We start from the raw sequence: 64,587 nt of genomic DNA, 5'->3' as shown, positions 1-64,587 counted from the left end.
CTACCTTCTAACAGGTAAACAGCTAGAAAAACTCCCTCCTAAGCCCACACTCGCTCAGTACTACACACCATCCCCGGGGCAAATGGACTGGGAACTGGTCTTTATCGCGCTGGGTCTAGCAGCGACTGCGTTGGTTGCAAAACAATTAGACTAAGTACTCATATGGGTATGCCAAAGATGAGACCTGCTCTGTACCGATGCGAATACATACTTATGGGGAAGACAGAAGCCTGTGGTAGAAACTGCAGGACTGAGGGGTACTGTTGTTTCCACATGGGAAGCCCGAACTACACGTGTTCTGTGTGTGGGATCGGGGTGAAAGGGCACTACTGCCTATGCAAAGCTCACGGAGCAAACTTAGTCAGACATCATCTCATCTACGAGAATAAAAAGGACTACATTAAGGACGTAGGCGCCTCCTCAGGATAGCAGTGTAGTACCCCAATTAAAGACTGTGGGCACACCTAGGTATAACAATGTTTGTGGAAATTGAGCCCAGGGAAAGTCGTTGCCTGAGAAGCTGGAAGATGGATGTGGGGGAAAGTATAGATATCAGTGTCCTCAAACCCATGATTGTTAGCGAACTATATAAGGGGTGCTCGTTTACAATCATGGTGAAAGTAGGGTTTGATGTGCCGTGGGCTGGGCACACTTGGAATTACTTTGATAGTGGCCGAGTAGATGGGCATGGGGAGATAGACATACTTGTTGGCGACTCGTTGCAAGTAATACAAAACACCCTACTATGCTGCGCATGTTCCGGGTGGGTTGAGGGTATAATCGATAAGGTCTATCTAGATATTCACTAAAGGATTTGATGGGCGCCTCACTATTTTTTATCAAGGTTGGAGGTGATACCTCCCTTGCCGGCGGCCCAATTAGAGATTGAAATACTTAGGTGTGTACGCTACTTCGTCTACTATTCGTAAGCTCAAGCAGATCACCAGGCGGCGGGGTGTAATTAGTTATTCTAAAATGCGTAAACCAGCCTTGTTGAGGTTACTAGGCCTACAAGCCCCTCCCACGGTAAAACAACTAAAACTCCAAGCAAAAGAGCTAGGGTTGACGGGTTATTCCCACCTGGGGAGAGCCGGGTTAGTCGCATTATTAAACGACCCCGTAGCAAAGCCTCCCACTGTAAAACAACTAAAAGTTCAGGCACGTGATTTGGGTTAGGTGGTTATTCCCGTATGAGGGAGCCACAGCTTGTAGAACTATTACGGCAGAATAGAGCTATTGACCTACAGTTCATACCCACTGAGCGCGCTGTAGGTAACTATTTGAGAGGCTGGCGCATGCATGTTGATAGGAACATAGACATCGCCGATATCAAGCCTCTAGTCGCTGATAAAGTCAATCAGGAACTAAACAATCTGGGAAGTATAAAGTTTCAAATCACAGTGAAAATGTCACTCGATAAGCAGGTGAACGTGGGGAAACCCCCACTGGGGTCACTGAATACGTTCAGCCTTACTTCCGAGGTAGACAAGAAGTTGTTACTCATACAGAGACTATAGACGCATCAATCGATACCGGTTTTCAGCAGATACGAGAATACCTAGAATGCTACACACACATGGGGTCCGGGTGGGTTGTTGATCAAATCGATAATGTCTATCTGGACATAGCTAACTACGTGCCGTTCAGAGGCGGGTCATACCTAGACTTGTCTCCCTACTATAAGAAAAAACAGGCCATGGTCAACGTCAAGAATAGAGGAGACGATTGCCTGAGGGTAGCTATCAGGTCAGCCTTGTTTCCAGCTGACACTAATTCGAACAGGCTTTCTAGCTATCCCCAAGACGATGGGCTCAACTGGGATGGTATAGATGAGCCCACCCCCATATCCCAGATAACTAAAATAGAAAAACAGAATGATATAGCCATAAACGTCTTAGGGCACGAAGGCAACACAACAATAGTGCACAGGGTCAGCCCAGTGTTGGGTTGCCGCGTTATCAATATATTCATGATCCAACGAGGTGAAAAGTATCACTACACGTGGATAAAACATCTCAGTCGGTTGTTGCACGACCAGTCGAAACACGTTGGGAAAAAACACTTTTGTGTACGATGCCTGCACGGTTTCAGCCGAGCTGATTTATTAGAATCCCACCGAGAGGATTGCCAAGGCGTGGGGCAGACGGCCATACGAGTTGACATGCCCAAGGAAGGTGACAATATCCTAAAATTCGGCAACCACAAGAACCAAATGTCTGTGCCTTATGTCATCTACGCCGACTTCGAAGCCTTGGTCAAACCTGTTGAGGCTGCCGCCGGCGGGGCTGTTGGGGGTACCCCAGCCACACAAAAAACACAGGAGCATGAGGTCTGTGGGTTTGGATACGTGGTCGTCCGATGTGATGGGGAAACGAAAGCTCCGGTAGTGTATAAGGGTCCCGACGCGGCTGAAAAGTTTCTAAAGTGTTTGCAGCAGGAAGAGAAAAGTATTAGGAATGCACTGTATACAGTCGCTCCCATGCGTATGACCCAAGCCGACCGGCTAGCTCACGCCTGTAGCACTAACTGCCACGTGTGTGACTCACCACTGAACAGTGATTCGGTGAGAGATCACTGCCACGTCACCGGTAAGTATAGAGGCGCCGCTCACAGCGCGTGTAACCTCAAGCTTAGAATCACCCCCAAGACAATAAACATCCCCGTGGTCTTCCACAACTTGAGAGGGTACGACTCTCACTTGATCATGCAGGCCATCGCGAAAGTCGACGGCAACCTGACGTGCATCCCCAACAACATGGAGAGATACATCATTAGCAGAGCGCTTATTCGGACATCAGTATGCGAGAGAGATGGCCAACCCGGGGAAACGATCGACTGAATGGGTAGCGCGGCTACCTCAGGTGGTGTCTGCCTCAACCATGAAATCACCCGTCTCACCGTCAAGAAGCCGGCCGACGCTATCAAACTAAAATCAATAGTGGCAGAGTCGGTTGCGCCATTGGGTGGGAAGGAGAAACAGATACCAGATAGGGCCCTAGTGATGTACCTATACCAGCCGGGGGAACACGAGGGTGATAGTCGTAATCGAGCCACCGATCCGATAAGGTCAGTCAAAACTTATAACATAGATAAAGTGGACATCAAAGCCGACGAGCCGAACTTGTACTACTTGAGAGATGGGCCAGGGAGAGGGTTCGTTAGAGAGGAATTATTGATCATACCGTACGGTACAATGTTACCTCCTGCCAACGTGACATAGCGGCACAATAGTGCCACGTGGAGCCGGGGAGTTAACTGGGGGTTCAAAAGTAGTAGATACAATGGTGGCGAGATCTAAGGGCCTAACAAAAGCTTTATTTGTGGAATAAGGCTTTGCAGAGGCTTTTGTTGGACTTGATCCTGGACTATCATTATATATGCTACTTTTTTATTACCAGAAACTCCCTGTTACAGTATTGAGGATCACCTCCAGGGTAAGAGTGACTCTCATTTGTAAGGTACTCAATCTGGTCGACAATTTGACATTTTCTAAAAGAAAATAGAAGAAAAAATAAACAGACACCCCCACCCCCACCCCCACAAATAAAAACAAACAAAAAACAAACAAAACAACATTCACACTCACATTCATACACATACTGTTGCGAGTTTACATTAAACAGCTACCTTTTACTTTGTGTCTGCTTTTCACTTATACTTGTGGATTAAAAGTGGATAATAAAATCCCCACTTTGTGTAAAATTTATTGAGTTAATTTCTGCTTGAGAAACTAATTTACTCAATTTAGCCCTTAATAGTCAGAGGTCACAAACAGTATCCATGACAGTACTTGAGTCATACCCAAATATAACAAGTTCAGCCTGAAATTTGAGGTTGATTTTGTTGATGGCAATGTACTGCTGGACGGTTCAGCGATGGGAGTAAACCAGATGAAGTTCTTCACCAAGTCTGCCCAGAGACGGTCATTTGTGGAGAAGCTTTCTGGGAGGCCGTTGCGTCGTGTACATGCAGTGCGTGGAACAGAATAGCAGTCCAACCGACTCATTCGCCTCGATGAAGTCGGCTGGTCTTAAATGTAAAACTAGGGGCTTCCTTTTTGCTGCTCAGGACCAGTCACTTCCCACTCGCAGTCGCCTAAATGTGATTCTTAAAGAAAATATTACCATGAAATGCCGACTGTGTAATGAATTTACAGAGGCTGTCCAACAACTTATCAGTGGATGCCCTTCCTTGGCACAAACAGCATACCTTAAACGACATGATGGCATGTCGAACTTGTTTCAGAACAATAAAAAAAAGTGGTTTTCTGCCATTTGCACTTCCTAAGACTGAATTATACGGAAGCGTAGTAGGGCCACGGTGAAATTCTTTTTTGGGGTCACTATCTCCTACGTAGGACTTAATATCTCCTACGTAGGACTTAGTATCTCCTACGTAGGACTTAATATCTCCTACGTAGGACTTAGTATCTCCTACGTAGGAGTTAGTATCTCCTACGTAGGAGTTAGTATCTCCCACGTAGGGCTTAATATCTCCTACGTAGGACTTAATATCTCCTACGTAGGACTTAGTATCTCCTACGTAGGACTTAATATCTCCTACGTAGGACTTAGTATCTCCCACGTATCTCCTACGTAGGACTTAGTATCTCCCACGTAGGACTTAATATCTCCCGTACTTAGGAGATACTGGAGATCCTGAGTCCCAAGTGGAGATACTAAGTCCTACGTAGGGGATACTGCACCCAGGACTTAGTATCTCCTACGTAGGACTTAGTATCTCCCACGTAGGGCTTAATATGTCCTACGTAGGAGATACTAAGTCCTATGTAGGAGATATTAAGCACTACGTAGGAGATACTAAGTCCTACGTAGGAGATACTGCACCCAGGACTTAGTATCTTCTACGTAGGACATACTATCTCCTACGTAGTACTTAATATATCCTTTTTAAGACAGGTTATTAAGTTGAGAAATGTTTGGCTGTGCAGGACGTTAGATAGTTGAAATGTGAGTCAGTGAATATTCATGACACTAACGCAGTGTTACTATACAGTGTTATTGTGTGTGTATTACGTTAGGGAGATATTAAGTCCTACGTAGGGGATACTAAGTACTACGTAGGAGATACTAAGTCCTACGTAAGAGATACTAAGTCCTACGTAGGAGATACTAAGTCCTAAGTCCTACGTAGGAGATATTAAGACCTACGTAGGAGATACTAAGTCCTACGTAGGATATACTAAGTCCTACTTAGGAGATATTAAGTAGTACGTAGGAGATAGTAAGACCAAAACATTTGTTCACCGTGGCCCTACAACGCTTCCGTAGAATTAAGTGTCTGGTTGTCTGGCCTGCAAAAAAAGCGAACACTGTCATTTTTTCTTGAATACATCTCGCTTCTCGCAGATTTCGGAGAATTCGATGCTTTTCTTTGACCATTTTAACATTCTTTCTCCGGTTCAAGATTCCCAACAAAAATGTACCAATAACTTTTGCCCCTGAGTATATGTCGATCATTGGCCCTCTGTTGTAGGCGTGAACGGTCGTTCACAGCGCAGTTTCAACAAATGGTATGTGACAATTCTGACGTAATGGGTAAAACACACTCATTCACAAAGAGAACAATGAAAGTGATTGTCAAGCATAGTCCCTTTTTTAACATACAACATGTCTCCTGCATGTTTGCTTGCGGAAAGCTTTTTCCAAAGTGTCATTTCGAAAAGAATGACTTGTGAGGTCAAACAGGATTCGTTCATAATTACTGCTTATAGAAAACATGTTACTAGAAGTCGTACTCAGTTATTACTGTCTTTTCTGTGGGGATTGAGTGACACTGAATCAAGTCCTTATGTGATCGCTGTTAGATGCATGCACGCGTCCGGACGTTGGTAGGTGGTATCAGACAAGGCGCCGTCTCTAGCTACACACCATGCCGGTGGTGCATATACAACACCATGGAGAAATCCGATTGTTATATAAGAGATGGAAAATGAGTCACAGGTTACAGACAGATTTTGTGACAAATGATAGAGACATACATACCACTATTACATAACATGGGTTTGGGTTTAATTGTTTTTTGTTTTGTTTATTTGTTTTGATACTTGTTTTATTTTTTGTTTGTTATTCTTATTCTTATTGCTGGGGTTTTGGGTTTTTTTTGGGGGGGTTTGGTATTGTTATTGTATTGGTTTTGTTTGTTTTGTTTTTTGTTTTGTTTTTTGGAGGGCCGTTGAAATTTAATAGATTCTGGAACATATAACCTGTTGAATTCCATAAGATTATTCTGATAAACGTTGCTTTCATACTCTGTATTTCATACATTGTCAGGAATTTGAAACAAAACTATCTATGAAGTAAGAGTGCTTAACGCCAGTCCTACATTCATGTTTAGGTACTTTAGGTGTCTATGCACCGAAACAATACTGACATCAGATGGCAAAGTGGGACAATGTATGTGATTTTTCGTGGCCTTTGAGAGAAAGCAGTTTGCCAATGGGCTTTCAAATACCCTCGTGCTAACTCCTAACGTTGATGGTTGACAGAGGTGGCGATAAGATTATATCACAAAAGGGTTTGTAAACATGTTGCGTACCTGCCAACTCTCACGCATCTGGCTTCAGACTCTCGCTATTGTCACGTTAAGATGTCACGATCTCAAGACAAAACTGATAAATGTCACGCCAAACTGGAACAAATGAAAAATAAAAATATACATCCGTTAAAAGTCACACAAATAGATCCAATTACATCTTTTCAGTGACTTATCTGAGAAAGGTTTTTACAATTATTCGTTGGGTTCAGGGGAGCTTGGGATTGGAAGCTCTTGTGTTTTCATGAATAGAGGTTTTATATACACCCTTTATTTGGTATTATTTTCTGTTATTATTGTCTATTCCAATAAACAAATATGAACATACTCCTGAGAGTGTTATGAACGTCAGGGTTTGTGTTTAAAATGATAGGAGCGCTGGGGTAGCCTAGTGGTTAAAGCGTTGGCTCGTCACGCCGAAGGCCCGGGTTCGATTCCCCACATGGGCACAATGTGTTTAGCCCATGTCTGGTGTCCCCCTGCCGGGTGATATTGCTGGAATATTGCTAAAAGCGGCGTAAAACTAAACTCAGTCAGTTTAAAATGATACGCCTTCGTTAAAGGTCACATGCAACGTAAAACACAACTTTGCAGATTCTGATACCTTTCGGTATGGACTTACCGAAACAAATCGTCAAAAATGCAAATTCAACTTATAAAGTTAAAAAATAACGCGATGAAAAAACCGCGCGAAATCGGAGTTCAAACGTTTCACTAATTTTCCCCCGACTTTTCTGGGGAAAACGGGTTTCAACAGCTGGGCTGCGCTCATAGCACGTGCGCAGTGAAATATAGGTTCGCGCAGCTTGGAAGCGGGTTGTCCGGTGAATACTCGGTGAAGGCGCGAGCTTTTTTATATGTTATGACAGTAAATACACTGTTTATATAATTTCATTTGTCTATTTCACCACACGTTCTTCTTACCGAGTCACTTTCTCAGTTCGATACTTAAAAGCAATGTCATTATTTAGCGTTGACACAATTTCTAACTGTGATATAGATATGTCGTTGTCACAGACAAAACTCAATGTCTTGTTTTATTGACACCTGTGTGTCTGCCTGCCTGTCTGCTAATGACAATGATCAATACACAGCTGCTATCACTGACCACATGCAATTTGAACTTAACACCAATCAGGCTATACACCATAAACAAAATGCATTGATTTATGGCCCGAGTTCGGTCTCTGTCACATTATGTAATTACACAGACAGGTAGGTGTGATACTTGAACACATGACATGTTATGATGTCTGTTGATTGCAAAATGTTATACACAAAAAATGAGCATGTATTTACAAAACCCAACATCTCTATATATACACACACAATAGCCGTGAGGACATCTGCAAATGAACCAGCCGTTACACTTGAGTGCACACCCACCCGCTCTGACTGGGTTCGGTATCCCGGCTGCTTCGTTTCTTGGGAAGTAAACCGAAGTACACAATATTGCACTTTTGATTTGCGATTGTACGCTTATAATTTTGTTTATATGTTTTTTCATAACCAGCAATGTATATTATATGTCATGAATAAGTTATAATTGTGTTTTAATTATGTTTGATTTTTTGGTTGCATGTGACCTTTAAGCATTGTCATTTTATCATGAAGCCTTGCGTTTAATAGCGTTCGTTCGTGCGTCCGTCCATCACCCCTAGGGGCCTTGGTTCGATTCCTACATTGGTACAATGTATCCAGTCCATTTTCGGCGTTTTCGGATAATGCTGAAATAACCCCACTTACTTACTCGCGTCCCCTCAAGCTATACACCATGGCAATAATGTGTCTCTGTGTCGATTTTGACACTTATAAGGAACATAATTTTTATATTGGATCCCATACCGCTTTGCTACCTCATTAACCTGGCGTCACACGATGGCCCAAATATTCAATATGGCCGACTAATTAACATTATTTCAGTTCAGTCAGGTTAATGAAACTTATGAGCACCGATGGAGGGTGGGGTAGCCTTGCGGGTATACATACAGACATGCATGCATGCATGCATACATACATAAATCCTCACGGGTCTCGCGAAGATATACATAAGAATACATAATAATCATTAATAGATTACATCTGATTCGATACCCCCAGATAGGGGGTTGAAATCAAATGAGCGTTATACACTGTCACGTGTGCTATGAAACTTTTGTTATATTTGGCGGTGTGCATTCATGAGCTATGAAGCATGCTTAATACATGGTACTTTACATTTATAAGCTATGAAACGTATGTAATACTTGGTATTGTGCATTCATGAGCTATGAGACGGGAGTAGTTGTGATTCCACGAGCTGTCAACCCAAGAGATGGTCAGGTAGTTGTTACGTCATGTACCTCACTACAGAATCATACATGCTGCTATGTTACCATGCCGACGGCCTCAACCATGAGGTAATAACACAAGATATTGCCTTTTTTGTGCACATCATTCTATATAATGTACTGATTGGAACTTGTTTTGTTAGGTGAAATCAGTAAATGGGCACACAAGATCAAATAACAATAACACTCCACCACAGAGGTTCAGGTACACAATCAAATCAATGATATATGAAACTCACATTGTATGCGGCCTCCAATTTGTTGAAAGGCCTGCTACATGATACCGAAACTGATGAGAATATGATTGACAGGTTCCTGGTTTTTCTTGAAATGACGGAGAATTTTCCGATTCCCAAACAAGACCGCATACAGAAGTTATCCAACTATATTTCATCAAACAGTTTAAGGTACACAGTCAAAGGAAACTACACAATGTGTTAGCCCTGTGATAGAACCGGGTTAGAACTGGTCGTCAGATTTCTAACCCAAAACTAATAGAATGGGGTTATTCTGTGGATCGATGCACATGTTGATAATCATTCGATTACAATGCCGACCGGTAATTCCGCGCACCTAAGTACATCGATCGCTACCCGGCAACTAACGTCTCTTATTTTTTTGTGGTTTACGTGACTAAACATGCTGGTATGCATCATATTTACCTTGAAACATAAGTTTTATTGACGACTATAAGATTCTAACGTTGCATTATGCCATACCAACGTTCTGACGACATCGCTTGCTATCCGGTAATTCTGCGCAGCAACTGATGCGCATAACATCCAGCTGGAGATCCGAGGTATGGAAGCGTATTAGGGCCAGATTATTTTCAAAAATCACTTCATCAATGTATGAAAGAGTGTTTCATATTAAATGCAATTATGAATAATGAAGAAAAAGGTTTAAAAGTCTGAAGAAAACGAATTTTCATAAAACTGTCACTTTATCTGTCAATTACTGTTATTCACTTACCTTTAGTGATTAAAAGCTAGTCCCTTGTAGAAATGTCCCCATTTCAAGCGGAAATGTGTTAGCAAACGATTTTACCTTAGATAAGGAAGTACTCTATTGCAGCTGCGCAGAATTACCAGACGCCTCGAATTACCGGACTCGCTTGTATCTAGGCCAGATTCGATTATTGAATGACCGCTGTCAAATAGCTAGAATTTGCTGCGAGACGAAACAACAAACAAAGAATTGTGCAATAGGTTAAATATGAGGCACCAGCATTAAGTATCTCTCGCCGTAATTATTGGAAGAGTACACAAATGTTCAAAAGTTGTCATTGTCTTTAGAGAGGCCCAGTTCAGAATACTGTTGGAATATGGCGGAAAGATTGTGTTTCTGGTAAGTACAATTGTATTCACATATGTCTATATTTTTTTAATGTCCGCCTGAGAGGATACGTAAGTCCCAAAAACATTCAGTAAATTTAAACTTGCCAAATTTTTAAAACTTAGCATTTTGGTAATTTTAAATTATGGCTAATCTGCCTACAATTTGCCAAAGGTTGAAGGGATGATGTAAATCCAGCTAGGGTCCTTGCAGGTAGCAAAGGTATTAGTCCTCATGGTCCCAAGTATGGTGATGTACCTTCAGTTGTTGGCGATCTGTAGCCTGTTTTTATATTGTATCGTCTTGTATACTTCAAATGTTTTAAATTTAATTACTAGTTTTAAAATTATATCTCTGATAAACTAGTTGTTTTACTGTCCTTCGTTGACAATTTCTTTTTTAATTTACCTATAATTATTAATAATATATAACTTGATATAGTCACGATATGGCTGAAATACTGCCGGTGTGACTTACTCACTTTTAAGAAATGCATTTACCACAACCTCTGATGTGAACGATTAATTTATCACTCAGAAAATGAGATGCCACCCAGAATTACCAAACTCAACTTTTAAAGACGTTTTTGGTCAGATATCGTAAGCAGGTGAAGGTGAGACAAGTGACCCCATGGATTTGCCTCGTAAACACATGATCGTTTTAAGGCAATGATAGCGTGTCATAGATTAGATTATTCTATGTAAAAACACCATCAATAAACGTGTAGCTCCACAAGATTATTATTATCAATTATAAATTTGTCATTTCCATGCAACAATCTCATTGTGGCTGAACAAATGATCAAAGGACAATGTCCGTGATTTGCTGATGTAAGCAAAGTTGGAGGGACCATATATTTAGGACTGACCACAAGAGCCTGTCTCATCTAACAAATGACACAGCAAACGAGCTTCGCGAAGTGTAAACCAGGGGGAGAGATGCACGTCTTCATCTTCCTTGTGCTGATCTTCACAGGTAAGTGTCCATGTCATGTTCTGTCATGTTTGAATCTTTGCTCTGGCAGGACTTTGTACTGTCATCAATACAAAGAACATAAATATGTTCATCAAATGCAATACGATATAATGAAATGGAGAATATGAAATCACCATTACCTGATGATGACACGGCTCCCGCAGTCTGAAACTTTCAGACAAAAACATTTCATGGAGGTGAGTGCATAGTCAAATTTTTAGTGCATAGTCAAAAGAAAGTAAACATGCACCATATTAAAACATAATTGAAATATTGGCTTCAAATTAACAAACACTCGTGTTGGTCACATTAAAAATCGGATTCGAGAACATTGAAATACATCAGGTGTCTATGCTAGTGGAAACACTCATGGTACGTTTTAGGTTGATTTGAGGTTCCAGATGCATTTGCCTGGTGGTTTCTGAGGAGCTGCTGCTCTAAAGGAAATTCTATGGTGACATCATAGTCAATGAGACCCGTGAATATCCGCGTTAGAGTTGGTGTTCAACAACTCATGCTTGTTGTAAGAGGCGACTATCGGGATTGGTTGGTGAGCATCTCTGATTTGGTTGACACATGTCATCGTATCCCAATTGTGTAGATCGATGCTCATGATGTTGATCACTGCATTGTTTTGTTCAGACTTGACTATTTACAGATCGCCACCATATAGCTGGAATATTGTCGAGTGAGAGGTAAAATAACACAATCAACCTGATACATGGGTACTACTAGTGAGTGAGTGAGTCTTGTCCGCTCGAATGCCCGTAATAGTCAGCGCTCACAACTGCAATGGCTGATGACTATTTACAGACCATATGGCTGGAATATTGCATAGTGCGGCGTTAAACAATTTATCAATCTAAATACAGAGTCGGAATGGAGAGGTCCATTCACGCTTGTAAACATACATTTCTGATTTCGTAGCTTATAATAGAAATCTTGTTTAATCGTAAATCTGACCCGTGAAGGTCCGGGTTAGAATGTGCCTTCAGTAACCCATGCTTATCTTAAGAGGCGACTAACGGAATCGGGTGGTCAGGCTCGCTGACTTGGTTGACACATGTCATCGAGTCGCAATTGCGCAGATCGATGCCCATGCTGTTGATCACTGGATTGTCCGGTCCAGACTCGATTATTTACAGACCGCCGCCATATAGCTGGAATATTGTTGAGTGCGGCGTAAAACTAAACTCACGCACTCACGCATTGATTGTAAAACCTTTTTACCAATCAGTAGATCAGACTGGTGATGTATTGTACACATATACATATCAAGATATATTCATTGGAGTACAGACTGATCCTTTGTTAGTTCGCTTTCATGTAGAGATTGTCAAAGTTACGAGTCACGGCGGTAGCATTTGATCCATAATGTGAGAACATGCAATGCTATTTTCTGATCTGAGAGTTTTTGTTGTCGTGCCTTCACAATAGTTATCAACAGTCTTTAAACAACAAAATATGTCCATTTGTGGATTTGACTTCCTATTGTCTCCCTCTCCTAAACCAGCCGAAACCGTCTGATTTGAAAGAAAACCTGCACCAATCAAACCAACCTGCTGGTACCGAAAGGTAGATGATCTTTTCGTCATCCTCCGACCTAACCATGATCCTATGCAGCTTCTCCCCTACCTCAACACCAAGACCACCACATGAAATTCACGCTTGAAACAGAGCAGAACAACTAATTACCTTTCCTTGACGTCCTTGACGTCCTTTACTTGCTCCAACCACCTTGAATCCCTGTGGACAGACAACCAAACAATAAAACATCCACTACCACTCCTGAAGTTAAGACTGGCACATCTCTACATTACGCAGAAGACGATCTGCTAGAGAAATCTACAAGAAGGAATAAACACCCGAAGGAAGTCTTTGTAGAACTAAACCACGATCCATCCCAGAAAGTCAATATCAACAGCTCTATCACCTTTAAACAAAAGACTAGAGTGATCCACCAATCAAGATCTACATTCCCTAAATGGGTTCACCACTGCACCAAATCAGCATTTTGCCGGACAAAAAACCAAGCAGGCATAGATATCACCTTAACCTCAATCCCCAGCCTCAACAAGCTTCTCCATACCAACGGGAGGAAACTATCACACTCAACTACCACACCCCGACATGTGTTATTTTGGAAATACAACTGTGGATGTGGACAGAGTAACATAGGTGGGCTGTTCACATCAGGCGAGAAAAGCCAACCATCAATAAATACTCGAATCCCCAGTCTCCAATCCCCAATCCGTTTCTAACTTCAAGTTGCCTAAATATCAACGATACTTCATCCCATCATGATGCACATTTGAGCTAAGCCCCATCAACTGTGTAAACATCTCCCCCTTTCAAAAGTATCCTCGATGATCTGGCTGCAGTCAACTTCCTAGCTCTTGCCTAGTTAATTATGTTGTGACTGTATTTTCTTTACATACTACATGTACATATATCCGCCACACAAATCTAAAATTCTCTATCGAAACGTTGCACAGTGTAATGAAGTTGTTATCCATAGTTTTGTCAGTGTTACTTCCCATCTTCTAAAATGGGACCTTGAGAAGAAAGCTATGGAGCAGAGCAACATTGAGACCTGTACAAAGGATTTGATTTTGATTTAAACATATTTCTTCAAGAGAATGGATTGGGTACAAGTTATTCCAACTTAATAAAACCCTCTCCTATTTACCGTGCTTACATGCAAAAAAAGTGCAACAAACTATAGAAATATTGATAGAAAGAAGAATAAGACATTTAAAATAAAGTAATACATTAAATACATGAATTAGTTAGATCATAAATTGGACCAATTACTGAACCTTTTGGAGTTTAATATATATTTTTGAACATTTGCACAAAGGACTGGACCCAGACGCTAAAACAGTTCAATAAAGATCAATCACGGATATGTTGTGCATCAGAAAATGTGCAATATCTTGGTGTCTACCTGGAAAGAGCCCTTAGCATGGAGATGCATGTGAATGATCTCTGTAGGAGATTCACTACCATCACAGAATACTGATAGCATCATACAAGATGCTGCAAATACACTCGTGTGCTTGTTGTCCTTGCAAACAGTCGTCTGGTGGAAACCTTTTTCATCATCAAATCTTGATTAAGTATGAAGGCCACAGGAAACAATTTCCCGAAAAGTTTTATGTCAAATATCTAGTTATTGCTAAAAACGGCGTAAAACTAAACTCACTAACTCACTCACCCTTCAGATTTACTGCTACGCAAGGTAAAGGCCAGGCAAATGAAAAGTCCTCACATTCAATTAGGATAATAAGGAGAGATCATAACAGCGGCACAATTATAATAATACAAATTAAGAATCGGATGGTGACTGTGTTGATACGTCTTCGTGATTTATTGGCGTGTATCATGCACAGTGTATTGTGTGTGAGTACAAACGCACCGTGGCTTCGTCGGGCCATACACACTTGCAATATCATACACAAGTTAGAGTACGTAAACTTACAGGGGCTTTTGAAGACTGAACATGGCTTGAATACATTAATAGCAGATTGATAGTTAGTTGATGGTAGTTCACAACGTCCGTTATTGTCACGCTTTCGAGACGATAGCGCCCATTGTCAACAAACATACTCAATTTGAGATACTTATCCACATACCCACACTTTCAGCATGCATGCGCAATCTGAGAGACTGATTCAGATGACAACAGTCACTGATGAAAGGGTCAGGTCCTTGCTTTCAAATCACAGTTGATGATTTGCGTCATATTTCTGTGTGTGGTTTGACCAGCCGTTTAACCCACTCAGCTTGAACATCGCTTTCGGCCGTGGGAGCCGTGCCAATTGACACATATCAGATGGGGTAGACACAGTCCAACGTTTGGACTACCAGTTGTCCGACTTCCAACTTTCTGACTGGTTAGACGGCTGACTTTGTGTGCTAGTGATTAGGTACCTGACTCTGAGGAAGTTGGTTCGAATCCCGGATGGGACTCAATCCAACAAAAGTAGCTAGAACCTGTACTTAACGGAGAAAGAGTAATGCCAAATATAACAAGTGTTACATTTGACCATTTTCTAAATGCGATTGTGTATTCACAGAACCTGAATGTTTACAGAGCAGCAGTTTCTGTCCAGCAAATGTAATGTCAAGCTGGTTGGGCCCTGGTGTGTTAACAGAAGACAGAACCTTAAGGGTTAACACAGCCAGATTGGTCCATGAGCCACTGGCTTTAATCATGGGACTTAATCATGTGACTTCATCGTTGAACTATTTGCAATATAATGTGAATTGGTAAACCCTTTTCTTCCATCGTCTGTTATACATTCATGTTTTCCATTCAGAGTGAATGTGTGATCAGCCTGCTTATTTTGCCATCAGGTCCCGTGAGGGTCAAATTGTTGTCCAAACGAAACTCCTGTGCCTTGGTGCCAGAGTCCTTTCCTCTGATGCCACAGACTGACTGACTGACTGAGTTTGGTTTTACGCCGCTTTTAGCAATATTCCAGCAACATCACGGCGAGGGAAACCAGAAATGGGCTTCACACATTGTACCCATGTGGGGATTCGAACCCGGGTCTTCGGCGTGACGAGCCAACGCTTTAACCATTAGGCTACCCCACCGCCCCTCTGATGCCACAGAAGCACAACCAACGGCAACGTATATGCCTAATACGACAAGCAATTTGGTGCTGAGGAAACATTCGGACCATGTGTTCCCATGTGTTGTTTTCACTTGTTCCTTGTGATCAGGTCAATATATAACTTGTATATGCATGTATTTGTGTATTTGACAAGGGTGTTAGCTGTAGGTGGTGGAGGATATTCTAATCTCTTGCCGAACACCTGGTATCATAGCCAATTGATAGTGATTTATTAGCACATTCTGCAGTGAGAATATAATTTCAAAATCGACATTTCTTTTACTCATGGAAATAGTATTGTCGTGCTCATTCTAAATGAACAAATACTAAGTGGGTTTTAGAAAAACTGATGTACCGAAGTAGGTTTGTAAGAAACCAATAACGGAACAGAACCATTGCTTCATACACATATTATCTCCGATTTCCTGTCCGGGTTGACATTTTGTATCTTACTTTACTGTTTACTAATCCTTTTACACATTCCTAATATTTTTTTCAGGTGATGGTATCCATGCTGACGTGTTTCAAACCTCAAGAATTGACACCACTGTAAAGCTGACAGAGGTGGATGGGGAGAAGGTTTTCACCTCGGATTCCCTGTTGTTTGACGTGAAGAGTTGCAGTGAAGTGCAGCTCCGCATTAACATGGAAGACGGCAGAGCAGGTATCGACATATATCCAAACAAGACATCCCATATGCATTACTGTGACTCCAGCTACAATAATTATTGCACTGAGGAGATGTTGGCTATGTCCGGGGACGCGTGTGTCGACTACACACCACTGTGGGTGACGATTTCATTTAGTGAAATCAAAATCGGTGAAGGTTGCGAAGTTGGAGAATTCGTTCTGTGGTCATACTCGTCTTTTTTGACCTTCTTATTGGACAGCATTGAAAGCATCGAAATCTCTTCAGTAGATAATGCATGGTGGCGACTTGGTAAGACTCTTGTTTCTCAAAGAAATTACCCAAGAAAAATCAAATTTCATAAAAGGCCAAACCAGTTATCCAGTTAAAATATATCCTGACGTACAACGTCAGTTATAGTAACTCTAGTGATGTGATGATTTAGGTAAATAGTAAAAAACATGGCTCTTCAAGAGTAGTGAGTTAGTGTATAAGTATAGTCTTACTGCACGAAGATCTATTGATAATAAATCAGAAAGTGAAAATAATATCTTCGTATTATCAATAATCAAACACAACATTAGTCCTTGTTTAAATTTGAAGACTTGTTTGCCTCAATATGCTGTTTAATGACAGGAAAATCTTCATGTCAACCTGTGACCACACCAGCTACTACCACAACGTTGACAACGCTCCCTGCAACAACGCCTGCTACGGCACCCGAAGCGACACCCGAAGCGACACAAGAAGCGACATCTGAATCACCAGGATCCTTGACAAGTGAAGCAAAGATGAATGAAACAATGCTTCAGAACGTGGACATGAGACGATCTGCCGGAGCCGTCAGCAGCAGCTCCATCACTGGGATGACCATCGTTGTAACGTATGTATCCCTTGCATAATGAGTGAGGACGCCGTAACCATTTACATTGATTTTATGGTCGACGTACTTTCTTGTCTAACCACGAACAAATCATATCACGGGAAAGAACTGGCGTCTGACGAGCGAACGCTTTAACCACACGGCTACCCCACCGACCCATGTTGTATAGGAAACAGTTGGGTCACTATTATTTTAATAATGAATTAATTTTATATATTTTATACATACTATACTATGCCACAATATAGATTTACCCATATTCCTTTTCAGGTTGATATCCTGTTTAAAGTACTAAGGAAATACGCAACTCTGGCATACCGACTTGTAAACACATTCTGTTATTTTTCCTGAATTAAAATGTGCCATCAAGAAACTGCGTAGAGTTGTTGTTAGAGAATCTAAAACGTAATAGGGATTCGAAGCCTGGCAACTCACGAATTGGGTCTGATATCTGAGCGAATGCGTGCGTGCGTGAGTGCATGTAGCCACATGCAGGCCCAGGAATAAATAAATAGAAAGCTTTACGTACACGTAACTGTGACGATGTATGAGGCTGGAGGACCTTGTTACAAAAGAATCCCAACGACAAACTTCTTTCTGAAATTAAATACTTGAGTGCACATGTGCTCTGAACACTGGGGTGGTATAAAAAGAATTCAATTGCAATGACTGTTGTTGACTGAAAAATCTGAGGTCGGTTCCATTTGAAACAGCCTTTCATTACCCGCCTTACCTGTCTTTATAAGCAGAATTAATACGGCTATTTACCCCAAAACGCTTCATATGAACATAAGATACTATATAAGGTATCTGTTGTACCAAGAGCTCGGACAAAATGGGGTTGAGGAAGTGAGGCAATCTGATTGTGTCGTCATACCTGACTGTCATGGACAGATGCTCATCCATTTGTCTGGTCATGGTATCTGTGACGGATATCAGATTATGTCGTCATACCCGACGGTCATGGATAGATGCTCACGTGTGCGTTTCTCTGGTCTGTTGTCATGGTAACTGTGACAGGTATCAGATTGTGTCGTCATACCCGACGGTCATGGATAGATGCTCCCGCGTTTGTCTAGTCTATTGTCACGGTGACTGTGACGGGTATCAGATTGTGTCGTCATAGGTGACTGGCATGGATAGATGTTCATGTGTTGTCTGGTCTGTTGTCATGGTGACTGTGACGGGTATCAAATTGTGTCGTCATACCTGACTGTCATGGACAGATGCTCATGCGTTTGTCTGGTCTGTTGTAAAGCACATTCATTCATTAATTCAGCTTGTGTCGTCATACGTGACTGTCATGGATAGATGTTCATGCGTTTGTCTGGTCTGTTGTCATGGTGACTGTGACGGATATCAGATTATGTCGTCATACCTGACTGTCATATACTGATGCTCATTCCCTTTGTCTGGTCGGTTGTCATTGTGGCTGTGACGGGTGTCAGATTGTGTCATCATACGTGACTGTCATGGACAAATGCTCATGCGTTTGTCTGGTCCGCCGCCATAGTGACTGTGACGGGTATCAGATTGTGTCGTCATACCAGACTGTCATGGACAGTTGCTTATGCGTTTGTCTGTTCCGCCGCCATAGTGACTGTGACGGGTATCAGATTGTGTCGTCATACCTGACTGTCATGGACAGTTGCTTATGCGTTTGTCTGGTCCGCCGTCATGGTGACGGTGACGGGTATCAGATTGTGTCGTCATACGTGACTGTCATGCAAAGATGCTCATGCGTTTGTCTGGTCTGTTGTCATGGTGACTATGACGGGTATCAGATTGCACCGTCATAGGTGACTGGCATGGATAGATGTTCATGCGTTTGTCTGGTCTGTTGTCATGGTGACTGTGACGGGTATCAGATTATGTCGTCATACCTGACTGTCATGGACAGTTGCTTATGCGTTTGTCTGGTGACCATCTTTTCTACACTATCCTTGGACGGCTTTAACTATTTGACCAAAAATAACTACTGTAAATTCGGATTCAGACCCTTTATTATTATTTTCATTTGGAACTTGTATTGTGATTTAGAATGAATGTATGTTTCATGCAACATATACTGAAAGCCATTAAAAACGCAATTGGTATTTGTTGTCCTGAAACTTACAAAAGTTCTATTGAAGATTTTTTCCTGCGATACAGAGGATGTAGGGATAAAATGCTGTTATTCTGGCCCATTTCGAGTTCGAGTCCCGGAGCATTCCTCTCACATGAACTTTGATACTTAAAACTGAACCTTTGACATTTCTCGTAAACACAACCACATTCATGAAACACGTTGTGCACATGCATTACCTGCACCCAGGCCTTGTAAAAGGACGAGGAATTGTGGAACTCAATCACTTTGAGAAAATGCCACACTTGACACAAGATGAAAGGAATCAGGTTATCGGTATGGTCAGCCAAGGTGCTTCAGATGTGATGATTGCCAGGCACTTTAATGTGCATCCAACCACTGTTAGTCGACTCAGACAACGTTTTCGGGCTACCGGAAGTGTTGCTGATCGTCCGCGACCTGGTGCACCACCTGTGATAACAGCTCGACAAAACCGCAATATACGGGTTTCACACTTGCGAGATCAGTTCCAAACAGCTGATGATTAGGCAAGGGGGACGATTGGGACAGGTCAACGGCATTTCAGCGCACAAAAGGTGCAAGGACGTCTTGCTGCCTTCAACTTCCGGTGTCGTCACCCGTACCGTGGTCCAACCTTATTGCATCGCCACAGACTTGCCAGACAGCGATGGGCAGCAAATGGGGCCAATCTTGGCAACAGGACATGGCCAAATGTCATTTTTTCAGATGAATCCAGGTTTAACTTATCCTTTGCAGATGGACGTCAACAGAGTTATCGACGTAAAGGAGAAAGACTTGCACCAAACTGTGTCCTTGAACATGATCGTTTTGGAGGGGGTGGTGTCATGATCAGACCACAGACCATCAGAGGCTGCAGACCATCCAACAGCTGAGAAATGTGTGTCTTTCAATGCCCCAACGACTGCGAGCATGTCTTGCAGCGCACGGTGGACACACACGATATTGACTGCAAGTGACCCCTTTTGTGCGATGTCGTTGTTGCGTCGCTGATGTTGTTGACTGGACATTTTCAGATGAAATTTTTCACAGATGTTCACTTAAAACATATCTACCAGTTAGGTTTATATATGTTGAAATTAGTGTGAGTAAAGAAAGTATGAATGTCAAATTGCATTTTTAATCGCTTTCAGTATATATTATTTCAGTAGCTTTATAGTGATGAGTTCCACCCGTGATTCAAAGCGACACCAACAGAGCGAGGCACCTTATCGCCACCACTTTATTTATCATACTTAATTAGAATGCTTGGTTATGGTTCATGGGTTGGCAAAAACATCACGAAAGTTGTATTGAAGAGAGGCAGTTTTTTGTTTATTCCTTCCTCCTTAACACGTTTTGCATACAAAAATCAAAAAGTATATATGTAGGAAACTGATATCATGCTCGGTGGTGTGTATGTGATTATGCCAGAGCACCCTTAATGAATACACGGATACACTTTTGTTTTTTGTACTCATTTAACCATTACTTATGAAAGACTTGTGGTTATTCTTAAGCGGAACACCAAATTCATTCTTAAAATACTTGTGGTCAATTAATACCGAGCGATTAAAAGTTGCCCAAACGTCGTCTGCTTTCTCTCTCCCGCCAACGAAACCACAGACAGGTTAGGTAACTCTGTCGCCAGTTGTATATAAAGTGTGTAACAAGTTCGTCATTTTGCTGATTTCTTGACGTCAACGAATACATGCCGATTCGTTGCGTTGCCGTCAATTTCTCCCAGAGGTCGGGTGGTGGTGTCACCATGCATAGATTTCCATTTCAGCTCTGTAGTATATAATAAATCGGATGGCTCGACCCCTACCTTGCTTCCAAGATAGAAAATGCTATTTAGATTTGTTTTCATCGAGTTAAAAAGTCAAAACTACCTACTAGTTGTAGGAGTTTGCACAAACTTGTAACACGACGATTTCTTCCTCGGAAGCGAAGTTGTGGTCGAAGTGACAATAATATTGTAGGTAGTATTATATTGACACCCGCCTAGCTTCCACGAGAGAAATTGTTATGTTATAAACTATGTCATGCAAAACCCTATTGACCATCAATCAAAATCATATTTTACTACCGGTAGGAAGTAGATTGATTTTGTAACTCGGTAAAAACAAACCTAAATATCATTTATTCTCAGACTGGCGGATATTCGTGACAGGACGCCGCCATTTTTAGACGTCACGGGTTAAAGTCTGTTCGAGAATCAATGAGATTATTGTTTGATTTCAATAAGTTAGAAAATCAAAACTACTTTTTACTCGTATTTAAATATGTATTTGAATCATGGTCAAAAGGAATTTGCATGGCACAACTTGTAGCATAACGATTCCTTCCACGAAGTGACAATATTGCGCGATAAATTTCTTGCTACATTCGGGTGGTTAACGTTCACTCACCAGTATGTAGATACTAGTCGATCTTCTTCTTGTAACCGTGATGAGTGAGGCTGATCATTGTTTTTACTATCGCAAGTGTCTGGCTTGAACAAATAAGGCCTAGTGATTGTTTCTTCATTGGTATCCGAGAAACAGTCACTGCTTGTGGACTGGCAATTGTAAATAATCGAGTCTGGACCAGACAATCCAGTGATCAACAGCGTGATCATCGATCTGCGCAATTTGGTACCGATGACTAGTGTCAACCAAGTCAGCGAGCCTGACCACCTAATCCCGTTAGTCGCCTCTTACTACAAGCATGGGTTACTAAAGGCCAATATTCTAACCCGGACCTTCATGGGTTTCTAAACAAGATAATTTACCCCCGGAAATGTACATGAATTCTACAGTACCCCTCATATGTATACCTCACATTTCGTCACGGAGACCAATTGCGCAGATCGATGCTCATGCTATTGATCACTGGATTGTCTGGTTCCAGATTCGAGATTTTACAACCCGCCGTCATATAGCTGGAATATTGCTGAGTGCGGCGTAAAACTAAACTCACTCACCCACCAGTCACGTTGAAATTTCGTTCGCGGGAGAAATTGTGCACTGTTGTTAAAAATGTGTGTTTCAGTTAACTAAATATCGAAAAGAGTAGTTTTAATGACGGGGTTTCATTTATAACGATGCCAATATATGGATTTGTACCCCCGAGAGTATATGTTGTCTTTAACACCGACATAAAAGAAAATATTATATTTTAGGGACACAATAACAATGCCATTACCATATGCTGGCTCACAGGTGTCTGTACATAGAACTAAGTTCCAAAGCTTTCAATGTAAATTTAAACCTACTATTATTTTTCTTCTTCAATTAAAATGTTTTACATTTACATTCTAGTCTTATTTTCATATCTGTGATACTCTAGTATTTTTACTGTCCGTCGTCGACAGATTTTACTCTTCAAAATGTTTTATTTTATGAATTGTTTTCGTCACGATATGGACGAGATATTGCCGTGACGTTATACATTAACTCACTCACTCACTCCATGTACAAAGAAAACACACTAAAATACTCACATGCAGACACAGTATGTTGCAATCGTTACATATTTACGATATATTCATTTACTGAATTCATTTACACCTTTCCAGTGCAACTTGAATACTGTTAACACAATATATACAGCTAAACGTTAATTAAGCACCACCAAATTCAAAAGTAAATATTATCAATTAGTGTCAAGTAAAGATAATGAAATTTCACAGTATGCTATACGCCTGTATTGCCCGTGCATCACACGTATCGCAGACATAAACTGCGCAATACAGAAGATGCACGTGCTCGATACACATGCACGGGGTCTTTCGACTGAAAACACAGTATTGTTGTTTGATACTTGGTGGCTGAAATTTGAACGTTGAAGCAACAGATGTTATTGTACTGTTCCAATACAACATGCCGAGACGTAGGCTATCCGAGAACCTACGATGGAGAATCATTGGCATGCATGAAACCGGTTTATCATGCCGTCAAATTGGTATCAATTTGAATCTCAATCACACCAATGTTAGCCGACTGGTACGAAAGCACGTGCAAACTGGAGACGTCAAAGACCGACCCAGACCTGGACTTCCAAGAAAAACTAGTGCTCGTGACGACAGGGCCTTAATTCGCTTAGCCAGACGCAATCCAATGACCCATGCTGAAGACCTCCGTAGACAATGGCGAGTGGGCGTCAGACTGTCCACGAATACCGTCCGAAAGAGGTTAAGAGCTGCAGGATTGCGTGCACGTAGACCAGTCAGACGTCCATTTCTCACTGACAGACACATGCACGAACGCCTGGCGTGGTGCAGGTTAAGGCAAAACCACAATCTCCGATACTGGCGCAGAGTCCACTGGTCGGACGAAAGTCGTTACCTTTTGCACGTCACTGACGGCCGCAGCCGTGTCTGGCGCCGCAGCAATGACGCCCCGGAAATGATTGAACCAACGGTCCCCTTTGGCGGTGGCTCAGTGATGGTGTGGGGTTGTGTGTCCTACGACTGCAAGCTGGACCTAATCACAGTACCGGGAACGTTAAACGGACAACGTTATCAACGTGACATCTTGGATGTTGCCGTAATACCCCATTTTGACAATCACACACTTGCCAGTCGTCCCCTGTTCATGGATGATAACGCCACGCCTCATCGTGCCAGAGCAGTAGTCGATCATTTGAGGAACAATGCTATTGACAAAAGCCCGGATCTTAATCCCATAGAGCATTTATGGGATTATCTTGGGCGCCAAGTGAGAGCCAGAGATCCTCCTGTGCAGAATATGGATGAACTGCAACAGGCTCTTCACGAGGAGTGGCAGAGAATCCCGATGCTTAGAATCAGACGTCTCATTTCAAGCATGAGAAGGCATTTTGAAAATGTGATTCGTGTTAGAGGTGGATACTCCCGATACTGACTAAACAGTTTCTAGAGATAGCCATGATGACAACAAGCATATTTAGGTTGAACGTTTGACATTGCAGATACCAGTATGGACTGAACAGTGATACTTTTCAGGCCTAATGAAATGGTCGTTTTGACGCTTATTCGCATAACTCCAATAAATTGGTATCAAAGATAATCATCGGCTTCGTTTTCTGTGTAGTCATAGTGCAGGACATCCCTTCAGCAAAATCAATCCTCTTTACATTGAGTCAGACAGGAAATTGCACTTTTCATGATTTGAATGTTGAACTTTTCTGAAAAAGTGGGTGGTGCTTAATTAACGTTTAGATGTATATATAATTTTCATTGAACACCTGAAGACCCGTTGACAGGAGAAATATCTTGTGCAGATATAAAAAAGTTTTGGAAGACGAAAAATCGGGACTCATCCTTTATCGTATATTAATTGCTTGTACACCTGGAGAAATCACTTATTAATTTACACACATCAACTCAATACTTCATTTGTCATGTACGCACTACTTCCTTCTACTGCCTTTTGCCATTAGCTTCTAACTTAAACACTCCAGGAATCCTACGACACCGCACTCTGCTCGTAAATAAAACACATGGAAAAGACAGGGACACTGCTGAGTACTAAAATCAATAAATTACATAGCAAAAACGGTAATATATTTATCATGTTATAGCCTGCGTGGACAATTGTCACATGTATCCTTAAATATGAGTTTCCTTGACAGACATTTTAGAAGTTGTCTCCTTGTTTCAACTCTTTCAATCTCTTGCTTTATAACGGTGTTAGTACCAACACCGAAACGTCGCACTCATTGCAGTAAATATGTTGACTATCCATATAACTTGGTTTTCCTGTATGACAGTTGGCAAGATCAATCCAAATCCAGTACCTGTGTGTGTACCTGAATATGTCTCGTAAACATCAACAAACACACACTTCAATGCGCTTAGTGCATGCAGTAACCAGACTGCATTTCTTCACATCATCAACACATTGTCGTTTCATGGCAATGGTGGCGTGTCATAGATTACATGTATTCTGTGTAAAAACATCTTCAATAGGCTTTGTAGCTCCACTGTATTATTAATATCAATTCTAAGATATATCATTCACATGCAACAACCACATTTCGATGGCACAAATGATCAAAGGACAATGTCTGATTTGCTGATCTTTGCTCTGTTGGAACGACCATATATTCGGGACTGATCACAAGACCATGTCAGAATTGTCCAGCTAACAAATAATGCAGCAAGTGGGTTTCACGCAGTGTGAACGTTTGGGAAAGATGCACGTCTTCATCATCCTTGTGGTGATCTTCACAGGTAAGTGTTTATGTCATGTTCTGACTGTTGTTTGAGTCATTGCTTTGGCAGGACTTTGAACTGGTTGACCTACATCAACTGTTATCAATGCTTTGGTAGATATTATGTACATGACAGGCAAGGTTGAAGTTGTTCATATTAAACAAATCGAAATTACTGCCACAACAAGGTGTCTAACCTGGACACGTGGTCAACATGTTAACATGCTAACACAGACAGAGACTGAACAAATGTTTGCATAAAAGCAATAAGATATAATGAACTGGAAATTATGACATTACCATTATCAGGAATATACACAGCTCCCAAAGTCTGACACTTTCAGACAAAATTTCATGGAGGTGAAATATGTATTTTGAGAGAAAGTTAGTGCATAGTCGAAAGAAGATAAACATGCACCATATTCCGAAAAGAATAAAAACGTTGTTTTAAGTCGATAAAATTCCGTGTTGGTGACACTGACAATAAGATCCGAGAACTTTGAAATACATCAGGTGTTGGTGGAAACACGCGTGGTACGTTTCGGGTTGATTAGTCCACTAGTTTCACAGATTCAGGTCCATTTGTCTGGTGGTTTCTGAGGAGCTGATATTACCAAGGAAATTCCTCTTGAATCATTGTCAGTGAGATCCGGGTCAGCATTGGTCTTCAGTAACCCATGTTTGTTGTAACGTATCGGGTCAGACTCGGTGACTTGGTTGACACATATCATCGTATATATACTTGGCGGCATTACCAATACCTATTTTTTTTATTATATAGAAGAGTATTTTCGACAGTAAATTGATACAATCACACAAGTTTGTCACAGAACGGCACGGTCAATGTTTTGAATTTGAATCCAAACTCTGAACGATACTGCCCTTGCATAAGCATAAAATAACCAAATGAAACACATCGCCCGAACGCAACAGATTCCTGAAGTGCATGGAGTGCATGTGCAATCCCCATACCCATACCATGCCATACTCTATAAAATCATCCACTCCTTGCTCCCCATCACTTGTGGCCAAGATGTCCCGCCTTAACAACGATCAGAGGAACCAGGCCATTGGGATGCTGATCGCAGGAAGGACAGGAGGAGCAGTTGCGAGACACATTCATGTCCACCCACCGACAATATCCAGGCTTCGAAACCAATTCAACACAACAAGAAACTTTGCTGACCGTCCACGTCCAGGTGCGGCACGTGTAACGACTTTACGTCAGGATCGAAACATTCCCCTCAAGCACCTCTGGAATCGATTTCAGACGGCTGCAGTAACATCACGAACAACCATAGGGACAAGACATCTTTCAACACGACAGCGCCCACCCCCATACAGCAAGGGTCACGCAGGCTTTCCTCAGCAACAACCAGGTCCCTGTGATGAACTGGCCATCTCGATCTCCTGACATGAACCCCATTAAGCATTTGTGGGATGAGCTCGGTCGCAGAGTTCGAGCCCTTCCAAACCCACCCCAGACCATTGCAGAACTGACAGCAGCTCTCCAACAACAGCGACGAGTTATTCCACAGAGGTGCCATGCTCGTCTGTGCACGTGTATGTTCAGCAGATTGCGGGCTCTCATCAGGACTCGAGGCCGACACACAGAATACTGAAAATCTGTGACCCCTTGCTTGTTTGCAGTGATATGACGTCATAAAAACACCTATCTTCTGTACCATTTGACTTTTGCTTTGTTCACAAGGGATAACTTTACCATTTTACATATCATGCTCTGTATTGAATATCGAATTGTATTAAATATCTTTGTTTGAAATTGGTATTGCGTTTTTAATGCCGCCAAGTATATTACTACAAGGTAATATAACGTCAGGCTACTTCGGTCCTGGTGTGTAAACAGAAGACAGAACCTGAAGATAAACAGAGCAGCTATTTGTGTCCAGCAAATGTAATGGCAAACCCTGGGGTGTAAACAGAAGACAGAACCTGAAGATAAACAGAGCAGCTATTTGTGTCCAGCTAATGTAATATCAAACCCTGGGGTGTAAACAGAAGACAGAACCTGAAGATAATCAGAGCAACTATTTGTGTCCAGCAAATGTAATATCAAACCCTGGGGTGTAAACAGAAGACAGAACCTGAAGATAAACAGAGCAACTATTTGTGTCCAGCAAATGTAATGTCAAATCCTGGGGTGTAAACAGAAGACAGAACCTGAAGATAAACAGAGCAACTATTTGTGTCCAGCAAATGTAATATCAAACCCTGGGGTGTAAACAGAAGACAGAACCTGAAGATAAACAGAGCAGCTTTTTGTGTCCAGCAAATGTAATGTCAAATCCTGGTGTGTAAACAGAAGACAGAACCTGAAGATAAACAGAGCAACTATTTGTGTCCAGCAAATGTAATGGCAAACCCTGGGGTGTAAACAGAAGACAGAACCTGAAGATAAACAGAGCAGCTATTTGTGTCCAGCAAATGTAATATCAAACCCTGGGGTGTAAACAGAAGACAGAACCTGAAGATAAACAGAGCAATTATTTGTGTCCAGCAAATGTAATATCAAACCCTGGGGTGTAAACAGAAGACAGAACCTGAAGATAAACAGAGCAACTATTTGTGTCCAGCAAATGTAATATCAAACCCTGGGGTGTAAACAGAAGACAGAACCTGAAGATAAACAGAGCAGCTTTTGTGTCCAGCAAATGTAATGTCAAATCCTGGTGTGTAAACAGAAGACAGAACCTGAAGATAAACAGAGCAACTATTTGTGTCCAGCAAATGTAATGGCAAACCCTGGGGTGTAAACAGAAGACAGAACCTGAAGATAAACAGAGCAGCTATTTGTGTCCAGCAAATGTAATATCAAACCCTGGGGTGTAAACAGAAGACAGAACCTGAAGATAAACAGAGCAATTATTTGTGTCCAGCAAATGTAATATCAAACCCTGGGGTGTAAACAGAAGACAGAACCTGAAGATAAACAGAGCAACTATTTGTGTCCAGCAAATGTAATATCAAACCCTGGGGTGTAAACAGAAGACAGAACCTGAAGATAAACAGAGCAACTATTTGTGTCCAGCAAATGTAATATCAAACCCTGGGGTGTAAACAGAAGACAGAACCTGAAGATAAACAGAGCAGCTTTTTGTGTCCAGCAAATGTAATGTCAAATCCTGGTGTGTAAACAGAAGACAGAACCTGAAGGTTAACTCAATCATATTGGTCCATGAGCCACTGGCCTTAATCATGGGACTTAATCATGGGACGTCAGCGTTGAACTATTTGCAATATAATGTGAAGTGGAAAACAAAACTTCTAACGTTTTTATACATTCATGCAGAGGTGTGATCACCCTGCTGATTTTGCCACCAGGCACCGTTAGGGTCCCATGTAGTTTTTTTCACTTGTTCCACGTGTTCGGTTCGTTATATAACTTGCATATGCATGTATATGTTATGAGTGTTAGCTGTAAGGGAGGATATGCTAATCTCTTTTCAAATTCCTAGTAGCATAGCCAATTAATCACGGACATGGATTACCGTGCTCATTCCCAATGTACCAATGCTACGTGGGTTTTAGAAACACGGATGTACCAATAACGGAATAGAACTTGCTCTTAGTATACATGTAATCTGCGAGTTCCGATTCGTGAAGATCCCGGTTTTAATTGGTCTTCAGCAACCCATTCTTGCTGTAAGAAGCGACTAACGGGATCGGTGGTCAGGTTCGCTGACTTGGTTGACACATGTCATTTACTTATATATCAATCTTTTGTCACCTTCCTAATATTTCTTTCAAGTGATCGAATCCACGCTGAGGTGTTTCAAACCTCAAGAACTGACAGCAATGTAAAGGTGGATGCTGAGAAGGTTTTCAGCTCGGACTCTTCAGCTCTGTTGTTTGACGTGAAGAGTTGCAGTAAAGTACAGCTCCACATTAACATGGAAGACGGCAGAACAGTTATCGACATATATCCAAACAAGACTTCTCATATGCAGTTCTGTGACTCCAGCTACAATGATTACTGCTATGGGGAGATGTTGGCTTTGTCCGGGGACATGTGTGACGACTACACACCTCTGTGGGTGACGGTTTCAGCATATGATACCCATATCGGTGAAGGTTGCGAAGTTGGAGAATTCCGTCTGTGGTCAAATTATTTTTGGCTCGACACACTGAACATTGAAAGCATCGAAATCTCTTCAGTAGATAATGCATGGTGGCGACTTGGTAAGAATCCTGCTTCTCGAAAAATATTACCAAACAAAACAAATCTCATAAAAGGCCAAACTGATCTGTTAACTAGTTAAAATAACTATGTTGAACAACGTCAGTTATAGTAACTTTAGTTGTAAAGTAATGATTTAGGTAAACCGTGAAATTTGCTATGGCTCTTCATGAGTAGTAAGTTAATGTATAAGTATAGTCTTACTACAGCAAGTTTCTTTGATCTTCGTATTATCAATAATCAAACACAACATTAGTCCTTGTTTACATTTGAAGAGTTGTTTGCTTCAATATGCTGGATAATGACAGGAAAATCTTTATGCCAATCTGGGACCACGCCAGCTACTTCCACAACGTTGACAATGCTCCCTGCAACAATGCCTGCTACGGCACCCGAAGCGACACCCGAAGCGACATCCGAATCACCAGGATCCTTGACAAATGGTGCAAAGATGAATGAAACAATGTTTCGGAACGTGGACATTTGACGATCTGCCGGAGTTGTCAGCAGCAACTCCATCACTGGGATGACCATCGATGTTACGTATGTATTGTGTGGTCAGCTCCCTGGCATTGAGTGTGAGAACATCGTAATCATTTACATTGATTTTATAGTCGATATACTTTCTTGTCTAAGAACAGCTCACATAACGGGAATGAACCGGTGTTTGACGAGCCAACCCTTAACCACAAGGCTACACCACCGACCCATGTTGTATAGGAAACAGTCGGGTCACTATTATTTTGAATAATGAATTAAATTTATATATTTTACATATACTGTATTACGCCATGATGTAGATTTACCTATATTCCTTTTCAGGTTGATGTCCTGTTTACGGTTCTGAGGAAATATGCAATCCTGGGAAACTGACCTGTAAACACAGTGTGCCATTTTTTCCTTATAATGAATTAAAATGTGCTGTGAAGATATGACGTAGAGTTATTTGTAGAGGACCTAAAAAGTAAAAGTGATTCGAAGCCTTTTAAAAACTGACAGCTCACGAAGGGGTCTGCTTTCTTAGCGAGTGAGTGCGTGCGTACGTGCGTGCGTGCGTGCACATAGCCACATGCAGATTCAGGAAATATCCCTGGACGATCTGCAAATGTAACTGCCGTGGCTATAGACATCTCTGTCTCCAACAAGATGTCACCATACACGTAAGTGTGGCAGATCCAGGACGATGTATGGGGTGAGGCTGAGGGACCTTGCTATAAAAGAACACAAAGGTTGCGTGATGCCCAACGATAAACTTCTTTCTGAAGTTCAATGCTTAAGTGCAATGTTGCTGTGAACACTGTGGCGGTATAGAACGAATTCGATGACAGTGGGCAACTGAAAAATCTGAGGTCAGATGAGTCAAAACATGAAACAGCCTTTCATCACCTGCCTTACCTGTCTTTATAAGCAGAATTAATACCGTAACGGCTATTTTTCCAAAAACACTTCCTTTGAATATTAGATACCACATGTAAGGTATCTGTCGCACCAAGAGCTTAGTGAGTGAATGAGTTAATATTTAACGTCACATCGGCAATATCTCAGCCATATCGTGACGAAAACAATTGGTATCAACATGTAATCAATAAATTTGGAACATAAAAAAATCTGTTATCGAAGGACAGTGAAACTACTAGAGTATCACAGCTCTTAATTTAAAACTTGTACGCTATCATAAAAAAAAGATATCACTAGAGACAACAATACAATATAAAAACGGGCCATAGATCACCAGCAACTGAAGGTTGATCACCACACTACAGTACAGACTTACAGTACTTTTGCTACCTGCATGGACCCTAGCTGGATTTATATCATCCCTTCAGCCGCTGGTGATTGTAGTTGAATTTAGCTATAAGCTAAAAGCACAAAAATACTACGTTTAAAGAATCTGGCCAGTTGAGATTGACTTTAAATGTTTCGGTACTTACGTACCACCAAGAGCTGAGGCAAAATGGAGTTGAGGTAGTAAGGCGACCAGATGGTGTCGTTATTCCCGAATGTTATGGAAAGATGTTCATGAGTTTGTCTGGTCTGTTGTCATGGTGATTGTGACGGCTATAAGAGTTGTTTCGTCATACCCGACGTTCATGGATAGATACTCACGCGTCTGTCTGGTCTGTTGTCATGGTAATTGTGACGGGTATCAGATTGTGTCGTCATACGTGACTGTCATGAGCAGATACTTATATGTCTGCTCTGCTGTCATGGTGACTGTGACGGGTATCAGATGCAGTCAATACCGTCATAAAGAATGCAGATACCCGTCTGTCAAAACATCTGTAAATGACTGGTTTGATAAAGAATGCAGAAAATTGAAAATTGAACAGATGGTGAAATATGCGAAAATGATAATATTCCCGTAAACTCTGACGTAAATTGCGAACTCATAGAACAGATACTAGACTCGCCTATAACTAGGAAAGAATGCGTTATTTGTTGAGCGTTGACTCTGTGCAAATAGACAAATTATGGAATCTTCTAAACACAAGTGGACTAAGCCCCCAAAGTTGCAGATTTGTTTTCGGCTGGCATAAGGAAGCAGCGTGAAACTTTGGTCCATGAAGATTTACTAAATCTGTCAAGGAAAATGCCTCATATTGTCTGTAAATCGAAAGCAACTTCTACAGTTCAGAAATACGAAATATTTTTAAAATTATGGCAAAAGTGGGCATCAACGTTTATGAAGTGAGCAGTTTACCAGCAACTTCTTTTCGTGTTGGGTTGTATCTTACTGCATTGGGTTGTATTCACCGACTGTAGTTGAAGCTATATATGGTATAAGCTGGGCTCACAGAATGGCGGGTTTGACATATCAGTAACAGAGTGATCTTATCAAGAACATCAGAGAAGCAGCTATGAGGCATTATAGTGAACCAGTACAAAAGAAAGAACCGATTGATACTGATATGTTGAGAAAGTTGGTTTCTGAGTTTGGTAAAACAGATTGTTCGTCGTTAGACTTAAGGTTTCTTGCAATGTCACTTATTTCGTTTGCAGGTTTTTTCAGATTTTCTGAGGTTGTTAGTATAAGAAGGTCATATATTACTTTCTGAGATGGGTATATGCGCATCTTTATAAGAAAAAGCAAGACTGATGTATATGTATATATCTATGTATGTAGATATGGTAAACATTTCTTGATTTCAGCTTCTGGAACCGAACTCTGTCCTGTTGCTATGCTACGTTGTTACATAATGAAAGCTGGAATTTGCGAACATTCACAAGAAAACTTATTTAGAAAGTTAAGTTTTTGTAAAACACGTGGATATCACACACTGAGGGGAGATGCTCCTATTTCATATTTTAGAGCCAGAGAAATATTTATTGAAAAATTCCAAGTTTTAGGAGGAGATGTTAAGAAAATAGGATTGCATAGTTTTCGTTCTGGTGGCGCCACGACTGCCGCTAGTGCAGGTGTACCAGACCGTCTGTTCAATAGACATGGCCGCTGGGCCTCTGAAAATGCTAAGGACGGCTATGTCAAAGATAATTTCAAAGAACTGTTGAGTGTAACATCGTTGTTGGATTTGTAAGAATAAAATGTCAGAACACATATACATGTACCCGTTCTTTTAATTTCGAGCTGCGGTAGACATAACCCATAATGTGTCTTTTGTTATACAAAATAAATATTTTATGTTCGGTTGATCGTAGAGAATTAGAACATAAATTAATTTACTTTGGGTAAATACGGTAAAGGTTTGGATAACGCAGCAGGGTTGAGTTGCACGTGAAAGTGGTGTCCCGAAGTCACATGAGGGAGGTTTCTTGGTGTTCGGAGAAGAATGAACAATCATTCGAGGTCTTCGCACTGTGCAGGCGAGTAGCTATCTCCATTAAATAGACTGAGTTAATCATTCCGTATGGAAGTTGTCATGCTGTTTGGCAGTTGAAACCGTATGGTACTTTTGCGTATATTCAAGTGTTTTTGAAGAGTAATGTTTGTATGTTGATGTGAAATGGTGTATCAACCAATAGACCATGAACGGGACAGCAGAGCTTGAGACAAGTCTGTGACGATATGTCGGAAATTTACAAGATGAGTATTCTTCTTTAAAATTAAATATCTATATGTATATATCTATATAAATATAATTTATGAACATATGAATTGAATATATAAATTATTGTAAATTGGAGTTTTATCCCAATGTTTATTACATATTAGTGTTTTAATCATTTTCTTAAATATTGTAACTGTCAATTGTAACTTTAACTGCAAATTAAAGTTATTTTGCATACATTGTTTTGCAGGAAGACGAATGTACGGCCTACGTATCGCGTAAACATTGTACATGTACTTTGTAAATAAACCTGCTCGTCTGCTCGTCGAGCTGCGGTAGACATAACCCATAATGTGTGTTTAGTTATACAAAAGGAATATTTTATGTTCGGTTGATCGAAGAGAATTAGAACATAATACATATTTCCAATACAATACAATTGAGTCTTTCAAATCTAGAATATTGGGTCACAAATCTAAAATATTAACTCACCAAAGTCTTGATATTGCTAGTGAACACATATATTGATTGAAGGTTGTTGACAGCTGTTGAAAGTTCAATATAGACGAGGCCAGTTGAATGATTGGTCTTGAAACGCTGATGTTAGCAGACAGATGAGCGTAAATCCAATGAAGTAACCCCGCCTACCTCTCAGCAATAATCCTTTATATACCTATTATACAGTTCTCGAATTTTCTAGCAGTAGCCACGCCTCACTACGACCATTTAGATCACAATACGATCAGCTGCTCAGCCCTTCGAAGATTAGACTAGAAGCAAGGAGGAGGTAACTCTGAGCGTAGCTCCTCAGCTTACCCTTAACAGGTGAAATTACATAGCCCAAGCCAAAAATGCTAGTTCAAATCACACTCAGCACTTTAAACTTTTGTGACACATAACAACTAAAAGTTAATTAATGTGACATGATTAACGAAAACACATCCTCATAACAAACCAAATACTGTTGTCAAGGAGATTTCAACTTGTAATTGTTTTCCTGAGTAATAAGGGAGTAAAACTATTTCATCAACCAGACTGGATGAGAGTTGGCAAAATAAGTTCAAATCCTGTAGCTGTGTGTGAATATCTCTCGTGAACATCAATGAAAACACACGTTTTAATGCGCTTAGTGTCTGCAGTAACCAGACTGCAATGAGGTTTACAGACGGTAAAGGACGCATTAATTTGCGAAATTACATTTTTATGATATAATTAAAGCAAGATACTGTTATACAATTAATGAAGCTGCTTTAAATATTCACTGGTCCTAATTTCTACTAATAAACCTGTTTGGTACCACAAGATGCGTCTTTTCTGTTGCGAGCGAGGGTGGAAACTCCACTGAAAATCCGGCCAGTTATTGTTTTTTGCCATAAACTAGAAACCAGATAAACGTTCCGGGAAGTTGTCCCAAAATGAAAACAAAACATGCAACACATGTAATAGACTTCCACCATACATTATTCAGTTATATATGGATGGCATTTCGAAATATATTTTTTTAAATTGTATGCAACGTTGCCATAAGCAATGACCCTATAGTTTGCGCAAAATGGCTTTTGTTTGTTTAACGCCAGACCAGAAATATATTCCAGCTATGTATCAGTCTGTGAATAATCCCGTCTGCACCGGACGCGCCAGTGTCGACATCATCGTTAGTCGCCTCATACGACAAGCATGGGTTGCTGGAGACCAATTCTAAACCCAATTTTCACTGATGCTATATCTAATTACACCCAACATAGCTCTCTCTATTCTGCGGTTTCCCTAAGATCATAATTGTCGCCAAATTTTCAATCCATGTACTTTTAACAATAATCGGCAGCACTCGTGCTAGTTTCAGTGCTATTAAGCTGCAAATACACAGGTTGACACGTGTAAACTTATCCCAGTTGCATAGATTGATGCTCATGGTGCTGATCACTTGATCGTCTGGTCCACACTCGATTATTTACAGATTGTCGCCATATAGCTGGTATATTGCTGAGTGCGGCGTAAAACAACACACCAAACCAAACAAAAACAAACCAAGAAAACAAACTTACCAACGTCCTGTATGACTTGTGATAGCGACTTGGTGTTGCCTGTGACTGTGACTGCACACGTGACATGCTACGCTGCAAATCAGCAACATCAGAGATCGTGGAAGCGATGTTACTTTGTGCTGTGTGTCACTATTTGAAGAGCTTGTTGAACATTGCGCATATTAACAGAAGTTAGGTTTATTTCATTCTGAAGTCTTTCAAGCTGTTTCCATGCATTTTGTTGCACTTCCTCTGTGGACACCATCTCCCGGACCCCAAACAGCAACTGGTCTGTAATCACTTTGAGAAACGATGAGGTATTCAGGATGAACGCCTTTTCTTCAGTCTTCACACCGTATAGGGTTGTGTTTACTCGGTGTAGATGGTTATCTAAAGCCGAAACACTTGACTGCAGTGTATTAACCTGTATAGTGTTCTGCTTGATATTGCGACTCATTGCATCCATCCACTGTAGTATGCATTCAGTTTATCCTGTTTCATGTCTGAGAGGTGTAATAGGTTGAATATGAGACACCAGCACTAGCGCCGTAATTACTGCAAGAGTACACACGAATGCTGAAAAACGTTATCGGTGTCTTTATGTAGGCAAAGTCTTGCTCTTGTCTTGAATCCAGAATACTGTAGGAAGGTGGGGAAATTGGATGTTTCCAGTTGATACAACTGTTTTCACATATGTCGACATCGTAAACATGTGCATCTTTAACAAGTGCATCTACCACAACTTCTCACTGATTTATCAATTAGAAAATGAGATGTCACCCAGAATAACCAATTTCAACTTTCACGAAGTTCCTTGTTTAGATGTTGTAAGCAAGTTTCAGACAGTTTCAAGTTTGTTTTAAGAATTAGGAAAAGGGGAGACAAACACGTGGTTTCATTTCTTCACCTCATCAACATTTTGTCGCTGTAAGGCAACGGTTGCGTTTCATAGATTACATGTGTTCTGCGTAATAGACTTTGTAGATCCACTGTATTATTGTTATCAAATCTAAAATATGTCATTTACATGCAACAATCGCATTGCAGCTGAACAAATGATCAAAGGACAATGTCCGTGATTTGCTGATGTAAGCAAAGTTGAAGCGACCATATATTCAGGACTGATCACAAGACCATGTCAGAATTGCCCATCTAACAAATGATGCAGCAAGTGAGTTTCGCGCAGTGTGAACGTCGGGGAAAGATGCACGTCTTCATCTTCCTTGTGCTGATCTTCACAGGTAAGTGTTTATGTCATGTTCTGACTGTTGTTTGAATCATTGGTGTTATCACATGTTATCAATACTTTGGCAGTTACTATGTACATGAAAGGTAAGTTTCAAGTGTTCCATGTTAAACAAATCGAAATTACTGTCACAGCAAGGTGTCTAACCTGGACACGCGGTCAACATGTTAACATGCCAACACAGACAGAGACTGAACAATATTCTGCATAAAAGCAATACGGTATAATGAACTGGAAAATATGACATTACCATTATTAGGAATATACACGGCTTCCGAAGTCTGACACTTTCAGACAAAAAGTTCATGGTGAAATATTAATTTTGAGAGAATGTTTGTGCATAGTCGAAAGAAAGTAAACATGCACCATATTCCAAAAAGAATAGTAACTTGCCTTGAATTAATAAAATTCCGTGTTGGTCACACTAACAATAGGATTCGAGAACATTGAAATAATTAGGTGTTGGTGGAAACACGCGTAGTTGGTTTCGGGTTGATTTGTCCACTAGTTTCAGAGGTTCAGGTCCATTTGTTTGTTGGTTTCTGAGGAGCTGATATTACCAAGGACATGTCTTTTTGACATCATAGTCCATGAGGTCTGTGAAGATCCGTGTTACAATTGGTATTCAACCCATGCTTGTCGTAAGAGGCGACTAATGGGTCTTGTGGCCAGACTCGTTGATTCGGTTGACACATGTCATCGTATCCCAGTTGCGTGATTGATGCTCATGATGTTGATCACTGGCATTTCGACCTCATATGGCATAATGGACTATTTTTAAGTTATGTGTAATGGGTGTGAAAGGCAAAATGTGGCAGCCCCTATACCAAAGCTACACATTAAGTTCTGCTTTTGTTCAATATTGTTGCTTAAAATCAAATGAATATTCTATACAACAAGGTGTCGGACAAGGAAGGGTCTTGCCCTCCTGGGGTTTTTTTCCCACTTTTATCAGTGACTTAATCTGTGAACTTAGAACCTTAAACAATGGTATTCGCATATGCGGTATTGATATCCATTGTATTTTATTGGCTGATGACACTACACTTGCTTCTACTTCTCCTAAATGTCTACAGTCGTCACTTGACACTGTGTTTAGCTATGCTTGTAAGTGGCGGCTTACATATAACGTTTCAAAGAGTACTTGCATTATATTCCGTAAATCTAAGAAAGGGCAAGGTGATTTTTATTTCAAATTTGGCGAAACAGATTTTGCAATAAGTGATAGTGTCAAATATGGAGACATCATGCTTTCCTCTGATTTATCCTCCAAATCTAGACTGTATGCATATTGTCAAAAAACACGACAATCTGCAAACTCCCTAAGCAATCTCGACTTAAACAGTAAAGATCTCCATCCTACCTCCAGTGTAAAAATATGGAGGAGGATGATTCTCCCCACCAGCTTCTATGGGTCTGTACTTTTACCTATTCTGCATGATAAAGACTATAAATTGGTCGAAAGCACGCAAAGATACTTTGCCAGATGTATTCAGGGCTTTGGCAAACGTTTTTCATCTGCCTCGGTGCTAGGAAATCTTGGTATGTGGAGTATGGATGGCTACATAGATAAATGTCGACTTTTATTTCTTGGTAGACTATGCAACAGCCAATGCAACTCCTCCTTTAAGGATTTTGTCTGTGCCCAATTAGCCACATTTCAAAATAAAACAACAGTGTCACATAGTATATGCGACACGCTTCTACAAACCATCCTAAAGTACAATCTGTTTAAATATGGGAGTGACTATCTTGAAATTGGGAAGTTTCCATGTAAATCCTCATGGCGTAAAATAGTTATTAACTGTGTTAATGAAACTGAAACTGTACGATGGGCTACTCAAGTCTGTGTGAGACAGGATATGTCCAGACACCACCTAGCCCACTGTACCTTTGGTGAACATAGATTATATTTTTTTATTTGTGTCACCACAATATAGATAGATCTTACAATTTTGTGTACAAATCAATTCTCGAGCAAAATGTTCAAAATACTGTGAACTCTGTTGAAAGACACTGTAATGACTATGACTGCCATATAATTCTACATTGTCAACATTATATGTACAACAGGAATCAGATCTCTTCCAACCTTTTAGAAATATGTCTGTACAAATAGAATTACTGCCAGAAGATGAAATGCTGTCTCTCTTTTCTAGATGTGAAATACTTGTTACTGAACACATAGATGAAATGTTATGGAGATGTATGATTGTCCTATTTTGTAAATATGTGTATTCCATGGTATCCTCGCTCAAGTGTGTATTTTAGATCCTTCCTTGCCTTTGCTCTGCATATGGTGTTGTGAATATTTGATGTATATATGAATATGATCTTCGGATTGAACTAAAGATGTTCATTCATTCATTCATGCTCACGATGTTGATCACTGGCTTCTCTGGTCCAGTTTCGATTATTGACAGACCGCCACCATATCACTGAGTTCGGTGTTAAACAACATACAAACAATCTAGTAGCTTACCATGAGATGCTCAGTCACACGCAAACACACATTCTCCAGATTTATTGCTAAACAAGGTAATGGCCTGGCAAATAAAAAGACCACACATCCAATAAGGATAATAAGTAGAGATCATGGCATTGGCACAATTGTAATAATACAAATTATGAATCGGATGGTCACTGTGTTGTGATTTACTGAAATGTGTCATGCCCAGTGTATTATCTGTGAGTAGAAAGGTCAAACTTGCAATATCACATACAAATTAACGTACGTGAACTTAAATGTCTTTTGAAGGATACATATGAAGCCATATCATTACAGACTGAATATGGCTAGCATACATGAATAGCAGATTGATAGTTTATTTGATGGTAGTTTCACAGCGTGCCGTTATTGCCTCGCTTTTGAGACGATAGCGCCCATAGTCATCAAACATATTGAGATACTTATCCACGTACCCATATTGTCAGCAAGCACGCGCAATCTGAGAGACTGATTCAGATGACAACTGATGAAAGGGTCAGGTCCTTGCTTTCAAATTACAGTTGATGATTTGCGTCATATTTCTGTGTGTGGCTTGACCAGTCGTCTAACCCACTCAGCTTGCTGCACATCGCTTTCGGCTGTGGGAGTCGTGCCAATTGACACACATCAGAGGGGTACACAAACTCCTTGGTCTGGACTACCAGTTGTCCTACTTCCACTTTTGTCGAAGTCGCGGTTGCGACTTTGTGATTAGGTGCCTGACTCTGGGAATGTGGATTCGAATGGGAGTGAGTGAGTGAGTTAAACTTTATAGTCACATCGGCAATATTTCAGCCATATTGTGACTTGAAAAGTTATAAATTAACAATAAACACAATTAAATTATAAAACACCTGTCGACAAAGGACAATAAAATAACTAGATTATCACAGGAATAAACTTAAGACAAGAAATTGAATCTAAAATATTTTAACTATAAGATAAAGTTACCCCATTGTCACACGAGAGGTTCGTCTAGATACAACACGGTTTGTCCTGGCTTTTGATTGACAGGCGTAGGGCACGAGATGTCACTACGCCTGTCAATCAAAAGCCAGGGCAAATCGTGTTGTAACTAGACGAACCTCGAGTCGTGGGTGGGGTAACAGACTTGTACCATGAGATTTCGGCGGTGTGTTTAAAACAAAGTGGCGGGAAAATGAGTGCACTATATGACGTCATGAATATCATGTCATACGCGCCATCTTAGGTCGTTCAAGTTTACAAAAATTAATTCTCAACCATGGAGGACGTGGAAACAACTTTCATACCCAGCAGTGATAGTGTGAATGAGCGGAATGATGGAATTGATGATATTACACTTTCCCAAGTTGGTGAGGCGATGGAGTTGAATTTAAAGTTTGAGGACCTAACTTTATCCCAGTCTTTGAAAATTTACGAAGTGAATGGAAGCGACCAAATTGGCCTGGATGTTGGATTATTTGATCTTCAATTCGACCCGTTTTCTGAAGAAAATAGGCCTGATGACATTACTAATCCTGTTGATCCACCCGCTCAAACTGAACGATTTGCGAAAATCGTATTAGAAGACGATATTTTGCAACGCATAGCTGATGCTGAAAGTAAGAACACTCGAAATAACACGAAGTTGGCGATGTGTGTTTTCGACCAATGGCGAGGATTCCGACAAGATATTTGTGTGCCGCCGATGTAAACAACTATCTGTCCAGGTTCGTGTTGGAAGCGCGAAAGGTAGATGATTCAGAATATCCACCCAAAACCCTCTATCTCTTAGGTGCCGGTTTGCTACGTCGCATGCGGGAAATGGGAAACATCAGCGTTAACTTTTTGGATACGAAAAGTCTAGCGTGTCAGCGTTTCCGACAATTTCTGAGTGCCGAGATGCGAAGATTAACAGCAAAAGGTATCGGCACCACTGTTAAACAAGCTGAACCCATTAGCGAAGAAACCGAGAAAACTTTATGGGATAAAGAATTGCTTGGGGATAAAACCAGCCAAAGTCTCCCGAACAGAGTGTTCTTCTACAACTAAACTTTTGGGATTCCGAGCCTGTGATTGAACATAGACGCCTACAAGCTAATCACATTTTGGTCGGGACTGATCAGATGGGACCATATATCGAATTTCGTGGAACTACAGCCAAAAATTACGCTGGAGGTTTAGCACACCGGACAGTCGCCGCAAAAGTATTGCGTCGCCACTGCACTGCAGACTTACCATGCCTGTATGAACTGTAATGTATCCAAGATTGACACAGTGGGCCGTTTTACAGGAGACCCCTTTCGGCTAAAGGAAATGACAACATTCGATTTTCAAGTCAGGTGATTGGTGTCAACAAATATGTGCACTTCCGCTGGTATTCCTGGCTACTTCACAAACCACTCCGGGAAATGCACGTGTGCTACACGTAGGAAGAGGGAGTAGAAGAGCAGGAAATAATGCGAATAACCGGGCACAGAAGCGCTGAGGCAGTGAGAAAATACAAGCGACCGTCACAGTCTATGTTGTCAGCCATTGAAAACAAACTGGATCCACCTCTTGCACCTAAACGAATGAAAACGGAGCCCTCTGCCACTGTCAACGCATCTATCCACTCCATCTATTGTGTATCAAAACTGCATCTTTAACTTTAAATTCCAGATTGAAAACAATCAGAGGAACTTGTGTATCCGAACTGTTTCCTTAAATTTCAATTCAAGATTGAAAACAATCTAAATGTTTATTTCTTTGCTCTTTTTGTAGTTTATAATACAAATGTTTTAAAATGATGGGGTTTTTTCCCAAATAAATTTGTCAACATTGTACTTGTTTTTATGTTCTACAATGTATCTCAACTTCCTTCTGGCGAAACCTGTTTACGATGACGTCATAGTTTCGGCACACGAAAGGGGACGGAGCAAGCATTATCCAGTGAGAATCAGTAGGGCAAAACGATGGGCAACATCCAAGAGACCTCCGCAAAGCCATGGTACAAATGACAATACAAAATAAAAACAGGCTATAAATTGCCAACAACTGAAGGTAGATCACCATACTAGGGACCATGGGGACTTACAGTACATGTGCTTCCTGCATGGGCCCTAGCTGGATTTACATTATCCCTTCGATCAGCTGTTAGCAATTTAGACACGTCTAGCCATACATTCAAAATACACATATTCTACGATTGAAAAAGTGGAGAGTTTAAATTTACTTTGAATGTTTTGGGACTTACGTACGGAAGCGTCCTAGTGCCACAGTCAGAATTCTTTTTATCTCCTAATTAGGGTGATACTATCTCCTAATTAGGACTTAATATCTCCTAGTTAGGTGATACTATCTCCTTTATTAGGTGATACTATCTCCTAATTAGGACTTAATATCTCCTAATTAGGTGATACTATCTCCTAATTAGGACTTAATATCTCCTAATTAGGACTTAGCTATCTCTTAATTAGGTGATACTATCTCCTAATTAGGTGATACTATCTCCTAATTAGGACTTAATATCTCCTAATTAGGACATAGCTATCTCCTAATAAGGTGATGCTATCTCCTAATTAGGACTTAGTATCTCCTAATTAGGGACTTAATATCTCCTAATTAGGACTTAAGGATCTTAAAAATATGTATGAAAAAGTCAACCAAAAGTCATTCACTTCTTCTGTTTGGGTTTAGCATCTTGGATGAAGTTATTGATGAAAGCATATGCATTTGTTTCACGTTGGACATGCAGTATTCAGAAATTGTGTCTTGTTTGGCCCATGTAAATGGCATCATTATCAGCATAAAGCCTTTGAAAAGGAAATCAAAACGACTGAAACTGTGTAGGCGAAGACATACTAGTGAAAGAGGTAGAAGAGGTAGAAGAACCAGTGATTACACAGTGCCATTTAGAAAGTGGTCAGATGTAACCTATGTTATATATGGGATTACACTTTCTTAGAAAAGTACAAATTCTAGTTCTTTTGTCGGGTTGAGTCCCATCCGGGTTTCGAACCCACACCCTCAGAGTCAGGCACCTAATCGCCAGCGGTGGCTGGAAGTCGCGGTGGGTGAGCCGGCTGACTTTGTGTGCTGGCGATCGGATGGCTGGCGATTGGATGCCATCCCTGATGGGACTCAACCCAACAAAAGTACTAGAATGGTACTTTACTAAGAAAGTGTTATCCCAAATATAACATATGTTATAGAAGAATCAGGACAAATATGTGGTTACAAGCTTATGCATCTGAAATGCATACAAGGGGATTCACTGTCAGTCAAGACACGGTGCGTCTTTGCTGCATTTAGTAGTGGTAGAAATAAGAGTACCAGAACACCCAACGCCAATGACCTCACCTGTTCATTACTATTTATCCACAGTATCGCATAATCCATATAATCTATGAGGATCAACAGTCACATTTTTCAGATCGTCATGTAAGCATGCCTTATCATATAAACACAGTCCTTACTGTCCTACGAATCTGTAACAGGCTACATACATACATCTTCCCAACTGAACAGAAAGCTGTCCCAGGTTTATACATAGTTTTATATATTGTGTAATGTTTGTCCACTTGTATCCACAATAATATATTTCGAGTCTTAGCCTGTGCATACACGCCTGGCTATGTACAACAGACGTGACCTGTATAACTAGGGTCAGTGGGTTAGTAGGCCTACCTTCAAATCGTCTTGCACAACTATATTGTAAACCATGTTTATAAAACAAACAAAACGTTATCACTACGTTTTACAGTCATTTTACACGTGCAATCACAGCAATTAATTTAATAGTAGTTCCATTAGCATTTCCCATATTACCCCATTTTATGCACTGATATTTGGTCGTCTCTCCTTCAATGACAAGCGATATCTTCCCGAAGATGGTGTAACCAGTCTGGCCTATGGTCAATTGAGAATCAGAGAAGAGCCAATGAATGGAGGTATGAATCGCCCAGAACCTTGTTGTTCTGTCACTGACCTTTTGAGGAGAAACATCAAGATGGATATCTGTTCTTCGTGTGGAAATACTTATACATGGTCTTATGATTTGACTGACTTGACTGACTGAGTTTGGTTTTACGCCGCTTTTAGCAATTTTCCAGCAACATCATGGCAGGGGACACCAGAAATGGGCTTCACACATTGTACCCATGAGGGGATTCGAACCCGGGTCTTTGGAGTGACGAGCAAACGCTTTAACCACTAGGCTACCCCACCGCCCCTATGATTTGAAGAGACACATGAGAGTCAAACATTCAGATGAATGCCAAAATGTGGTTCCACTGACGCTGACGACGCAGACGCAGCCACAGCAGCAGCAGCCACAGCCACAGCACCACCACCACCACACACACAAATACATACCACCACACACCACCACACACACCACCATCACCACCACATACCACCATCACCATCACCCACCACCACCCACCACCACATACCAAAACACACCACCATCACCACCACACACCACCACACCACCACACCACCACCCACCACATACCACCACACACCACCACACCACCACCCACCACCATCAGCACCATCACCCACCACACACCACACCACCACACCACCACACCACCACCACCCACCACATACCACCACACCCACCACACACCACCACACCACCACCCACCACCATCACCCAACATCACCATCATCACCCACCACCATCACCACCACATACCACCAGACACCACCACATGGTAGAGAGATGTGTAAAGTGTATTTGTATATTTCAAAGAGACATCTGTATATAGATTGTAAAGGGTGGCTTAGGGAGGCTCTCCCTACCCATGTCCATTCTGCATGCACGGGGATATTAAATATTGTGTATAGAAGTTGTATGTTGTCATTGTTTATTTTCGGCTCTATAAATTTGCATTTGTGCAGGCATGTGTCATTACACAAACGGACGGCTTGAGTTTTTTTTTCAACATGGCGTCGGTCATGCTATAGAGGAAACAAGGGGGATTCCCCTAGTGACGTCATTTGTGTGGTAGCCTCTCACATTCAGGGGCTGCCCGTTCTCCTATAATACATGCAGTTGGGTGTTCTTGTACTCTCATTTCTGCCACTACTAAATGCACCAAATGCACCATGTCTTGACTGATAATGAATCCCTCTTGTATGCATTTCAGATGCATAAGCTTGTAAGCACACATTTGTCCTGATTCTTCTACCTCTTTCACTCACGGTCCCTCGCCGTGATATTGCTGGAATATTGCTAAAAGCGGCGTAAAACCATACTCACTCACTCCACTTTCACTACTGAACATAGCAACTTCTGCCATATCACTATTATGTCTTCGCCTAAACAGATTCAGTCGTTTTGATTTCCTTTTCAAAGGCTTTATGCTGATAATGATGCCATTTACATGGGCCAAAAACAAGACACAATTTCTGAATACTGCATGTCCAACATGAAACAAATGTATGTTTTCATCCATGACTTCATCCAAGATGCTAAACCCAAACAGAAGAAGTGAATTAGAGATAGCTATGTCCTAATTAGGAGATATTAAGTCCCTAATTAGGAGATAGTATCACCTAATTAGGAGATAGCTAAGTCCTAGTGGGACTTAATATCTCTAATGAGATAGTATCACCTAATTAGGAGATAAAAAAATTCTGACTGTATGACATCAACTGGGATGCGACAGAATTATAAACTTCCAGTGACGTCACGCTATTATCTCGTCAGGTTCTCCGTTTAATAATAACAATAACTTTGTCTTGCTATCACTGAATGCAATCGTAAAATATCACCATTTTGAAAACTTTCAGTACATAGTTCCGATACCTGGTTTTGAACCCGCAATCCTTAGCTTACTAGTTTGTCGGTTTTATCCACTACGCTACGAAGGATTGCTGTGAAGTATGAGATTGTTTGTCAGTATGAACCATGTGTTCCTCACCACACGGGTAGTCCGGGCAGCGCGAGTGCAGGACATTGGTAACGCGTGCAGAGCACGTGCATTGCGCGTGGAAGGCAAGGTGAGCGCCGCCAGTCGCATCCCAGTTGATTTCACCAGTAAATACGAAATATTAAAATTATATCTAAAGTATATCTTCGGTCGGTTCATAAGTTGGCTCAAAACCTCGGAGTCGGTTTTTCTAGAAAACGTAAGCCCTTGGCCTCGGGAAATCAGGTCGGGCCTGTCAGCCCTCGCCAATTTCCCTCTGCCGCGGTCTTACTTTTCCAAACAAAACCTCGGAGTTGGTTTTGATCCTTTACACAGAAGACAGAACCTGAAGGTTAACGGATCCGATGTTTCTGTCCAGCAAATGTAATGTCAAGCTGTTCGGTCCTGTGGTGTAAACAGAAGACAGAACCTGAAGATACAAGGAGCAGATGTTTCTGTCCAGCAAATGTAATGTCAAGCTGTTCGGTCCTGGGGTGTAAACAGAAGACAGAACCTGAAGGTTAACGCAGCCATATTGGCCCATGAGCCACTGTCTTTAATTATGGGACGTCATCGTTGATATATTTGCAATATAATGTGAAGTGGAAAAAACCTTCTTCTAACGTACGCCACTGGGACCGCACCATTATACATTCACGAGGAAGGGCGTGGCCAGCCTGCTGACTTTGCCATCAGGCACCGTTAGGGTCAAAGTGTTGGCCAAACAAAACTCCTGTTCCTGGTACCAAAGTCATTTCCTCTGACGACACAGAGCTCAACCAACGGCAACGTATTGGTCTCATACGACAAGCAATATGGTGCTGGGGAATCATTCGGACGTCCCGTGTTCCCATGTGTTATTTTTACTTGTATCACGTGACGAGGTCAATATATAACTTGCATATGCATGTATTTGACAAGGGTGTTAGCTGTAGGTGAGGATATGCCAATTGATAGTGATTTATTAGCACATTTTGCAGTGAGAATAGAATTTCAAAATCGAAATTTCTAACACTCATGGACATGGTGTTGTCATGCGTATTCCGAATGTACAAATACTAAGTGAGTGAGTGAGTGGTTGTACGCCGCATTTAGCTATATTCCAGCAATATCACGGCGGGGGAAAACCAGAAATGGGCTTCACACATTGGACCAATGTGGGGAAGTACAGATGTTAAGTGGGTTTTAGAAAAAGGGGATGGACCAGCGTAAGTTTGTATGAAGCCAATAACGGAACAGAGCTATTGCTTCATACACATATTTTAATCTCCGAGTTCATGTCCGGGGTGGATTGTATTTGTTACGTACCTTATTGTATATCAATCCTTATTGACCTTCCTCATGTTTTGTTTCAGGTGATCGAATCCACGCTGACGTGTTTCAAACCGCAAGAACTGACAGCACTGTAAAGCTGACAGAGGTGGATGGGGAGACGGTTTTCAGCTCGGATTCCCTGTTGTTTGACGTGAAGAGTTGCAGTAAAGTGCAGCTCTGCATTAACATAGATTACGATAGGGTAGTCATAGACATTTATCCAAACAAGACATCTCATATGAAGCTCTGTGAGTCCGGCTTCAATGATTACTGCACTGGGGAGATGTTGGCTTTGTCCGGAGACGCGTGTGACGACTACACACCACTATGGGTGCAGGTTTCATTTTCTGAAATCACTATCGGCGAAGGTTGCGAAGTTGGAGAATTCGGTCTGTGGTCAACCTTTTCTTTTGTTCTCGCAATGATTGACAGCATTGAAAGCATCGAAATATCTTCAGTAGATAATGCATGGTGGCGACTTGGTAAGAATCTCGTTTCTCAAATATATTACCCAAGAACAAAACTAAAGGCCAAACTAATCCGTTAACCAGTTAAAATAAATCCTGACGTAAACCTTCAGTTATTGTAACATTAGTTGAAAAGTGATGATTGAGGTGAATAGTGACAAACATATGGCCCTTTATGGGTTGTCAGTTAATAGATAAGTGTAGGCTTACTTGTCTCATATTTAACACTGCTCAAAGCTCTATTGCAGATGTATAAGGTACGTAAACCCCAGACAAAACAATAATGAATAACATTAGTCCTTGTTGAGATTTGAAGACTTGTTTGCTTCAATATACTGATTAACAACAGGAAAATCTTCATGTCAACCTGTGACCACACCAGCTACTACCACCACAACTTTGACAACGCATCCTGCAACAACGCCCGCTACGGCACCTGAAGCGACGCCCGAAGCGACGTCCGAATCACCCGGATCCTTGACAAATGGTGCAAAGATGAATGAAACAATGCTTTAGAACGTGGACATGGGACGATCTGCCGGAGTTGTCAGCAGCAACTCCATCACTGGGATGACCATCGTTGTTACGTATGTATTGTGTGGTCAGCTCCCTGGCATTGAGTGTGAGAACATCGTAATCATTTACATTGATTTTATAGTCGATATTCTTTCATGTCTAACCACGAACAACTCATATCACGGTAAAGAACTGGCGTCTGACGAGCGAACGCTTTAACCACTGGGCTGCCCCACCGACCCACATTGTAAAGGAAACAGCTGGGTCACTATTATTTCGAATAATGAGTTAGTTTTATTTATTTTATATATTCGGTACTATGCCAACATGTAGATTTACCTAAATTCTGGTTGATGATCTGCCCCAACCTGGCAGACCCTTGTAAACACATTGTGTATTTTTTTATCATGAATTAAAATGTTGTAAAAGGAGAGTTAGTTAGAGGACCTCAAACGTAACAGTATTCGAAGTCTTTTCGAAAACTAATGAGTTAGTTGCGTGAATTTGCGTGCACATATCACATTAGGAAATTTTCTGCAGATGTTACTGCCATATAGACAGCTTTGTGGTAGATCCAGTACGATGTATGAGGAAAGGCCATTAGAACAAAAGTGTGTGCAGCCCAAAGATAAACTTAAATTAAATGCTCGAATGCATGCATGATGGACGTGCATCTCGATTCAATGTTGTGTTTGTGCGAACTCATCCCTTTCCACAAGGTTTTAAAACCACAATCTCAAATGTACAGGCTGTGTTCTCCTCAGACTTGACAATATTTAAAACAAAATAGGTTCAAATACTCCATTGATACTTAAATGTCATTTCCAATATAACGACGATTCTTTTGCCTTTCAGTATTATTATTTTTGTTCATTTTTAGTGTTGAGACCTACCCGGGATTCCAACCCACACTCTCAGACTGAGGCACCTAATCGCCACCACTTTATTTATCATACAAGAACATTCTTATGATTTTCGATTGTTCTTGCATTGACAGCTATGGAAAAATAAATAATCAAAAACATCACGAAAGTTGTACTGGCGAGAGACAGTATCTTGTTTATTCTATCTTTCTTAAGTTCTTATGTCATATCGAGTCGCATTTTTAGAATTGGAAATGATTAGTCTTTAGACTTGCTTTCTGTGATACGTTGCTCAAGTTTTACTGTCCTTTGTGACAGATATTTATCATATATACTAACTTTATTCTCGTCACTATATGCCTGAAATATTGCCGGTGTGACGTTAAATTGTAACTCACTCACTCACTCTTTCCTTCTTAAACAAGTACTGTATTGGCAAAGCAAAAGAATACATGCGGAAAACTGATATCATACTCTATGGTATGGGTATAATGATGCCAGAGCACCCTAAACACAGACATAAAGGGCAGTACTAGTTGATTTTAGGAAGACAATAACAATATAATTAACAAATGCTGGTCATGGGTGTATGTGATACCACTTTCCAGTGCGACTTCAGTTATGTTAATATTAGTTACACAGTGTTTTGAAAGGGTATCCGGAACTAAGACCCTTGTAACTTCCGTATTTCCTGAGGCGCAACAACAACATTCAATCATAGGCAGAATTATTCGTAACTACTCGCCTCTTTCCGTGACCTACAACAGTGTATGAAATAGCCAGACAACTGGGCTGGTAACTTCAAAAACTTACCAGCCCAGAAGAGATTTAACAAATAGGCAGTGCCAGTGACACGTTATCTGAATTATTTTTTTCACCCGTCCATCGGGCTGGCTAAAAATTAGACGGTCCGGCAGAAATCTTCTCGGCGGTCAGAGCAAGAAGACTCTCGTAAGGGCCATCCAAACCAATTCCAATCGCAAAAACGCATTTGAAGATGGCGGTCCTGTTGAACTTTGAAACTTCGCTAACATGCTACAATTTTAACATAAAAACTTTGATCTAAGGGATCCGCAACTTTCAACACTGAAACATATTTACAAAGGGAATGACTGTATTGCTGTTTTGCCCACGGTAAATAGGATATTCTAGGAGCCATGTTTGGAAATTCAGAGTTATCTCTACTTGATAATAGTACTAGACTATTTTCATCTTTATGCCCGTTTGCGCTTAGACAGGGCCCAGTCGTAAACATGCCCACGAGAGGGGAACGAGACGCCATCCGGCCTGCAAAAATGACACGAGTAGTTACGAATGCGGCAGAATGAGACGCAAAATATTTCTCCATGATTTTTCCTGAACGGTCATAAAGGGAGATAACTCGGGATGGCTTAGTTTATGGTAAAAAATATCGAATTTGAGGTTTTGATAAACGACAAGTGAAATACAGAAACATTTTACATATTGCATATATACTAACAAACAAATAACAAATTATGGCAACAATTTTATTACTCTGTTTATACTCATTATTGTATACGCCAACTCTAAAATTTCGAAGCGATCAGCCGTTTGGCAGCCACATTCAATCTAAGGTCAAGGTCATTCGTACAACCCCGTGTAGTGTGTCACATAACATATTTGACGGGGTGTACGGTCCGTACACCCTGGCAAATCCGCCTACATGGTTTGGTATGCTTTGGCTATTGACCAATCAGAATTCGACAAATTTATCTTAAGGGTAAAATGCAAAATATATGCTCAAATCAACTGTACTTACCACTTAGAACATTTCGTCAAAACTGCGCACTACCTTCCTTCTAAGAACTGTCGTCATTAGCTACTAACATAAACACTTCTTGAAGCCTACGAAACTGCATTGTACTCGTACATATTCACTTGGAAAAGAAAGGGAAACTATTGAGTATGAAAACCAATAATACCTCAAGTTACAGGGAAAAAACGGTAATATTTATCATGCCATAGCATGCGTGGGCAAGTCCCTTGCACATTTATCCTTGAATGTGAGTCGCTTAATCCACGGACACCAAGAACCCACCAAATGATGATGCTGAAGAACTCTTTTCCACTTTCATTGATTGGGTTGTTTCGACCCACACCTGTTCTCCCTTGCGGAGTGGAGCGACAGAAAATGCAGCAGTATGGTCGCTGCCCGTCTTCGCCGTCCCAAACCCGATAATATTTGATCCCGTCTTCATAATATGGATGTAAGTACCGAACGTGTTGGATACCTTCAGGGATAGATTGGTGTAGAACATATAGGTTCCAGAAACTGGTGCGGTGAACTTTCCTGTGTTGTCGTCGTAGCAAGAGTTGACGTTGTAGATGGTGAAGTCAAAGACAAGCGGAGTTCCGATGGCTGTATCGGGTGGGCTTTCTGTACGGAAGGCAACGGTTCTTGTCTTTGACGCTACACAATTGAAAGAAACATTTAACAAAGGACACCTTTTGCCATGCATGTACAGTTTGGGCTAACTCTCAATATGATTCATCCAAACAAGGTCTGTTGTCAAGGAGATTTCAACTTGTAAATGTTTCCCTTCGTAGTAAGGGAGTGAAGCTATTTAATCAACCAGACTGTATGAGAGTTGACAAGATCAAATCAAATCCAGTACCTTTGTGTGTGTGTGTGTGTGTGTGTGTGTGTGTGTGTGTGTGTGTGTGTGTGTGTGTGTGTGTGTGTGTGCGTGTGTGTGTGTGTGTGTGTGTGTGTGCCTAAATATCTCTCGTGAACATCAATAAAAACACACTTTAATGCGCTTAACGCATACAGTATCCAGTTGGCAGTGAGGTTTACAGGCGGTACATAACTAATTAGCATGTGCAGTTCCGCACACATTTGCGTAATTTACATGTTCTATGATATAATTAAAGCAGCATACTGTCATACTATTAATTATGCTGCTTAAAATATTCTTTGGTCCTAATTTCTACTAATAAACCTGCTTGGTACCACAACAGACGTCCCGCGCGAGAGTGGAGACTTCACTTAAAATCCGGCCAGTTATTGTTAATTGCCATAAACTAAAACCGGATAAAAGTACCGGGAAGTTGTTCCAAAATGAAAAAAAAGATGCAACACACGAAGAAGACTTCCACCATACATTATTCAGTTATATAGATGGCATTTCAATTTTTTTTTTTTTTTTATAGTATCATCAAGGTTGCCATAAGCAATGGACCTATAGTTTGAGCAATAGCATTTGTTTATTTAACGCCAGACTAGAAATATATTCCAGCTATATATCAGTGTATGAATAATCCAATCTGGACCGAACGACCCAGTGTCGACATCATCGTTAGTCGCCTCATACGACAAGTCTGGGTTCCTGAAGACCAATTTTAAACCCAATCTTCACTGACGCTATATACAATAATATGTGTATGCCCAACACCGCTCTCTATTTTGTGGTCTTATCAACATCATAATTGTCGCGCAAGTTATCAAGACAGCAGTCATGCAAGTTTCAGTATTATTAAGTTGCAAATACACAGGCTGACACATGTATTCCATTTGCATAGATTGATGCTCGTGATGTTGATCACTGGATTGTCTGGTCCACACTCGATTATTTACAGACTGTTGCCATATAGCTGGTATATTGCTGAGTGCGGCGTAAAACAAAACACCAAACCAAACAAAAACAAACCAAGAAAACAAACTTACCAACGTCCTGTATGACTTGTGATAGCGACTTGGTGTTGCCTTGTGACTGTGACTGCACACGTGACATGCTACGCTGCAAATCAGCAACATCAGCGATCGTGGACGTGATGTTACTTTGCGCTGTGTGTAGATTATCCGTGACCATGTGAAGAGCCTGTTGAACATTGCGCACATCAACAGAAGTTTGGTTCATTTCATTCTGAAGTCTTTCCAGCTGTTTCGACGCATTTTGTTGCACTTCCTTTGTGGACACCATTTCCCGGACCCCAAACAACAACTGGTCTGTAATCACTTTGAGAGACGATGAGGTATTCAGGATGAACGCCTCTTCTTCAGTCTTGACATCATACAGGGTAGTATTTACTCGGTGCAGATGGTTATCTAAAGCCGAAACACTTGACTGCAGTGTATTAACCTGTACAGTGTTCAGCTTGATATTGTGACCCATTGCATCCATCGTTAGGTTCAACAGAAAGTTAGCATTAAGTTTATCCTGTTTCATGTCTCTCAGTTCAGACTTCACTTGGTTCAATTCATTCGCTGACAGCTTCAGTTCAGCCTTCAGTGATGCCACTTCATCCTTCAGAGAGGACATTTCAGCACTTGCCAGTTGTCGCAGTGATTTGCTTGTTTGTAAGTCTGTTTGGGTGTTCCGTAGGTCCGTCTTTGCGGATTGTAGCTCTGTTTTGGTACTTTCCAGATCCTGTTTTGTTACCTGTAGATCTGTTTTCAGTTGACTTGTGGTCGTCTGAAGGTTTGTCATTGACTGTTCAAGCAGGACTACATGACTCAATACACTGGAGAGATCAGCAGTGCCATCTGGTTTTGTCAGAGGTAAAATTAGTCCAGAGAAAGAGGGAGGAAGCAAAATAAACAAGAACAAGTTCGTCATAAACATTTTAACCTGTAGCGTTGTAAGACACTGATCAACACCGAGGCAGTTCTTACAGATATCTTGAATTTAAAGATAACTGAATTCAGACAGATCGCCCACAGTCTATATTTAGCATTAATAAGAAGCCTGGAAGGCCAGACATGTGATAGCGCACCTTGAAGAAATAGTCCAGGATTTTATCTATTGCTTACTCAGAACCCTGACACTTGATGTACGTATGTTCCAGATTATTCCTTCAATTCTAACACAGAAATAGACGCATGAATTAGAAATGTTATGGTTGCTAGATGCGGGGTGAAACAACTGTAAACATTTGTATGCAACATTGTCCACGTGGAAAACAGATGTTTCAATATTATTTCAATTTCTTTACCACTTTGTTTGATTTTAGAAAGGAAACTAGACAAGATGCCTACTCATTCCAGAGAAAGCAACATCAATCGTAAAATGTTCATTGAGTTTTCCATATGGTCATTCTCTTTTTAAATAACTGTGCCTGTCAGATGTTCACTCTAATATCTTTTAATAGCTTACATTACATACGGTTTTCCATTGGATCATGGAACTGATGTCATAAGTATATGAGTGAGTGAGTGAGTTTCTTCACGGGTACATAAGTATATGAAAGACATATATTTCTTAAAATGACTTCAACCCTGACGGACAACTTTAAGATTCCCTCACCGACAACATACAGAAGCTTTGTTTCTTTCATCTTGAGCTCAGTGTTTTCACATGCAATGGGCATAACCACTGGATTGACAGCGACGAAATTTAGTATTTTGAGATGGTGTCATACAAAAATATTTTCTGTTTTCTCACCAGATATTTGTATGTATATATATAAGTGTAACTGGCAGATATGTGAACATCTGTGGATAATTTCATCTGAAAACGTCCAATCAACAACAACATCAGTGAATCAACAACATCAAACAAGGGAGGGGTCACTTGCGCTCAAAATCGTGTGTGTCCACCGTAGACTGTAAGACATGCTCGCAGCCTCCGGCCGGGCATGGAAAGACACACATTTCTCAGGATAAGCTGTGGGATGGTATGCCAGTGATTTTGAAGGGTTCATCAACTGTCCTTGGTGGCACAAGTTGATTTCGAACTCGCCATCCAAGTTCATCCCACAGATGCTCGAATGGGTTCATGGGGATAATGAAGGCCAGTCCACCGCACATTCTCATTATTCAAAACGTCCCTTGTTACCCTGGCTACATGGGGACGTGCATTAACATGCTGAAACACAAATTGGTTACGACCGCTATGTTGATCCGTCATTGTGAGTACAGCCAGACGAAGGATATTGTCCACATAACGTTTAGCATTCAGATTGCCGTTAACCACTACCATCTGGGATCTGAAGTTGGCATTGATAGCATACCAGATCAAGACACCACCCCCTCCAAAGCGATCATGTTCAAGGACACAGTTTGGCGCACGTCTTTCTCCTCGACGTCGATAAATCCGTTGACGTCCATCTGCAAAGGATACGTTAAACATGGATTCATCTGACAAAAATGGCATCTAGCCATGGCCTGTTGCCAAGATTGGCCCCATTAGCTCCCCATTGCTGTCTGGCAAGTCTGTGGCGATGCAATAAGGTTTGACCACGGTACGGGCGAGGCGTCTCTGCACCGACGTTGCCTTGTCCCAATTGTCCTCCATGCCGTATCAGCAGCTGTTTGGAACCGATTTCGCAAGTGTGAAACTCGGATATTGCGGTCCTGTCGAGCTGTCGTCACAGGTGGTGCACCAGGTCGCGGACGATCAGCAACACTTCCGGTAGCCCGAAAACGTTGTCTGAGTCGACTTACAGTGGATGGATGCACATTAAAGTGCCTGGCAATCATCACGTCTGAAGCGCCTTGGTGACCATACCGATAGCCTGATTCCTTTCGTCTTGCGTCCAGCGTGGCATCTCAAAGTGATTGAGTTTCACAATTCTTTGTGCTTTCAAAGGGCCTGGGTGCAGGTAATGCACGTGCACAACGTGTTTCTTGAATGTGGTTGTGTTTACGAGAAATGTCAAAGGTTCAGTTTTAAGCATCGAAGTTCATGTGAGAGGAATGCTCGGGTACTCGAACTCGAAATGGGTCAGAATAACAGCCTTTTATCCCTACATCCACTGTATCGCAGGAAACAAATCTTCAATAGAACTTTTGTAAGTTCCAGGACAACAAATACCAATTGCGTTTATAATGGCTTTCAGTATAGCCGTATATCCTTCTAAAATGATTTCTTTTAATACCAATGTGGTTTTTATGACATAGCTATGGTATCAACCTTATTATATTTCTCTGTCAACAAGTGTTTAATATTTATAACCAACTTGTTATCATCGCGATATGGCTTTAATATTTAACTCACTCACTCACTCACTCACTCTCCCCAGATATGCCCAATGTGGATAGATTACTATGAAGCATCACAGCTTCAGTGCCTTGACACATATGATACCACGTGGCATTCCGTGGGTCTTGATATAAGGAAACAATCTACACTAAATGACAGGTTATTTGTTACAATCTAATGGGTTGTAAATACATTCACTTTAAGGCATTTATATGCAAACTTAGTAATGACATCGACTGACCCGAAGTAATTAAATTAGAATGATGTCCTTTATTTTTGTTCATCGATTCAATAGAACAATAATGGTGTCTAAGTCATATTCCAGTTTTTAGATCCGTAAATTTATGGAATAAAATGATTCCAAAACTTAATTACTGTTTGGCTTGCTTCAATAGTCATTTAATGTATTTGATTCAACTGCCTAATCTGGCACTTATTAAGTTATAATTTTCTTTCGACCACAATGGATATGCTTTAGGTTAGGTCGGCTAGTCAAGTAATACAAAATATCTGTACATATATACACAATATCTTGTTGACAAGGTACTTTGATTGGCTTACAATGGGCAAGGATATCGCAGGTACTGGACTCGACTTTAGCATACCATCTCTCATATGCTTGTCTTCGACTTCAATACAATCTGGACGGTTGGGTAGCCTAGTAGTTAAAACGTTCGCTCGTCACGCCGAAGACCCGGGTTTGATTCCAAACATGGGTAGAATGGGTGAAGTCCATTTCTGGTGTCCTGATATTGCTGGACTTCTTCTACAACGAACACACAGGCCAGCTCACCGCAGCTGATTCTGGAACCAAAATGTCCTTACAAATCTATCACTGATGGTGTCCAGCAATAACAACACTTTCATCCAGATAAGGACAACCCGATCCGGCATAATCGCTTCACGACGACGAAGACGGGCAGCGACCATACTGCTGTATTTTCTGTCGCTCCACTCCGCAAGGGAGAACAGGTGTGGGTGGAAACAACCCAATCAATAAAAGTGGAAGAGAGTTCATCATCTTTCGTGGGTTCTTGGTGTCCGTGAACTAAGCAATCACATTTAAGGATAAATATGCAAGGCAATTGCCCACGCGGATTATAGCAGGATAAATATTACAGTTTTCTTGCTATGTAACTTGAGATCTTATTCATTTTAGTACTTAACGTTTCCCTTTATTTTCCATTCTAAGATGCCTAGCGGTTAGAACAATCGAAAAAATAATACATTATCAGATAATAAAGGTATAGTTTTTTGATGACGTAACAATTGAATGACGTTATCCCGTCACTGCGCCATTCTACTGTGCCCCCTCGTAATCGAACCATTTTACATTACGTCACAATGTAAGCGACGTCACGATGCATGTCAGTTGTCATTGTCTCGTACGGCCTCCTACAGTAAACTACACCGTTGCATCCAGTTTCTTGGTTTGCTGTTGCTTGACGCAGCTAACATCACTGGTGGAAACATTACGTTTATGTTTTACGACGGTTAAAATGTGTCATTACGACTCACAAGTTTTCAGTGACACGGTAACGTTCGTAATGTTTACATTCCCACAATGCAATTGTGGAATGTCGCTTGACTACTCAACTTCATCTGGATGTACTGATCTAAACTTACGCTGGTAGTAGAAATGCAACGTTCATATTGCCCCATATGGTTTACGTTAATGACAGATGTAATTAAAATAATTCAGATAAGATATTTAATCCGAACGTAAACCGTCATCAAACTGTTATCATTTGTTTTTTTCTGGTAACCTTCGTCTTAACGTAGGGGACAGACACATCAATAGAACAGCGCGCCAGTTAGCCCTGTGCGAGGATTCTTAATTTAGGTCACCGACACCGTCGTTTGTTTTCTGCCTTAAATTAATCGTAATTATCTTTAGAAAGTATTAAATTTGACATCTTAGAAAAGAAATACAGTTCGCCCTACCACCATGTATAGTGTAATAAAACACTCTTTCGCCCTGAACTATTATAACGCAAGCGTCCCCGTGCTTTAACTATATTAACGTTATAACAGTTCAGGGCAAAAGTGTGTTTTATTACACTATACATGGTGGTAGGGCGAAGTGTATTTCTTAATTGAAAGAACGGGTACACCGCAAACGTTCTTGTGTGTGTTGTTAGTAGTTTGTTGTTTAATGCCGCACTTAGCAATGTTCCAGTTATATGGCTGTAGTCTTAATAATCGAATCTGGACGAGACAATCCAGTTATCAATAGTATGAGCACCGAATTACGCAATTGGATTCGATAGCATGCGCCAACCAAGTCAGCAAACTTGTCCACCCGATCCCATTAGTCGCCTCTTACGACAAGCATGGTAGTTCCATGTTTTCATATAGCTGAAGACCAAATCTAACCCGGATCTTGTATGTTCGGAAACGTCCTTGCCATGCCAAGAAAAAATCAGTGTCAGTACTGTCGTGTTATAAATCAGTTCACAAAACTGTACTTGACATGCTGCAATTCTTAAAGTTTAACCAATTATGACTCATAGCTTTTGAGATATTGTGTGAAGCACGCGCTTTCTTGTGGATGTGCACTCACGTGTGCTAGGGTGTGATCGCTCATTCGGACCAGAATCGTGGAGTTAGGGGGGCACTTAATTAATGCTCCTGTGTATTTAAGCTGAAAGCGTTACATGACGAAAGGTTCATTTTGTGTTTAACCTTGGATATTGATCTCTTGTTAGATTATTTCCGATGTACAGATCATGCAAATTAATTAGACCGTCTCTACGGTCTTGTGACCAAGTCAATGGTCACATATTTTTTTTATATTGAACATGATAACCCGTGTTTTAGAATGTGTATGATTATAGCCTGTTTTTTTAATTGTATATACTATTGTAATGTTAAAATGTGTATATGTATACTGAGTCAAAAAAGAAACTTCACAAAATGTAATTTGAAAAATAATGAATAACTTTTCTCTGATGATACATCTATGCATCCGAAATGGGATCCCTATCTTTCGACCAAATCAGGTATTGCACGTGAAGTCGATCACGTGATCTTCGCATCGAAGTTTTCTTCATATGCACGTGTTTGCATTGGCCTCAAGAATTGAAAAAACACTTTTAAACCACAGTTCTAACGGTTCTTGAAATGCCACGATTGTCAAATGTGCAACGTGAACGTGACGTTGGCATGTTGCAAGCCGGAAGATCAGTTATTGACGTCGCAAGAGCAATGGGATGCAGTCGTCGTACTGTGTATGACTTGCGAGGTCGTCTACAACAAACTGGCACCACTTCTGATCGCCCAAGGTCGGGTCGTCCACGTGTGACGTCACGAGCAGTAGACCGTCAAATCGTCCCACGTCACCTACGTGACAGATTTCTGCCGGCTACACGAACCAGGGCTGAGATGTTTAGAGGTCGACTGTCCTCACAGACCATTTGAAATCGGTTGCGGGCTGCCAATCTCTATTCTCGACGTCCATATCGTGGGCCAATATTGCCGCCGTTTCATCAACGTCAACGTCTGCTGTGGGCCCAACGTCACCTCCGATGGACCCAGAGAGACTGGAATCGAGTCGTCTTTAGCAATGAATCCAGGTTTACCCTCAGATTCGCGGACGGCAGGCATAGAGTCTGGAGACGACGTCGTGAACGGTATGCCCACTGTTGTGTACAGGAAGTCGACAGATTCGGGGGCGGAAGTTGCATGGTGTGGGGTGCTTTCTGCGGGAACAACCGTTCCCGACTTCTGGTCATCCGTGGAAACCTCACAGCTTCTGCTTACCGCGACCAGGTGCTCATCCCTGAACTCGTTCCTTTCATGGCAGCTCATGGCCCAGGTCTACAGTTCCAGCATGATAATGCTCGGCCGCATACCGCGATGTTGACACGAAATGTCCTTCAAAACGCTGGAATCAACGTCATGGACTGGCCATCGAGGTCCCCTGACCTTAATCCAATAGAGCACGTTTGGGATGCACTGAGGAGAAGGCTTCGTGGTCTTAGGAACCAACCTCAGAATTTGCAGGAACTTGGCGCTGCCTTGCAAGAGCAATGGCGCAAAATCCCCAACCACGTGTTCACAAGCATCAGGCAGTCGATGAGGAGACGGTGTTTGGCAGTGGTGAATGCGCGGGGCGGCCATACACGATATTGAACTGAGACATTTCGCATTTTTATTCTTGTGACTTGACAGTCTGTATACCCATGTTTTGGAACGGCGGTGTAGCCTAATGGAACTGATTATGGCACTGTCAGTGTATCGAGTACATCACACAGATCTCAGCAATGAAATAATAACAATTTAACCATCTTACCATCTCTTGTTCTTTTATAGTGCCCTGAAGACAGAATGTGAAGTTTCTTTTTTGACTCAGTATATATTAATAAATGTGAGCGTAACTTCATGTTTGTAATGGACCTGTATACATGTACTGACTTGGCTTCGTCGCTAAATTGCCGAAGTCGCTAAAGTTGATGCAACGTTAAATATTAACTCACTCACTACCACAGTCGGAGAAAGTAGCTGATAAAAGCGGCGTGCAAACTTACTCGATCATCATTTGTCCGAGTTTCAAATCACTATCCGTAGTTAGGTCATCCAGTAATAACTCTACGCTTTATTTTTCACAGCAAATTTTAATTCATAACAAGGCAAACTGACACGATGAATTGACAAGATCAACCGCTAACCATGCACGTTTCTTTCAGAGTGAGTGAGTATGGTTTTACGGCGCTTTTAGCAATATTCCAGCAATATCACGAAGAGGGACACCAGGAATGGGGTTCACACATTGTACTCATGTGGGGGGATTGAACCCGGGCCTATGGTGTGACGCTTTATCCACTAGGCTAACCCGGCGCCCCTAATACTTTAAAAAGGACATCAGCCTGAAAAGGAATATTACCTAGTCTATATCATGGCATTGTTAATGGCATACATTAAATGCTAAAATGACGTCTTTGTTCATTTTTAGAAATATAAGTGAGAAACCTTTCCTATATAATATAGTATATATCTAAGAGCTGTGGGGTAGCCTACAGGTAAACGCGTTCGCTCGTCACGCTGAAGACCAGGGTTCAATTCCCCACATCGTCATAATATGTGAAGCCCATATCTGGTGTAACCCGCCGCGATATTGCTGGCGTAACAATAAAACTCATTCACTCACTCAAACTGGTTCAAATCTTACATGAAGGTTACGTTGCTCATGCATTGTTTAGCGAGTAGTGAGTGAGTAAATGAGTTTAATTGTTATGCCGCTTTTTGTAATACTTCGCCGGGGGGCAACAGAAATGGGTTTCACACATTGTACCCATGTGGGGAATCGAACCCTGGTCTTCGGCGTGACAAGCAAACGCTTTAACCACTAGGCTACCCCACCGCCTCTCGTTGGTAGTCGAAACGTCATTTTCGCGTTCCAAACAATGACGACATCCATTATTTGTTACAGAGATTCGAACTCGACTGTTGGACCAAATTGTGACATTATCTAAGATATTATTATTTTTACTTGATAAATCTGTGATTAGCAAAATTCCACACCAGTCAGGCAATATTTTAAATAGTGTGCGTGGTTTGACAGTTGTTATTAGCCCTGCTTTCCTAAAATGAAAATTTATTTCCTGTGATATGTCGACTAGAGGTCACAGTGCCCTCACTATGCAAGAGACTTGACCACACAATACATACGTAACAACGATGGTCATCCCAGTGATGGAGCTGCTGCTGACGTCACCGGCAGATCGCCCCATGTCCACGTTCTTAGGCGTTGTTTCATTGATCTTTGCACCATTTGTCAAGGATCCTGGTGATTCGGGTGCCGCTTCAGGAGCCGTTGCAGGCGCTGTAGCAGGTGTTGTTAGCAGGTGTTGTAGCAGGTGTGGTCACAGGTTGACACGCAGAATTTCCTGTCGTCAACCAGCATATTGAATTGCAAAGGGCGCCGGTGTGAACAAGGACTATTCATCAATGATAACTTATATGGAAATTGTCTCACTTTGTACCTTTTTATCAATCGCGACGATCACGTGTAATATGTACTGATTCTGCTATGACAAACACCCTGGTCTAGCCTCGTTTTGGAACTAGCATTACACTTGATCATCACCAGCCCATGTTGGTTAGAGCGAATCGGTAAATTTCAGAGTTACCAAGTCCGATTCCTTTACTGTGACTTGGGATTTGGTGTTCAAATATCAACCACTAGTTTGTCTGTGGTTTGTTTATCATACGTAGGGCTTAGCAGAGCGTTAAATAGCTACGAAATAAGCCTACTGATCAACTAATGTCTTTGATGAACCATAGGTTTTTAATTGTTGTATTTTACATTTGATCATCACATTACTGTTACTAACTTCATACATCAGGATGTTTTAATTAACCGGCTACCTGGTAAAAACTGATTGATGAGTTTGGCCCTTACGTGAGAGTTGGTTATTTATATACTTGCCTGTACATTTATTCATCCAACCACCCATCCATCCAACAACCCATTCATTCATTCATTCATTCATTCATTCATTCATTCATTCATTCATTCATTCGAGAGAAAGAAGCTTTACCAAGTCGCCACCAGGCATCGTGTTTTGAAGAGACTTCAATGTCGTTCGCTATAAAGGGAATGTATGGTAAAGGGTAGGAGGCAAGTGAGTTTTGTCCAACGTCGCAGCCTTCACCCATATCAATGAAAACGGTTTCAATGTGCAGCCACAGTGGTGTGTAGTCGTTACACAGATCACCAGATATGGTCGACCTCATCCCAAATCAATTGTCAATGACTTTATCAGAACAGAACTGCATGTAAGAAGTGTTGTTTGGATAAATGTCGATAATTGCTAAGCCTGTATCGCTGTTTATGAGGAGCCGCACTTTACTGCAGCTCTTCACGTCAAACAACAGGGGACCTGAGCCGAAAAGCAGTTCCCCATCCACCTTTGTCAGATTTGAAATGCTTTCAGTTCTTGAGGTTTGAAACACGTCAGCATGGATTTGGTCGCCTGAAAGAAGTATGAGAGGTGAATGATGGATTGATATATAATAACGTTTGTGACAGAACTTCCACCCCGGACATGAACATACCATGTGTGTCATTAGAAATGTAAGTATCAGAAGATAACATGTGTATCATTAGAAATGTAAGTATCAGAAGATAACATGATTATCATTAGAAATGTAAGTACACGAAGACGCCATGTGTATCATTAGAAATGTAAGTATCAGAAGATAACATGAGTATCATTAGAAATGTAAGTATCAGAAGATAACATGATTATCATTAGAAATGTAAGTACACGAAGACGCCATGTGTATCATTAGAAATGTAAATCAGAAGATAACATGTCATCAGAAATGATATCAGAAGATAACATGAGTATCATTAGAAATCAGTATCAGAAGATAACATGAGTATCATTAGAAATGTAAGTATCAGAAGATAACATGATTATCATTAGAAATGTAAGTACACGAAGACGCCATGTGTATCATTAGAAATGTAAGTATCAGAAGATAACATGAGTATCATTAGAAATGTAAGTATCAGAAGATAACATGATTATCATTAGAAATGTAAGTACACGAAGACGCCATGTGTATCATTAGAAAGTACACGAAGATGCCATGTGTATCATTAGAAATGTAAGTATCAGAAGAAAACATGTGTATCATTAGAAATGTAAGGACACGAAGACGCCATGAGTATCATTAGAAATGTAAGTATCAGAAGAAAACATGTGTATCATTAGAAATGTAAGTACACGAAGACGCCATGAGTATCATTAGAAATGTAAGTATCAGAAGACGCCATGTGTATCATTAGAAATGTAGATGTGTGATGACACTACTTGTGTCAGAACTCTTTACACATGATCTCGCCAGGGATGTCATTTAAACTGTAAATTTGTGATGACAATATTTATGTCATTGCAACTATAAGTACCCGATGTGCCATGTGTATCATTAGAACTGTAAATACGTGATGACGCAATATGTGCGTTTTTACTGTAAATTCCAAATGACATGATTGAATTTGCGAAAAGGGAAACATATCCTGCCCGGCAATGGCTCTCGCCACTCACCTTACTGTCATT

General features: G+C 41.0%; 3 protein-coding genes and 1 long non-coding RNA gene across 4 annotated transcripts; 3 read left to right on the top strand and 1 right to left on the bottom strand.

The window, feature by feature from the left end:
* The first annotated feature begins 11,113 nt into the window (after positions 1 to 11,113).
* Positions 11,114 to 17,692, top strand: LOC124252780. Its single transcript, XM_046686437.1, has 4 exons — positions 11,114 to 11,195; positions 16,317 to 16,757; positions 17,082 to 17,328; positions 17,599 to 17,692. The coding sequence occupies exons 1-4, from the start codon at positions 11,114 to 11,116 to the stop codon at positions 17,621 to 17,623; spliced, it is 795 nt and encodes a 264-aa protein (XP_046542393.1). The 3' UTR covers positions 17,624 to 17,692.
* An 11,672-nt stretch (positions 17,693 to 29,364) lies between these two features.
* LOC124252795 lies at positions 29,365 to 30,671 on the top strand. The gene is made up of 3 exons (XR_006892029.1): positions 29,365 to 29,788; positions 30,095 to 30,329; positions 30,609 to 30,671. It is a non-coding gene; the product is annotated as an uncharacterized LOC124252795 (long non-coding RNA).
* Positions 30,672 to 36,973: 6,302 nt separating this feature from the next.
* Positions 36,974 to 48,902, top strand: LOC124252792. Its single transcript, XM_046686457.1, has 3 exons — positions 36,974 to 37,058; positions 47,770 to 48,210; positions 48,545 to 48,902. The coding sequence occupies exons 1-3, from the start codon at positions 36,977 to 36,979 to the stop codon at positions 48,709 to 48,711; spliced, it is 690 nt and encodes a 229-aa protein (XP_046542413.1). The 5' UTR covers positions 36,974 to 36,976; the 3' UTR covers positions 48,712 to 48,902.
* A 2,705-nt stretch (positions 48,903 to 51,607) lies between these two features.
* LOC124252778 (multimerin-2-like) lies at positions 51,608 to 55,831 on the bottom strand. The gene is made up of 3 exons (XM_046686435.1): positions 55,696 to 55,831; positions 53,263 to 54,081; positions 51,608 to 52,005 (listed from the first exon to the last, which is right to left on the bottom strand). The coding sequence occupies exons 1-3, from the start codon at positions 55,829 to 55,831 to the stop codon at positions 51,608 to 51,610; spliced, it is 1,353 nt and encodes a 450-aa protein (XP_046542391.1).
* Positions 55,832 to 64,587: the final 8,756 nt, after the last annotated feature.

Source organism: Haliotis rubra, unplaced genomic scaffold, assembly GCF_003918875.1.
Source record: "Haliotis rubra isolate DU_JTF1 unplaced genomic scaffold, ASM391887v1 Scf524, whole genome shotgun sequence".
Lineage (NCBI taxonomy): Eukaryota > Metazoa > Mollusca > Gastropoda > Lepetellida > Haliotidae > Haliotis > Haliotis rubra.
This window is presented reverse-complemented; position numbering and strand designations above follow the sequence as displayed.

Coding starts and splice junctions, on each gene's coding strand:
- LOC124252778 (XM_046686435.1), bottom strand. CDS start 55,831: ATGGAGGACAATTGGGACAAGGCAACGTCGGTGCAGAGACGCCTCGCC. Junction 54,082..55,695: donor AATCTTGGCAACAGGCCATG/GCTAGATGCCAT, acceptor TGACAAAACCAG/ATGGCACTGCTGATCTCTCC. Junction 52,006..53,262: donor ACAAGTCATACAGGACGTTG/GTAAGTTTGTTT, acceptor TCAATTGTGTAG/CGTCAAAGACAAGAACCGTT.
- LOC124252780 (XM_046686437.1), top strand. CDS start 11,114: ATGACACAGCAAACGAGCTTCGCGAAGTGTAAACCAGGGGGAGAGATG. Junction 11,196..16,316: donor CCTTGTGCTGATCTTCACAG/GTAAGTGTCCAT, acceptor TATTTTTTTCAG/GTGATGGTATCCATGCTGAC. Junction 16,758..17,081: donor TAATGCATGGTGGCGACTTG/GTAAGACTCTTG, acceptor GTTTAATGACAG/GAAAATCTTCATGTCAACCT.
- LOC124252792 (XM_046686457.1), top strand. CDS start 36,977: ATGATGCAGCAAGTGAGTTTCGCGCAGTGTGAACGTCGGGGAAAGATG. Junction 37,059..47,769: donor CCTTGTGCTGATCTTCACAG/GTAAGTGTTTAT, acceptor GTTTTGTTTCAG/GTGATCGAATCCACGCTGAC. Junction 48,211..48,544: donor TAATGCATGGTGGCGACTTG/GTAAGAATCTCG, acceptor GATTAACAACAG/GAAAATCTTCATGTCAACCT.